Genomic DNA, 72089 nt, shown 5'->3' on the forward strand with positions numbered 1-72089 from the left:
ACCGACCATAAGAGCCTCAAGTATTTCTTTACGCAGAAGGAGCTGAACATGCGTCAGAGACGTTGGTTGGAGCTTGTGAAAGACTACGATTGTGACATTAGCTACCACCCGGGTAAAGCTAATGTAGTTGCGGATGCTTTGAGCAGGAAAGTCGCAGTGATGGCTCATTTGACGATGCAGAAACCTCTTCAGATCGAGATGCAGAGGTTTGATCTTGAGACTTACCCTCGAGGTAGAGTTCCTCGTTTATCTACCTTGACTATCCAGTCCTCTCTTATTGACCGTATTCGCAGCGGTCAGGCAGCAGATGAGCAGTTGGCACAGTGGAAGAAGAGAGATGAAGCTAAGGGCAGTGTTTTGTATTCAGTCAGCGACGGTATTGTGAGATACCGAGATAGGATATGGGTTCCTAGCAGTGATTCCATCCGAGCAGACATCTTATCAGAGGCCCATACGTCCCCGTACTCTATTCACCCTGGGAGTACGAAGATGTACAAAGATCTGCAGCTATTGTATTGGTGGCCAGGAATGAAGAAGGACATCAGGCGTTTTGTATCCGAGTGCCTGACTTGCCAGTTAGTGAAGGCCGAGCATCAAAGACCAGCAGGTTTGCTCAAGCCTCTTCCTATTCCCGAGTGGAAGTGGGAGAACATTACCATGGACTTTGTGACCGGATTGCCGAGGTCAGCCAGAGGATCGAATGCTATCTGGGTGATTGTAGATCGTCTTACCAAATCAGCGCACTTCTTGCCTATTAAGACGACTTTCACCATGGTTCAGTATGCAGAGCTGTATATCCGAGAGATAGTCCGACTCCACGGTATTCCAGTTTCTATCGTATCCGACAGAGATCCCAGATTCACTTCCTCGTTTTGGAAGAGTTTGCATTCGACTTTGGGTACGAAGTTGCTGTTTAGCACAGCTTTCCATCCGCAGACAGATGGACAGTCGGAGCGAGTTATTCAGATCTTAGAGGATCTTCTCCGTGCTTGCGTCATTGATTTCTCTGGGAGTTGGGAGTCGAACTTACCATTGGTAGAGTTCACCTATAACAACAGTTTCCAGTCGTCCATAGGTATGGCTCCGTATGAAGCGCTGTATGGTCGCAAGTGTAGATCTCCTGTTCATTGGGATGAAGTAGGAGAGAGAGCAGAGTTGGGTCCAGAGATTGTTCAGCAGGCAGCAGATGTAGTAGTCAAGATCCGTGATAGGATGAGGACTGCTCAGAGCCGACAGAAGAGTTATGCCGATCAGCGGAGGAGAGAGTTAGAGTTTGCAGTGGGCGATCATGTCTTCGTGAAAGTGGCACCTATGAAGGGTGTCATGAGATTTGGCAAGAAAGGGAAGCTCAGTCCGAGATTCATTGGACCGTTTGAGATCCTCGACAGAGTTGGGACGCTAGCGTATCGTGTGGCTCTTCCGCCAAATCTGGCCGGAGTACACAATGTCTTTCACGTCTCCATGCTGAGGAAGTATATGGCAAATCCTTTGCATGTGCTGAACTTCGAGCCGTTGCAGCTTACTCCGAACTTATCTTATGAGGAGAGACCCGTGCAGATCCTAGACAGACAGGAGAAGAAACTTCGGAATTAGTTGGTTAAGCGAGTCAAAGTCAAATGGCTCAACCATTCAGAGGAGGAAGCTACGTGGGAGTCTGAGCCGGAGATGAGAAGTCGATACCCTGAGTTATTCGGTGAGTTCTAATTTCGAGGACGAAATTTATTTAAGGGGGGAAGGATTGTAGAACCCGTAAATCAGTAGACGTATAAGCCATGCATAATTCTAGATTTTTAAATTTAATTGACTTCATTGCATAATTATTTTAAATGCATTTATTTGAAGTTAATTATTTATTATTTCAGTTCAGCAGTTTGATTTTTAGCATTTCAGTATTTTCAGTGAGGCCGGACCGGAGTTGGAGTTTTGAGATAGAATTTAAGATTTGAGAAATATTTCCAGAAGTTAATTTAGCTAGTAACTAAGTTCATTTAAGTTAGAAAGGAAGGTTTGAAGATTTAATTTAATTATTTGAGGTGATTAAGAAATGAACTCATTTAAGTTATTAAATTAAGGGGTTAGCTCACTAAATTATTTAAAGGATTAGTAAGGCTTTCAAGGAGTATTAGTTGACTAGATAATCAACATTTCCCTTTATTTTATCATGCATTTTTCGGCCACCCTTAGTGCTAGAAGATTCATTTTCCAACTCACCAACTTTGACCAATTCTTTGCATGTAATTAGTAGGATAATTCTAGGATTTTTGGGAGCACAATTTAATTAAATAAATGGACATATCCTAGACTAGAATCAAGCCAATATTCGGCCACCTTATCCCCAAGAAGACTTGATATCAAACAACAATTCAAATTCAAAAGGAGGGTGGACTTAGTCTTGATTCATTCCTTATATCTTGCACCCTTTCTCCTCACCTTCCTAACCATTTTTCCCCCTCTCTTTTCTTTCGAAATCTGAGTGAAATTTTAAGCTGAGAACCGTGGGAATCCAGTAGGAAAATAAGGGAGAGAAATCGAGTTCAAGAAAGGTAGACAAGAAGCGCTCCACCTCCTCCGTGCCGAGTCGTCGTTGTTTCGTTCGTTTTCTTTCAAAACGAAACCAGGCATGTCTAGATTTCTTTCAAACCTCAATCAAGTCATATTATCATTTATTTTTCAGTACATGATCATGTTTTAGCAAGCAAAAACCGAGATACATGTCAAAATATTTTGGGAACACACATGCAGAATTTCGGCTCTTCATGGCAAGCTTCACGTTTTCTTTTGGTTTGTGAGTTTCAGGTATTGGATCGACTCCAAGCTCCCAAGGCGACTTGTATACATGTAGTAGGATGCATTAGGACCATGTTGGTCCATTCAAACCAGCCCCATACTTGCTGGAAAACCGAAATGACAGCAAGTTCCCCATAAGTGCAGAAATGTTGTTCGAAAATTTCAGTTTTGTGTCAAGGGTTGTGGATCTGATCTTGACTGCCCCAAGGGCCTTTAGCCATGGTTGGATCACTTCCCTAGCATGTCTAAGACGTGACTAAGTCACCCTTTTGGTGGCTTGGTCCATGGTTCATCGGTTTTTAATCAAAACGTCACAACAGCCCCTTTCCCCTCTCGGCCCTTCGGTTTTGATAGCACATGTACTTCGAGTTGGTTGGCTTGGTGTGGATCTTGGTTGGCCTATGGCCCTTAGCCACGGTTCATATCATGCTCCTAGATGTCTAGATCGTGCCATGGTCAATCAAATGGCCACTGGAACGACGCAAGACATCGATCATAGCATAAACACTACACACGCATGTACGTTGCTCTCGGTTGGACCCTTCGGTTAAGATTTGGTGTGATGCGGATTGTGGCTGGCATAGGGCCCTTAGCCATGGTTCAAATCATTCCTTGGGATGTTGGTAAGAGTCTCTGGTCGGTGGTTCACGCCCCAATGGCCGATAGCCTCGAAAACGACACAAGGAAAAACAAGTGCGCAGCTGCTGTATTTTTTTTGACAGCAAGTATGCTGCTGTTCAGAAGCGTCGTTCGAGTTCTTGGTTGGCTTTTAGCCCATGGCCTTGGACTGGACAGTGCCTCATTGAGTTAGGAAGGTCATGTTTTCGACCGTTCGTCATTTGGATCATTTTTGAGGTCGTACGAGAATTTACGGTGCAATGTGCCAAATTGACTCTTGAAAGAGCGTTTCGTGTTTTGGCCTCCATTCCACCTAGATTTCGACCCTATCATTTTAGGAACATTATTTTATGATTTTTCAGCGTATTTTAATCATGACTATACGTCGGTTCAGTGTCGGTTCAGGTTGGCTCGGAGTCATGATTAAATGCGAAGTCATTAGGCGTCATAGTCGCATCTTGTGAACGTAAATTGCATAGTTGGTCAAGTTTAAGCTATTGCATATTTTTCATGGCACAGTTAGGTTGCAGCGAGCCTGGGAACGATCCAACCCAATCCAGTTGGTAAAATTACAGGAATTTTCATTACGCCAGTTAATTATTTTACGTGCATTAAATAGAAAATGATTATTTTTGAGATTTATGCGATATGGCTTGTGGTTCATTCACTATGTGGGAGTGTTATTTTATACGGTCGCCAGTGACCGATCAGTTCAGTATGGTACCACCCGGTCGCCAGTGACCGGCCAGCTCAGATCAGTTTCAGCCTCCCCGGTAGCCAGTTACCGATCAGTTCAGCTTAGTGCAGTGGCCACAGGCGTAAAACATAATCTCAACAGAAAATTTTATCAGTTATTTCAGTACAGGCTCCAAGGAGCAAATATTTTTACAGTGATTTCCAGTTCAGTTCTGCACGTATTATAATTGCTCAGTACAGATTATTTTCAGTATGCCTCAGGACAGGATATTTTATCACATGCATATTTTAAATTCAGATTTTTACTCGTTACCTGCGATTTATGCATGCTGAGTCTTTAGGCTCACTAGACTTGATTGTTGTAGGTACTGATGAGGCCAGGGCCGAGGGCGGGGACCAGTGAGCCAGCTTGGGTCGGCAGTAGTGGCACCCGAGGACCTCAGAGCAGCAGTTGTTATTTTCTTCGCAAACAATTTTTATCAGTTGTTGGATATTTTTAAATCGTTGTTGTTGGCAAAACTTTGATTTTCTTCCGCTGCAATATTTTGAAATATTGAACTTGATTCACCAGTGATTTTTATGAATGAGGCCATTTAAGTTCTTTTAAAAAGAAAATTTTTAATTTTCCGCAAATTTCCAAGCAAGTAGTTCGAGGGCCATCACAATATTTTTTTTCTTATTTGACTCTCATAGGATGTCTGATGCAAGAGAATTTGATTTTTTTCTTAACCTTGTTCCTGTTGGATGTGATTTTCCACCAACTTAGAAATCATTTCGAGGTCCTCCCATGTTTGTATCATAAGATCGAGTCTTTCCCTCGGTGGTTCTTATATTCTACTAACTAAAGGGTGTTTAACCCATTTGTATTCATTTTCAAATATATGACCATGATATTTGTAAAAGATTCTGCAAGATCTTGTAGATTATCTAAATCAATCATTCTATAGTTGTCATCAGATTATTTTATTTTTTGAAATAGTTTTAATAAGATTGATCATTTTCTCTTCGTCGGTTAAAGGTTTTTGTACCACTTTGACCTTTCTTATTTGGTGTAATAAGGGTTCAGTCTCAAAAGATAGTGGCAATCTTCCTTACGAGATACTCTCACTGGAATTGGGTTGTTCTTCTAGAGTTTGGGTTCTTGTTTGAATATCATTTAACGTTCTAAGAATTTCTTATTGTTTTTCAAATATTTCTTCAAACTTTCGTGGTATATAATAGAGTTGATTGCCATAATTTTGTGCCGTCTTTTAGATCTCCACAAGATCTCTGGAAGTTTAGAGAAATCTGACACTGTTTCTAATAACCTATTACTCCGAATCATAAGTTTACTTTAGAATTCTGATATGTTTCTCTTTGCTCCTGATGTCTAACATTGGTAAGATCTTAATAAGTCTTGAAAATATTTAATCTCGAACATAAGTTTGGATACATAATTTTTGAGACAATATTATCCTCAAACATTTAAATAAACAACAACAATAATTTTGTATGTTTGAAATAATTGTACTTAAACTCTGATACCATTTTCATGGTGCAATATAATAATTTCTTAATAAAATAGAATAAATCGTAGTTTTGGCATTTTTGAAAATATATATGCTTTAGGACCAATTTGGGCAAATTCCTTGAAACGTAAAGGTATAATTAGGGATACTTGAGATTGAATTGGGATTTGTTAAACATTATTGTCCGTTAATGCTTAATTTTATGTGTAATAAGAGTAGGTTTATTGTAAGACCGTCTCACAAATTTTTATATGCGAAACTGGTCAACCCTACCAATATTCACATTAAAAAGTAATAGTATTAGAATAAAAAGTAATATTTTTTCATAGATGACCCAAATAAGATATATATCTCACAAAATACGACCCATGAGACCGTCTCACACAAGTTTTTTCCGTGTAATAATACACGATTATGATAAGAATGACCAAATTATTATCATAACATAAATTTTTACTTGATTTAAAGTACTCAAATTTTGTCTATTAAAACTCAATTATCGTTAAATAATATTTATTTATTATTTATCGATTATTGATTGTTATATGAAGGTGCTAAAGTTACCAACCAATACTCAAACATCATTCTCATATTAATCTAGTCAAAAACACATAATTGAATCCAAAATCAAATAATTTTGGATCCAATCATTGATGCATAAAATCATTAATGTTGAATATCAATTGTTCTAATTTGGATTTTTGTTTTCATATGACATTTGATCATGTTCTACAGTAATTAATTATTAAGATACACAAATTAAATATCAAAGAAACTAAATTTAATAATTTAATTGATATGAAGATTAGATGAATTTAGTATGAAAATGTAGTATATTTTTTTGAGTTAATCATAAAATGGATAATTGATACAAGTAAATTTAAATTCAAAAAATACAATATCCAGATCGTACGATTATATATACTACTTTAGAGAATTGTTACTCGAAGGTATTTCTCATCCACGTCAATTATCCAGAAACATTATCAAATTCACGGAATAGAGAATGTTAATAGGGTGAAACAATATTTACTTGGCAAAAAATGGATAGGAAAAAAATTAAATGTTGAATTGTACTTAATGTTGGGTTGAAAAAACACTAGCAATTTTGATTTTGAAGATAAAAAAAATTTATATTATGTTTCTAATATATTTACTCAAGTGTGAAGTTGCTATATGTCAATTTGGAAGATTTGAGAAACTTAAATTCAATTGAACTTAAGCTGAAAATCTGACGAGATGTAGTATTTTGATCATATCTCACAAACCGTTTATCCAAATGACAATTCGCCAAAATGGTTAGAAAACCAATTCAATTATCTAAAAGTCATATTTTCAGACCAATCGGCTTAGTTTGGAGGTTATTCATGCTAACTGGATGTTGCAAGATTAAGCTAGAGGTCATGTATATAACAAACGACTAGACTTAAGCAATTATGGTATTTTAACATATTTCTCAGCTCGATTATCAGAATGTAACAATTCAGTATGCTTTAGAAAGCTAATAAAGTTATCTGCAAATCATCTTCCAAAGGTAAGGTCTGAATAGGAGCTTACATATATTATAAATCACGATAAAATTGCTAGCTATGTATTGGTTTTTCACTAAACGAAGAACAAGTTTTATATTATGTATGTCAGATATTTCAAACATATCTCTCTCGTATGAACTTGAAATCAAGTGATAATTGATTCTTTGTAAAGCTAATAGAAAGAGCTATAATTTTCATGTTCGTCACTTTGCCCCAAATCGATGAATCATGAGACATAATCAAGAGAGGAGACCAGCCAGATTTGGACCAAAGTTCGGCCTTCCAACTCCAGCTGCTGACCCAACTCCAGCCGTTGATCAAACCTAGCCGCAACATTCAAAATCCAGCCGCTCCAAAATTTGATCGGACTGCTCCTGAAGTCCAGCCGCCAAACTCCTACCAGACTACTCAGAAGTCCAGCCGCCCATCCGATATTAAAAAGTAATCATGAAGTCAAATATGATTGTTTTAATGTAAGAAACATTACAAAACTTTTGCAAAGGGTTAAATTCTTGTATCTAAGGTCTATATCATTTTTGGAGGTTATAAATATAACAATTTTAAGATCAAACAACAATATTTTATGGATATTCAAAACATGTGCAACTTAATTGAAGAAAAACAAGTTAGAATAAGAGCAAGTCCAAGAAGGAAAGTCTAAATATATTGATTAGCTTAATGAGAGTTATCTCATGTGTGTGAGAATATATTTGAGATATTAATACACTATAAATGGTTAAATATTCATACGTACAATTACTCACACAAAAGATAGATGAGCTTCAATATATAGTTGAGTGATAGTTTTTATGCAAAGACATTAAAGATTGTATTTATAGTCTTGACATAAGAGACATTAGATATTATGTAGATTGTAAGATTGCTACCTACAATTGAGAGTGTCTTAGGAGTTTCAATTAGGCAAGGGATAAGTCTTAAGGCAAAATAGATTTGTACAAGAAGTTGTATAAATCAAACTCTTCTAATTGATCCTTCTTAAGTAGAATAAAAAGTGACGTTAAAGTTGTTATTATGTAAACATTCATAAAAAAATTATGTCTCTTTACTTTGTTGCATTTACTCATTGTTGTTGTTTCGACAGCATTGTTGAAGGATTTTTTTTGTATTATTTCAAATAACAAAATATTGTATACAAAATATCAACTAAAAATATTTTACACTTTCAACTTTAATAAATTTTAAATATTTTACAAAATATTAATCGATTTTAAGAATGATTATTTTGAGTTTATTCCGTTTGATTTGAAAATTAAATTCAATTTAATTTCTCGGTGATCGATAATTTTTTAAAATATTTCAAAAACTGTTGTGAAAAAGTAAAAATTTATGGTAAAAAGTAAAAATCTCAAACTCTCAAAATTTACCAAACTACACACTTTATAATATTTTTCTCTCTACTCAATTGTGATTTTCTTCACAAATGAGAGATCTATTTATAAGAAATCTTTACAAATAATCCAAAAATAAAATACATCATTACCTACATCATCACACACTAATTTTCAATATTTACAACTTTTATTTTCAACACTCAAATATTCAACATTCAAATATTCAATACACACATTTTAAATATATTTTTCAACACTCCCCCTTGTGATGATGATCATAATGATTGTCTTTATTACGTGTTTTTATAATGCCTCGTTAAAAACCTTATTGGGAAAAACCCATTGGGATAAAAACCATAGCAAGGAAAAAAGAGTGCAGTCACGTAAACTCCCCCTCATGTTGACACGAACAATTCTTCATAAATTTCGTAGATTGCGCATCCCAATATTATATATATGCTTTCTGAATATTGACATAGGAAGCGCCTTTGTGAAGAGATCTGATGAATTTTCACTTGATTGAATGTGACGAACATCATACATTTATTCTTCTCAAGCTCCTTGGTGAATGCGAAGAACTTAGGAGGAATATGTTTAGTTCTGTCGCTTTTTATGTATCCTTCTTTCATTTGAGCAACACATGCAGCATTATCTTCATATAGTATCACAGGCTTCTCGTCGAATGATAATCCGCATGAGATTTGGATATGTTGGATCATTGATTTTAACCACACACATTCACGACTTGCTTCATGTAGTGCAATAATCTCGGCATGATTTGATGAAGTTGTTACGAGCGTTTGTTTCTGTGAACGCCAAGAAATTGCAGTGCCTCCACGAGTAAAAACATATCCGATTTGGGAACGTGCCTTGTGTGGATCAGATAAGTATCCAGCATCGGCATAACCAATTATACTTGGATTAGCATTCTTTTGAATACAAAAGTCCCAAGTCTGTCGTTCCTCGTAGATAACGGAATATATGTTTAATTCCGTTCCAGTGTCTCCTTGTTGGATATGTGCTAAATCTTGCCAACAAATTTACGGCAAAAGATATATCAGGCCTTGTACAATTTTTAAGATACATAAGGGCACTGATAGCACTTAGATATGGTACTTCTGGACCAAGAATATCTTCATCTTCTTCACATGGTCGGAATGGATCCTTTTCTATGTTAAATGATCTAACAACCATTGGAGTACTTAAAGGATTTGATTTATCCATATTAAAACGTTTAAGGATTTTTTCTGTATAATTTGTCTGGTGAACAAACATTCCACATTTTTTTTGTTCAATTTGTAAACACAGACAATACTTGGTTTTTCCAAGATCCTTCATTTCAAATTCTTCCTTTAAGTATGACACAACTTCTTGAATTTCCTTATTCGTTCCAATGATATTTAAATCATCAACATATACATCAATAATTACGCATCCGGATGTTGTTTTCTTAATGAAAACACAAGGGCATATTGAATTATTTACATATCCCTTTTTCATCAAGTGATCACTTAGTCGATTATACCACATTCGACCAGATTGCTTTAACCCATATAATGATCTTTGTAATTTCACAGAATAACATTCTCTGGGTTTTGAACTTTGTGCTTCAGGCATCTTAAATCCTTCAGGGATTTTCATATATATATTACTATAAGGTGATCCATATAAGTAAGCTGTAACAACATCCATAAGACGCATTTCTAAATTTTCAGATACCGTCAAGCTAATCAAATACCGAAACGTAATTGCATCCATCACGGGAGAATACGTTTCTTCATAATCAATTCCAAGCCTTTGAGAAAAACCTTGTGCAACAAGTCGAGCTTTATATCTCACTATTTCATTTTTCTCATTTCGCTTTCGAATAAAAACCCATTTGTATCCAACAGGTTTTACACCTTCAGGTGTAAGGACTATAGGTCCAAAAACATTACGTTTATTTAGCGAATCCAATTCAACCTGGATGGCTTCTTTCCATTTTATCCAATCCTGCCGATTTTTACATTCACCAAAAGATTTTAGTTCATGATCTTCATTATCATTTATGATGTCGATTGCCACATTATAAGAAAATATATCATCAATTTTTTCTATATCTTTTCGGTTCCATATTTTTCCAGTATTAATGTAATTGATAGAGATTTCATGATTCTCGTCAGTTTGTGGTTCTGACAGAATATTTTCATCATCATGTGTTTCTTCAGGAACATCATTCTCTATTTTGTGATCATCATGTGTTTCTTCAGGAACATCATTCTTTATTTTGTGATCATCGTGTTTCTCTATAAATTTTCTTTTTCGAGGATTTTTATCCTTGAAACCGACTGACCTTCCACGCTTCAGGCGTTTAATGACATCATGAGTATCTTCAATTTGTTTCTTTGGAATTTCAATTCGAGCAGGGGCATTTCCAGCATGTATATATGATTTAGTTACCCCTTTTGTGTCAGCAAATGCATCTGGTATTTGATTGGCTATTCTTTGCAAGTGTACAATTTGTTGTGCATCTTTTTCACATTGTTTTGTTCTTGGATCCAGATGTAACAATGATGATACATGCCATGTAATTTCCTTTTCGGTATGTTTCTGTTCTCCCACTAACATTGGGAAGATTTCCTCATTAAAATGACAATCAGCAAAACGTGCTGTGAACACGTCGCCTGTCTGAGGTTCAAGATATCGAATGATTGATGGACTATCATAACCGATATAAATTCCAACCTTTCTTTGAGCTCTCATTTTCTTTCGTTGCGGTGGTGCAATAGGCACATACACCATACATCCAAAAATTCTCAGATGAGAAATGTCTGGTTCTTTACCAAATGCAAGCTGCAATGGGGAGTATTTATGATATGTAATTGGTCTGATGCGAATTAATGAAGCAGCGTGTAAAATTGCATGTCCCCATATAGAAATATGGAGCTTTGTTTTCATAATCACTGGTCTAGCAATCATTTGCAGACGTTTAATCAATGATTCAGCCAATCCATTCTGTGTATGTACATGAGCAACATGATGCTCAACAATGATTCCCATAGACATACAATAATCATTGAAAATTTGGGAAGTAAATTCACCAGCATTATCAAGTCTATTTTTCTTGATTGTATAATCGAGAAATTGATTCCTCAATTTTATTATTTGAGCAAGTAATCTTGCAAATGCAACATTTCGAGTTGACAATAAACATACATGTGACCATCTGCTGGAGGCATCAATCAATACCATAAAGTATCTGAATGGTCCACATGGTGGATGGATTGGTCCACAAATATCACCCTGAATACGTTCAAGAAACATTGGTGATTCAGTTTGGATTTTGGCTGGTGATGGTCTTATAATAAGTTTTCCAAGAGAACATGCTTTACATTGAAACTTATTATTCTAAAATATCTTCTGGTCTTTCAGCGGATGACCATGTGTATTTTCTATAATTCTTCTCATCATTGTTGAACCAGGATGTCCCAATCGATCATGCTAATTGGTTAATATTGAAGAATTATCAACTACCATGTTTGATTCAATCGGACTTATATGTGTATAATGCAATTCAGTAGGGAGCATTGATAGTTTTTCAATCACATATTTCTTTCCTGATTTATATGTGATAAGACACATATATTTCTTATTTCCTTCCTTCATTGTTTGAGTATCATACCAATGGGAATATATATCATTAAAACTCAACAAATTTCTTTTCGATTGTGGTGAATATAAAGCATCATTGATCAAAAATTTTGTACCATTAGGTAACAAAAATTGTGCTTTACCACATCCTTTAATCAAGTCTACAGGACCTGATATTGTATTCACCGTTGTTTTTGTTGGTTTTAGTTCCAAGAAATATCTTTTATCTCGGAGGATAGTGTGCGTTGTACCACTCTCGGGTATGCAAACTTCAGCTTTGCTCATAGCATTTTCCATTTTTTGAACTTCAAAAAAATATGCAATGAAATAAAATTACTGGCAATATATATTTAAATATAACACATATCATAATAAAACATTATATGGATACATGAAAAATAAATTATTGTACATTTATATTCTACCACTATATTGTTCATTTTCAGAGAAATCATTGAGAAAATCTGCAGCATCAATATTGTTCATTTTTATCCCACCAACATATTGATCATTTCCAGAGAAATCATTCATAAAATCACCAGCATCAAAATGAGTTGAATCACTCAAATGGTCACTGCGTTCAGTGAAGTTAGTCTCATTTTCTTTCCCCTTTAATGATTCTTTATAAAGCTTACAAAGGTGTTCAGGGGCTCGACAAATTTTGGACCAATGTCCTGGAGTACCACATCTGAAACAAGAACTTTCATATCTTTTTGAGTGATTCTCATTTACACTTGTATTCTCATGATGCCTTTTCTGTGGATGGTTTGGGACGCTCTTTTGAGATGAATTATAAAAATAACTATCTCTATTGTTTTCAAAACCACGGCCTCGACCACGACCACGTCCACGACCTCGACCTCGACCTCGACCAAAACCTTGTCTTTGAATTTGATTTTGGTTTCCAGGTTTAAATTCATTTTTGCTTACAGCATTTACTTCTGGAAATGTTGTTGATCCAGTGGGTCGGGACTGATGATTTCTCATTAATAGCTCGTTATTTTTTTCCGCCACAAGAAGACAGGCGATGAGTTCAGAATATCTCGCAAATCCACGTACTCTATATTGTTGCTGTAGAGTAATATTTGATGCATGCAACGTGAAAAATGTTTTTTCAAGCAGTTCCGATTCTGTGACCTCATGTCCACAAAATTTTAGCTGCGAGATTATTCGATACATCGCTGAATTATAATCGCTGACTTTCTTAAAATCTTGGAATCTTAACATATTCCATTCATCACGAGCGGTCGGAAGTATAACTTCCCTTATATGTTCAAATCTTTCTTTCAATCCTTTCCACAAAGCTATGTGATCTTTTTCAATTAAATATTCACATTTCAATCCCTCGTCGAGATGTCGACGCAAAAATATAATGGCTTTTGCCTTTTCTTGTGATATCGATATGCCATTTTCTTTTATTGTCTCACTTAGACCCAATGACTCAAGATGCATTTCTACATCGAGAGTCCATGGCATATAATTTTTTCCCGTGATGTCGAGCGCAACAAATTCGAGCTTTGTCAAATTTGACATGGTGGTACTAAAAAAAATTACGATGCATTTTATTAGTTAATGAATATTGCAATACAAAATAATGGATAAACAACAAGTACAAGCATTTGTAAAAATAAAGAAAACACACGAGGAGGATATTCTCCGATAAATAAAAGACTTGTGAGTATGATAACCAAAATAATTAAAAATAACCTTGAGAAAGCCATCTTCTTTTTTCTTCGAAAATTTAGTGAAGAATAATTTTTAGAGAAGAAGAGAAAGTTGGAGTGATTGAATGTGTTTATGAGATCATATTTATAGGGCAAAAACTAGCCATTTTGTTATCGTTTATGACCGTTGGTGTATAAAAAAATAAAGGTATGTATTTGTATAATTTTATGGTAATAATATGGTGTATATAATATTAGACATATTTAAATAATTATGTATATCATATCATATTATTATAATGATGTGTCATAAGATATTTTATTTAAAAATCTTATAGGCTTTTATACTTGTCGTATCCCTTACCGGGAGTGTGGGATGTCGTCTTAACATCCTCCCAGGATTTATAACAATTTTTTGAAAAATTTATTTTTATTATTAAATAATAACATTATATTATATATTAAATATATACACAATAAATAAATAACAGTAAAATAAATATTATTACTTTTGTTACCTTTTTCTTCTGTTTGGAGCTTGGAAAAGGATGAGGGACTTTTAGAGCTTCGTGCTGATAACGTGTTGTGAAAAAGTAAAAATTTATGGTAAAAAGTAAAAATCTCAAACTCTCAAAATTTACCAAACTACACACTTTATAATATTTTTCTCTCTACTCAATTGTGATTTTCTTCACAAATGAGATATCTATTTATAGGAAATCTTTACAAATAATCCAAAAATAAAATACATCATTACCTACATCATCACACACTAATTTTCAATATTTACGACTCTTATTTTCAACATTCAAATATTCAACATTCAAATATTCAATACACACATTTTAAATATATTTTTCAACAAAAACAAAGTATTGTAACTCAATTTTTATCATCCCTCCTATCACCAAATTTTCGTTTAGTGATTAAAAAAGTTCGATTTGAGGAAGATAAACATGTTACATGTAAGAAAAGTATATTATTAATAATAAGATTAATAAAAAATAAATTAATAGTCAGAATAAAAATAACATTAATACAATTATTCTAATTTTTATGAACTTATTCCTTACTATCAAAATTAATCATATTAAAACTTAAGTAATAAGGAAAATAATATTCCGAATAAAATTATTTATAAAAAAATAAATTTATAGAATAATAAATGAAAATCATTAATAATACCTGATATGGATAATAATATTAATAATGAATATGAAAAAAAATATAAATGAAAATAAATAAAGTTTGGGAATTATTTTGGAGTTTCCGAATAATTAAATATAAATTGATTTGAAATAATTAATTATTAATCTAACGAAAATTTGGTATTTATCGAATAGACAGCAACGCAGATTGAACATCATCAATCGCATGTCATCGTCATCCGAAACCTGCAGTTCCCGACACTTCTCATGGCTGGTGAAATCTTGCTTCCCCGATCCCCATCGGCACCCCTCCACCCTTTCCACCGCCGCCGGCACCACCACCATCTACTCCCTCCCGGATGACCTGCTCCTCGAATGTCTATCTAGAGTGCCGCACTCTTCCCTCCCTTCTATCCCTTTCGTTTGCCGCCGATGGGGATATCTTCTTAACTCTCCCACTTTTCATGTTCTCCGTATCCGCCACCACCTCGTCTTCAGCACACTGTTTTGCGTTTCGATCTCCAGTTCTGCCCTTTTCACGGCGACGCTTCGCTTGGATGCTGGGGATTGTCCTTTGTGGAAAGTGTCGTCTTTTGTTCTTTCGAGCGATGGAAATGGATTTGATTTGGGGAGTGGGTCTAATTTTTCTCTGTTCTCGCATTTCAGATTGGTGTCTATTGGCCGGAAGATTTATGTCATCGGTCGGACGGCGATGCTCCGGTGCGATACTTGGACTGGGACATTGGTCACGAAGTCGGGGATGGGTTTGCAGAGGAAGAAATTTGCCGCCGCAGCGGTGGAAGGGAAGATATACGTATCCGGTGGTTCTGCGAGATTGTCGACGGTTGAGGAGTATGACCCGGATGAGAATGCGTGGCGTGTGGTGTCTGACGCGCCGAGGAAAAGGTATGGATGCATCGGAGCTTCGGTGGATGGGGTGTTTTATGTCATTGGAGGGCTGAAGATCGGTGGCGCGTCCGTTAACGACGGTGGTTCACTTGGGGCGGAATTGACGCATGTCTACGCCAGCTCGATGGATTTATACGACGTATCTGCACGTGGATGGCTGAGAAGCCGAGCAGTCCCAGGCGGTGGCTGCGTGGTGGCGGCGTGCTCTGCGAACGAACACATTTACATCCTCTCGAGCCACGCGGTAGAGCTCTCGTTCTGGAAATTCAACGGGTCTAGGAAAAGTAAAAGCTTCGGAGAATGGTGTAGGTTGAAATGTCCTCCGGTGCCACCGCAGGTTCGTGTGGACAGCACGGTGAGGTTCAGCTGCGTCGGGGTGGCGGAGAAGGTGGTCTTGATACAGGTGGTGGGCTGCATCGATGACTTGCTGCGACGGAGCGGGAGGCTCGAGAGGGGGTTCAGGGAGAGATTGGTACTGTTGTATGATACCGCCGCCGGGGAATGGAGTAGGGTGGCCGATCTGCCGGAGGTGATCCGACGCGCCGCCTGTGTCTGCGTTGAATGCTGAGTTAGTACTCTTTCTACTACGTTCACGGGTGCGTGAAGCTGAAGCATTTGACTGTTTACAGTTTCGAGGCAAAAAAAAAAGAAAAAGAAAAAAAGAAAAATTGAATGATTGGTGTAATTAAGGATTTGCCTTAATCCAAGTTTAATTGTTAAATAATTTTTAGGGTCAAAGAATTGGAATTTGTATTGTATTTTTTAGTATTTTTCAAATCTTCCGAGTCATACATTAATATTTCTTCACATTTCTATCAAATTTATGATAGAATAAAATTTTAATTTTCTCATAGTAAAATTAGATTTTAAGGATGCTGGTCTGAGCTGATCTATGATGCGCCGAATGAATCTTAAATTTGTTCTATCGGCTCAATATTTTTAGGAATAGTTTGATGCACGTGATATGATAAATATGTGACAGTATAATATAAAAATAAGTTAATGATAAATAAAATGTAAGATATTATATTTAATGTTTGTTATGATTTTAACAAGAGTGATTAAATTTATATATTAGATTGTAATGACAAAATTAACTTTATCATATAAATTTTATAATTTCAAAGTTTTTGCTTGAGTTCATATTTCTTATCTGTTCATGCGTCGTCAGTGTTGCATGACTTATTTTTTTTTTAACCTAATTTTATATATTATATAATATGATAATTGAGGCATTAATTTTGTGAGTCAAATCAAATCTAAATTTTTAAGGTTAATCAAGTGATACTAATAATTTTATTCAGATTTATACAAATCATTGATATAATTATCTCAAGTTCATTTATATAATTATCATATTATATAATATAGAAGAATAAATAAAAATATTTATTTGATTTTAGTTTCTACGTACAAGTGAAATGAGAGAACAATAGGGTTTATGATTTTTATATATTGAGGGCAATTAAGTCATTTGTGGTGTTTTTATCATTAGATTTAAATTATCACATCTCATAAAAGGAATATTTTATCCTTATATAAAATTATTTATCACGTGCCCCTGATAACATGATATTATCATGGGATTTCTAAAAAGGTACCAAACGTGGGATAATGAGGATTATTTATCAATCCCTCTCTTATCCTATGTACCAAACTATACCTTATAGTAAACATGAACATAATTGATTCGTCTAACAAATAAAGATCTGTGAGACCATCTCAAAGAGAACTACTAATAAAAATTACTATTCCTTTTTAAATTGGATTTTAAATTCAAATTAAAAGATCAAAAAAACATTCAAAAAAGTAATAGAAGCCTTAACCATCGCCTAGGTTCACTGACTAACCCTTTTTCTAGGCGGCCTGTCGCTTGTCTTTCCCCACCAAAAAGAGTTTATCATGCGCTCTAATTCTCCGCACAATAACAAAGGTAAAGCAAACACACTCAGGAAGAGGTTGAACAACCAACTTTAATAATATTACACAAGAATTTATATTTCCATCCATTCAACTTGTTCCGAGCTTTTTCTTTGAAAAAAGCAAAAACATATTGTTTATTACGGCCGATTATTTTATTTCTTATTATAATATTTTGGTGTTCTATGCTTACAAGCAACACATATGTCATCAACTAGTTTTTCTGAAACTGTTGATGATATTGTAAGAGTTAAGCGATCAGATATTTTTTGGGATTTTACAATGTGGTTTTCTAGTGTTTGACAATCAATTGATTATCGCTTTTGTTGAATGATGACAAAGCAATACACACTTTTTATTTTAGATGTGGTGAACCGATTGTGACGTTACAAGATGTTTCGATAATTTGGGGTCTAACAATTGATGACAACCCGGTGACTAGAATAGAAGTTTCACATACAGTTGACCAATGAAAACATATATGTCTTGACTTGTTGGATTTGCGTCATCATCATCGTATTTTAAAGGTGTTCATTTGTCTAAGGCTGCACTACACGATTACTGAATTTCTACCCTTATTGATGATAATAATTCGGAAGTAGATGTCGTGAAATATACTCATTGTGTAGCGTTGATGATTATTGGAGGAATATCGTTCCCGCATTATCAAGGAGGTTCGGCTAGACTCGTGTTTTTGCAACTATTGCATGATATTGACCATATGAAATCATATAGTTGAAAAATTCAGTTTTAGCATTCCTATACCGCGAGCTATGCAATGCAACACGTGTAGAAAAATCTATAATATCTGGACCTTTATATATTTAGCAGTTATAAAAATTGTATTTTCATTATTAAATACAACATATGTATTCTTAATTGTTTTTGTTATTATTAGCATATATGGGCATGGAGCTGGATTGAATAGATTAACCCCGACCGAGATGGCTTAATAGCTCTTGCGCCTCCAAGTCAATCCGATGATATTTTTGCAGTTGCTACGTATGGTACAAGGTAATATTTTAATTTTTTGTCCAAATATAATGTATAGTTATTTTAAAAAATTCAATATATAATCACATTTGTTAAATTATAGGTGAAAAATTGTGTTTAAATACACACATTCACTAACTCATGCTGTAAAAATTATAAGGGATTATTTTAATCGTATGAACAATAATGGTGTATTTTTTAATCATTTAAATTATGTAAAATTATATGAATTTTAAAATCTAAATTTTTTTGTGCACTTTAACTAGACCATTTACAAGAAAAATTACATTGATGTAAATACAATTATTGATTCACACGACAACAAAATACGACGATGTCTTTGTCCTCTCATTTGCTTTGAAATCTTGGAGATACATCATCCCAATTGGGTGACGAGACAGTTCAAAATACGACAATCTATTCCAGTGTTGCTCTCGACAACGATGAATTTCATAATATCACGAAAAATTGGTCATCGCAATACAAAATAGAAAGAATATCTTCAAAATGCAATTCTTATATGAAATAGAAAGTTGAGATATTTTTTCAAAGGAGAACGACACGGGAGATTTAGGCAAATTAATGACGACTATTTTCAATGGTATGAGCACATAATTGTCCGCTTTTTATCTCCTACAGTGCACGGGGTTGGTTTTCGATCGTATTCATATCATAATGTTGTCGAACAACATAATGTCCAACAAAATTTCAATACATATTCTCCTTATTTGCATCAGTTATCATTAGGATGTGGGAGTAACTTGGTTAGGCCATCAAGTGGATTTACCACTGTTGGTCTATCAGCTGAGTTTAATATTGTATGACTTTTTGTTGGATATGAGACTACAGGGTCATTTGGACCATTAGATGTTTTCGGTAATATAGTGAGATCTGTTCCCTCGATTATTTTCGATAACATATGCTCATCTAGTCCCTCAGGTACTTTCGATAACATAGTCTCAACTGGTCCATCTGGTTTTTTTGGTAATACATGGCCATCTGATCCCTTTCGATAATTTACGGCCATCTGGACCAACAAGTTTTTTCGGTAATACAGAGTCATCTGATCCATCAGGTGCTGGCCAACATTTGTTTGTTGACTTTGATTATCAAACTCTAATTTGGTCAAATATCTAAAGTTTTACAAATCTTACTAATGTTGGTCTACAACAACTTGTTCATGATATGTGATCCGGGGGAAATGTTATTTCACCTGTTATTTTTACAGGTTATTCAAATAGGCAAAATGTTATTAATCAAGATATTAGATTGCATAGAGGGACGAGATAACATAATCTACCCGAGTGTGGAACTGGAAGCTATATGTATCATTGTAATTTTGATGTTAATTATTTTGGTTGAAATTTATAATTGAGATTTTTCTAATTGAAACATGAAGATATTTGTATCATTGTATCGATTAAATAATTATATATTGCTCTAAAATTTGATAATTAAGATTTATATATTTTTGAAATACATAAATATTGATTTAATTTTTAAAAAGTCAAATAAAATACTTTTTATTATTAACAAGGGCATGACAATTATATTTGGGGATATCATAATCTCATTCAAGTGTTGCAGGAGCAAGGAAATAGCTTTTAAGCCGAAGCAGGTGCGCACGAGCAGCGACTAGCTAAGACAGACGCCTCAACGGGGCTTTCTACCCGCCCCAACGCGCCTGGCTGAGACAGGCGTGCCCCAGCGGGCAGTTCTGCCCACCCCAGCGCGCCTTTTAGCGAGAGCAGCGCCCCAGCTAGCCTTTCCACCTACCCCAGCGCCCAAAAATAGCCAAAATTTAATATTCATTAAAATTAAATTTTAATCATCATTAATACGAAAGGCATATTCATTTATAAGAATTTAAAATTTTAAAACATTTTTACATATGCATAGTTCATTGTTGTTTTTCTCTAACTAAATATCCATCTAATTTCGTAATCGAGTTGTTCTGTCCCTACCAACTCTTCTTATTTCACGTCTAACCGGGTTGTGGTGCAATTCAAACAAGGGTGGATCCCAGTATCTTTCATCTACAAGAAGTTGAAATCTTCCCTCATACGTTGCTAGGTACTCAGACATATTGTACCACGGCTGCACAGGTGTTGTGGGATCTAACGATTACCATTTAGCGGTGCAAATAACATGAGAACATGAGATGCCAAAAATCATCTATTTACCACATGAACAATCGTTGTTTGATAATTTCACTACTTGCATGTGTTGGCCACGACTTGGCCTTCCTCTAGTCACGACCGAAGCAGTTTGCTCTCGTACATCATATTTGGCAACACGGTGTTCACTGATTTTCTCGTCCATTCCACATATTTCCGAGATGCATAATTTGACCATAGCTGATTTTTCTGAATAATTCGACTACCTCTTGTCACACAATGAAGTACTGTATGCACGTCAAAAGGGTCAAGTGTACTATTGAAGATATAGGAAGTCCACAAACTCCTTTTAACACATTGTTTAAACACTCTGACATATTATTTGACATCACCCCACAACGTCAACCGCCGTCATGGGCCATACTCCAGATCTCTGGAGAAATTCCGGCCAAATACATATGCGCCAAAATGTTCTTGTTCTTGATTGCCTCAATTGTTGCTTCAAACTTATAATTTGATGTTGTGTGTGTGCCTCCTAGCATGTTTATTTGAATTTAGAATTAAAATTTGAGCAAACATGTCTCAAACAAAAACAATGCACACCATGATGAGATCAAAAATATGGTAGATAATTAGCTGCTCGCACAATTCTCTTATGTATGTCAGAAATTAAGCACACACCATTTGCATCACAGACAATATATCGACCAAGATTCTCCATGAAACATTTCCAGGAATCAGACGTTTCTTCATTTACAATAGTGAATACTAGCGGTAGAACCTGATTGTTCGCATCCAGAGTGACAAAAATTTTATACTTGTATTTTGTGTATAAATGTGTATTATCAATACTAATAATTTTTCGACAGGGCCGAAACCCATCTATGTACGACTTCAATGTCTTCATCGCTTCGGTGTTTCCACTCCACAATTGTTCCCTGATTATATTTGGACATGACACACATATATTTTGGAAGTAGTTGCACCTAGTTCTCCCATGTACCATAAGCAATTTCCACTGCACGTTTCAAACTTTGTCATGCTTTCGTATATGAGATTAGATTTTCATATTTATCTTTTAACATTTTCAATGATATACTTGATCTCGTACGAAATATCACATCGTACAACTCCCAATAGCGTTTGTGCCACCATATCATTGTTCAAGTTGTGATGATCTATATCGACATTGGTAGACATACACGTGTGAGACCCGCCATATTTTTTTATTTTCCAATAACTTGTTTTTTACATGAAAGAAGCTCGAAGACCCCATCGATATATGACTATAGAAGAATCATTTTTTCACATTAATTTTCACAAAATGAGTGTGCTATCCATGACACGATACTCACGCCTTGCAATTCTAACAGAATAATCATTCACAGATGCAATAAGATATTTCTTATCTTTAAAAAGCAATGCATAATTCTCCTCTCTGCGGATTATAGTAGTTTGTTCGCATTTCAGAAGGTACACCGACAGAACTGGGAGGCTTTTCCCCGAAAAGTTTATTAACAAATGATGGCATTTCAGAAATGCTAGAAAGAAATGGTACGACTTGCCTCTACAACTTTTCATGATGTGGTTGACGAGATGATGTTCCCCTCATCAAGATTAGCATGCATATTCACATATTCGTACACATTCACTTCTTCTTCATCTTCAGAATCACTATGTGACATCTCCGGTTCAGTATCACTCCTACAAACATAATAATTAGTGGCCATATCCGGACAAAGAGCTCCTGTATCTAAGCCACCATTGTTTGCTACAAAATTATGTCTTTCTGGATTTGGTTCAGAAGGGCCGGTCATATATTGATCACACGATCCAGCTCCATACTCACTATATATATTGCTCAATCATTCAGTCACGTGCGCAACATATTCTTCTGGCTCATGTAAAGCCCCAGATGTAGAAGTATCGGGTTGGTTATTGAACCTTGAATTCAACATGTGTGGAACATATGATTCATGTTCATTAAAACCAACATTATGATCATTTGGATTTTTTTCTACGTATGAATGCAACATATGCATATTGGGACATTGCATTGTAAACTCTAAAGCGTCATCATCAACAAGATTCACTTGCATTTCATGCCAAGATGATCTCTCCATAAATGAATATTTTTTTGACAACTTCATTGTAACTTCATTGGATTGATTGCTAACATTTTATACACAACTTGATCAAACTCCAACAAAGTAATGGATAGTAATACTCGTGTCGGTCTAATATAAAGAATACTATATTCCATCAATCCATTCTCGACAATAACATGACCATTAAAATATAAAAGCACATCGATAGTAGTCATTCAGAAGAAGAAATTTTTGATATAGGAGGAATTTCGGATATAGGAAAATTTTTAATAAACTAACAGCAAAATTTTGGAGTGAAGAAGTGTGAAAAAGAAAAAAATAGTAGGCAAATAATTTTAAAAATTGTGAAAGTTTTGAGAATGAGTAGCAAAATAAAACGGAGCAGTAGACGTTGCCCATGCTGCCAAGGTGGAAGCACCCGCTGCTATGTCCCGAAAACGCTGCAAAATAATGCATGTCCGCTCTTAACTTTGTCGTTTTGAGCGGTCTCAACTCAAATTATTTTTAAAATACATATTTTTAAAAAATTAATAATAAAAAAAACCCACGTATCCAATTTACCATTAAAATCGTAGTTACTGATGTATAAAATCATTTCGTATTTGATCTGATTTGATTTGATTAAATGTCGATTTGTTTCTTAATATGCTGTATAAGAATGTTTAGAAAATTAATTCGAAAGTCTTTAATGTTAGATGTGCAATTTACTAACGGATTATTTTTACAGATTTTCTTTATCTAAATTTAGTAAATGTTATTATTTCGTGTCAGCATATATATTAAATTATCTTATTTATATTTATATTTATATTTATATTTTTCGATAATTGATTATTAAAAAAAATCAATTATTAATTTTCTATGTTCCAAAAATAAAGATTTTAATAAAAAGTAAAATTGAAAAATGTATAAACCGGATGAAATGAAAGGGCAAAAAAACCCTAATCCGGTCTGTTGAGTTTCCTTTATCAGCCTCGCATTGCCTATCACTCTCCTCTTTCTTTCAATATCCTTCGCTACGCACATTTCGCTATATATATATATATATCTATATTTCTCTCGTTGATTTTTCCCAAAACAAATCCTCCATTCTTCTACAACGATCGAGCACGCGTCGCTCGATTTTTCCATCGATCGATTCGTTTCAGGTGACGCCCCCACACTTAGCTATCTAATTTTGTGATCGATGGGGAATGGCTAGGGTTGGGAGGGACGTGTATTCATTTCGTGTTTTTTCCTCTTGCGATCGGTTATTGATTGCTGTCTGGTATTTTTTTTGATTAAGTAATTGTATATTGGATTGACTGATCTGCGTTGGCATTGCCTATTGATTTACGTGGATTGGCGTGCTTTTGTTCTGTTGTAATTAAATTAATGTGATGAATTTGTTGACGCATTGAATTTGATGTGTTTATCAGTGGATGATAGTTTTCTTTGTGGTGTTTGGTGAAATTTGATGTGTTTCTGGCTTTTTAAGGAATTTCGATTTGAATTTTGATTTTTGTATTGGGTTCTATTTTCATTTTTGGTTTGGGATCATTTATTAGATGTGAATTAATTCAGTGGTTTAATGCTCTTTCACAGCATGACTTGGGAGCATGGAGATTGTGGGAGTAGATTTATATTATTATTATTATTATTATGTGATAAAAATTTTAGCCAAGATGAATGTGGTGGGGTGAAGAGAAAATTATGAATGTGGTTTTTAAGTATGATATGTAGTGAGTTGTAAACACAGCATAAAGTCCATGTTGAGTTATTTAACAAAAGGATGATTTGTTAGATCATGTTGACAAAGATAGCACGAGTAATCTCTTTTGGAATTACTATGATCCAGTATCAGTAAAATACTGATTCCTTCTGTGCAACGGGTTAATGATCTCAAAAACCTTGATACAACAAATTAGGACGTATTATTAAATCCATTTTCTATTATCGAGTTTAGATGTATTTGCATCCATGTGATGTGGATATTATACAAACATTCTAGGATTCAAGTTTTAATTTTTTTCCTTCACGCAATGATAAGATACGGAGATAGATCACGATGATAGGTTTCTAATGAGTATTTTAATGTGAGAAAACATTTGAAGTAAAACATTTTGGACTTGCATGTTATGCATGAAGCTATCAAAGTCATGGCTAGGGTATTGTTCAGGACAATTTGGAGAAAGCCTACAAAATATTGTCGAGATGTTTTTTCAAGTTTGCATTGAAATCAAGAAATATGTGGATGGTCAAATTTCTATTTATTTTATAATATAGAAATTTTTTTTGTAGAAAATGCCCAGGTATCACACAAATTGATGAAATGTGTATAAAGTATACTGGATTAATTAGGTATGTCCAAAGTTAAATGCATAGTTATTTGGGGCGCAAGGCGCACTAAAGCGCTAGGGTAATTTGGGGCCTGAGGCCCGAGGCGCGAGGCGAAGCGCACGCCTTATCGAAGTAAAGCGCATTTGACACAAATTTTAAAATTCAACATATATAAATTATTTTATACTATATAAATTAAATATTTTTCACAAAAATAACAAATAATATAAATAAAAATCAATTAACAGATAATGTAGCATAAATCATAACAAAAAACAAACTCCAATCAGCTAAAATTCATTATTAAGCTGTAAGTGCATCATAGTATATTTAGACGTAGAGACTAGAGAAAGGCCGTTGCAGTGCTGCACGAAAGACGTAAGACGCAGATGACAGAACCAGAAAAAGTTTTAGAATTGACACGTAGAGACTAGAGAAAGGCCGCCGCAGTGCTGCACGCAAAGTCGCATACACAGAGAGAAATTGAGAGGTCGCTAGGGAGAAAAACAGACATATGCAGGGCTTTTTAAAACATAAAATAGGGATTTTGTTTGTTTTTGGTCTTTAAAACTTATTGGGATTTAATTATATGTATAAAATCGTACCATAAATGGCTTTATTGGTACAGGCGCACAAGCGCGCGCCTTTCAGCAGAGGCGCGCCTGGGTCTAGGCGCGCGCGCTTGATTAATGTGTTGCGCGGCGCAGCCAGGCGCTCGCCTTTTATAACTATGGTTAAATGATTAACTTAAATTGTGAATCTGGCCTTTGCTTTCTTTTTCTCTTAGTTTCTTAAAATTCGTTAGAACACGAGGCCAAGTGGAAGCATTTGGATGCATAATGAACCATAAAACTTTTTTAGATAACAGAGTTTTGTTAGGCTAAATTAGGTTATTATGATTGCAATTTGCAAATTAAGCTTACTAACTTGGTTAATGCTGTATGGTGAAAGTTGAATTCTTTTTCTAAAGTAATAATAATTTTGTTGTTAGTAAAGATAAGTTTCAAAGCCCTCCTAGGCACAGCAAGGTGTATGGAACCTCTTTAACGGCAAGGCACAAGCATCGGATAAGGCATGCACATGGCTTCACCCTTCTCATTTTCTATCTTCTTACCAGAACTCTAAATATAGGTCTTGGCTCTCATTGTAATTATATCTTTTTTGTTTCACGTTTTTGCTGAAGTTATTCATAAGATATCAAATGTATGGAACGTGCTAAAAATTATTTATTTCCTTTGAATTTTGGATGGATAATCTGTATTTTGCATGCTGAAAATTGATTTTAATTTTACGACACTTTTTGAAATATGCGTGATTTTTACAAAATATGTAATTTGAGTGCTGAGATTGTAATCTTGTCTGTTGATGGCTCACGGCTGATGCAACACTTGTCTCTAGTGTGGCAGAATTAGAACTCGAAGTTGAGATCATGTCTCCAGCATCAAAATCCAAGTCTAAAGACAAAAAGGCTGGAAAGGAACCTCCAAAGGGTTCTTCTAAGCCTTCGAGCCATGTTAACACCAGTGGCGGGATATCTGCAACTAGATACAATCCTCTTTTGGGAGCATTCCAAACATTTGAGACAACACCAGGGACTTCTGCCAGTCCGTTTCATGTGAATGGTCGTTTCCGAAACATAGATGAAATGGATGATCATATTGGGAATTCATTTGGGACCGGCACCGAGTATGATTCTGTTTCCAATAATGGCAGCTGGTCCGGTGAGTCAGAAGACCATAAAGAAAAAGCACCTCAACCTGTACCTCGTCAGGAGTCGGTACCTGGAGGTGAAAATGACAAAAGAGAAAAAATACGGCAGAAGAATGAAAAAAAACATCAGCGTCAGAAGGAGAGACGAGCTCAAGAACTGCATGAGCGTTGCAGTGGCTATCTTATGTCAAGAAAACTAGAAGCACTTGCTCATCAGCTTGTTGCCATGGGTTTCTCTCAAGAACGAGCAACAATGGCTCTTATACTTAATGAAGGTAGAGTAGAGGAATCTGTAGCTTGGCTTTTTGAAGGAGGTGATGAAGACAAGCACAGGGAACATAATTTGGACGGTGGGGGTAATTTGAAAATTGACATATCAGAAGAGCTTGCTCGTATTTCGGACATGGAAATAAGGTACAAGGCGTCCAAGCAGGAGATTGAAAGAGCTGTAGTTTCCTCTGAGGGTGACCTTGATATGGCCGAAGAAACATTAAAAACGCAGAAGCAAGAGCCTCCAGCTACTCCTCCCAAGCCTGAAACAATGGGTGATCCCCCTACTGCAGCCAACGGTAAGATACCAATGACTCTTATACAGAATGCAGTCAGAGCGCAAGTGAGACCAACTTCATCTGGCATACAACAAAGGGATGAAAAGGATTTCAACTATACCAAAGTTGCAGTAGGAGCAGGCTCGTCAGTCGATCCTGGAAAAAGCACTCAGCCATTGAAAAAAATACCACCAAACTTGGAGTGGGCTAAACCACAGCAGATTGTTGTCCCATCAGATAAAATTTGGGCTACTGCAGGATCTAATCCTTCTGTCTCCTATTCATTAGCATCATCATTACAGTCTTCTCCTCCTCCAGCCAAGACAGAAACCCGTTATATGGCTGTTGGAAATGAGTTAAAGAGTTTGCAGCTTGGATCAGTGAGAGAGCCAGTCATTGTGATGCAACGACCCCAGTCAGTTAATCTGAAGCAGCCTCCTATCTCCAATGTTAGCTCATCTCCTCCGAGTACAGCTATGGGTCGGTATCCTAAGAGTGTCGAAACAGGGAAGGCTATTGGGTTAGTGCCACCTGTTGCTGTCACCAGAAGTCTGAGCTCCAACGATGGTAGTTCAAATATGTACAACTCACTCCATTACCAATCTCAGCAGCAATTTATGCCGGGCCGCAGTAGCTCCATGGATTCTCAAGGGATTACAAGGGGCAATGGCTCGTGGAGTAGAGGAGGGGCATCACCAACAATTGTTCCTGCCTCTTCCCTCGGACTCTTTTCTGGGCTTGGCATCAATGGCTCGTCTGGATCTTCATCCTCAGTGGACTGGACAACCGGAAACTCCATACCACAGTTTGATTACTCTAACATAGACTGGAGTTTGGATCGGGGGTTATTATCGTCTTCAAGGCCTAACGGATTACGGACTGCTCCAAACTATGCCATTCAAAACAATGCTCCTCGTAAATACGATTCATTTCCTTATAGTGTGGGTCTCAATTCTGCTACTAGACCAGTCCTACCCAATGAGAATGGTGCATCACATCCGGGGTTGCAGGAGAGGGTATCTTCCTCTGAACCAAACAATGGCGGCTCTCGGGAGTGGGCATCTCCTTTTGAAGAGAAAGATATTTTTAGTTTACCCCGGACAGTTTGTTTCTTCCCCTTCTCATTGAGTTGAATGTCGAGGAGTTTGATGAATAAAGAAGAAAGAAAGAAAGACTAAAAACGTGCTCAATGTGGTGTTTATGTGCATTTCATCTCGTTGATGTTGCTTAATAGTCAATCCTAGTGGAAAAAGCGTTTTAAGTTCACTTATTTTGCTTCTCTATTTTTCCCCCCAAAACTGCAACTTGCAAGTGCATATCTCGTTATGATCATCTACATTATTTTTACATGATAAGAAAATCAAATTTTTAATATAAATATTAATGATAACATAAAATTTTCATTCTAACAGCTCACGTGGTCAAATATTGCATATTAGCAATCATTTTTTCGTTTCGACCGGGAACGAAACTAGCTTTCGGCAATTGCTGGTGATTAAGAATAGTTGTGGTCTTCGCCACAGGTTGAAAGTCTCCATTTATTCTTTTCTATAATATATAAGTATGTTACATCTTTAAGTTATAACTTGATCAAGAATAGTCATTTTCTGCTGTTATCATTCAATCATAACAAGTGTGTATATTATGTAAAAGGACCAAATGGATTACAACAGGCAGCCTTCATAAACTGAAGCTTTATATCCCTCTGATACAGAAAATGAAATGCTAGAAATCTAAAACAAGGTATATAACAATAATGTCACAATTTTTCTCGATTTTTATTCAATGGACCGAGGAGACAGCGTTGGTGGGGGACAAACATTGGTATAAAACGCTTCCGTGTACCACTGATTCGTCGATCGGGTGATGAAGCTGGCTTCTGCATTCATGGCATAGTTGTCAAAGTAAAGAAAACATAAAATACTCATAAGAACATCAATGCCACAAGAGTTCATATATTTTCGAGTCAAAGTCATGATTCACACTACGAAACGAAAGATCCATGTAGAGGATTCCAGGTAGTTTATGTTGTTTAGAAGTCTTTAGTTGTTCAAGTTTCCATGTGAAAAGTTAACTTTGAATTTGCCAACTTGACATGATTCGAGTGGTGTTTAGTATTTGATAAATGGACTACCAATTTACCTGATAAGAAGACATTCTTATACTCCTCGTCATCAAACACAAACTGAGGAGGGTCCGGAGAACCAACCCCCACAATAGTACTTCCACTGCATCACAATATGAAAATTTTAGTTGCCTACTTGTTTTCTCAAAATCTTGTAATGTCAGTACAAAATCCAATAATTTCGCCGTTCCAAATGTGGCAAAACAAATCAGATAACGCAAGTATCAAGCGATAGCTTATTTACTAGTACTGTGAAAACTTTGCATCTAAAGCGAGGGATCTTGAATTTTCAGATGCCAATAGGTAACTGAAATATACCTCCCAGACATAAAAACAGCATCATACTGTCCTCGACCAGCTGTGATTATGCGCTGTTTTAATCTTTTTAGTGATGGAAGTACTTCAAAAGCCGGAGGTTCTGCAGCGATGGCACCACCAGATGTCAAACCCCAAAAAAACATGAAGTATAATACCCAATTTTAGTATAATACCCAATGTTAGGATGAAACTCGTCCAGAACGTTTTAAATGATGCTGGGCATTACAGACACTTTTAAAACTATTATTAATTATTAGTAGAAAAAAGGAGTCGAGACCAGTGGCAAAATCAAAAATTTATTCAGAGGATGTTTCATTTATCTGGATTTGCAAAACACATTTTTTTAATGAAACTAATCACTTGATATTTTAAAATAATGCATTTGAGGGGACGACCGCATCTACTCGCTTTCCAAGAGGTTGTAAACATTGGAGCTTAACTAAACATGGGATGGCAAAACTTACTGAAAAAATAAGATGGCGATGTAAAAAGTTCTTGAATTCATACCAAGATCATTAACACAAACGTCCTGAGAAATCCCATTCCTCGAAATCTTCTCTAGCAAGGTCAGAGGATCGATCTTGCTGGTTTGATCAAGCCGTAGGTGCTGTGAAACAGACATGGTCGTAAGATTCGGACCATAATAATGTTTCAGTTTAATCTTAACTATCACGTCAACTTTAATACCTTATAAACTTCAGCAGTTGAGCATGCTTCTGGCGGTTTAATGAGAACCATTGGAATGTCTAAAGGAATAGGTGGAGGAATATCTTCAACCACCTGGATGAGAGGGAAAATAGAAATTACTGATAGCTATTACCCAGCATAAAAATAATAATGAAAAAAAATATCTTGAAATGCAAACAAGGACATATTTATTAGCGAGATTGATATAAATTGACAATAATAATAGCCTACAGGAAAATGTACGGAAGTATATAGAAAAAGGCAAAAGATAAGAACCCATGGTGCTCATGTTCGTGCTCGAGACATACCTCACCTCTACCAGTACAATATGCAGCTCCATGCGAGAAAAAGAAAGGAATATCTGAGCCAATCTCACCAGACCACTCTTGTAGCTCCTTTTCAGTGGCAACCAGACCGCTAAACTGATTCGCTGCCCACAAAGCAGTAGCAGCATTGCTGCTGCCACCTCCAAGCCCTGCCCCGGTGGGCACCTTCTTATCAAGATGAATCTAGCAATAAGAATAAAAAACAAGCTTAAGCCAAGTCTATTTCATGACAACAATAATGCCTAACTAGATTTCATCTATAAAAAGTTGAAACTTACCCAAAAGTAATTGTCGCTCCCCGTCTTTTTCCTAAACAGATTAAGTGCCTTTATTATCTGCAAAATGGAGCAAAAGCGTAAATTTCCACGACTGAAATCATCCTAAAAAAAGGATATAAAGAAAGAAAAAGGCCCTATTTTACCAAATTTCTATCATCAAGTGGAACTCCAGGAACATTGGTCGTCAACCGATCCTTCGACTTTGAAGGGGACAAAGAAAACTTTAGTTTATCTCCTAGGCTGATTACCTGAACAACAGAAGGACTATCCCATGTCAGCATTATGAAAACGGGCAAGCTTGCCATTAAACAAGAATTCCAAGCATGAATATGACAAGGACTAAAAAACAGGTACATACATGAAAAAGGGATGCCAAATCATGATAGCCGTCGGCCCTCTTACCGGTCATTCTCAAGAAAACATTAATCTGCAATCCGAATACAAAATATTTAACAAAGTTGAGTAAATACCATGAAGAAGACAATCAATCCTTCGAGCTTTAAGAGGACCACATAATTAAATAAATTCACTTACTTTACATGGAGAAAAAAGAGTGAGCCTTGTCATCCCAGCCTCCTTATCCACTTCATCTGCTAACTTACTCAACTTATCCTCAAGATCATATGACAACTAATAATCAAAATGAAAATTCCAGACACAATCAATCTTTTAAAAATCTCGCCAATAATTTTTGTAAACATAATTTGCCCCCAAAATGCTCAAAGATCATAAAATCTAACAGTTGCTCCTTCACCATAAACAGGGGAAAGAAAACAATACCTCTACTTGTCTTCTGTCATTTCTTGAATCAGAAACCATGGCTTTGATTAACGGGAACCTCGAAACCTGATACTGCCTATAGAAATACGGTGTCCCATTTGGCCTGCACGAAGAAGGCGTGGAAAAAAGTCCTTTCTTGCAAGAATTGAACTGGGTTTTTCCATAGCAGGGAGCAGCATAGAGCTGGTGACTGCAGAGGGAGTGGAAGGAAGCCATCGAATCGAACGGTGGTGGCCTAGTCTGCTCTGCTGCTGTATTACTTTGAATTCATGAGCCGAATTACCTTAAATTAATGAAATGAAAATTGGATCAAATTTGACCGCAAAAATGTGTTGAAAGTCCCGTTTTAAGAAAGAAATAACCCATTTTCCTGTGAACGCAGACATCACGGGGGGGACGAATGACAATGTGCTTCATTTTTTAGAGATTATTTGAATGCGTTTTAGCTTTATTTTAGAGAGGAAAGATTGATTAATTTGTCATATAGTTTTGCGGGTAATTTAATAAAAATTGTATAATGTTAAGAGGAAAATAGATTATTTTAAAATATGAAGCTCTTGCTTATATAATTGGCAAAAAATTTTGTGAGACGGTCTCACGGATCGTATTTTGTGAGACATATCTTTTATTTGGGTCATCCATTGAGAAATATTACTTTTTATGCTAAAAGTATTAATTTTTATTGTGAATATCGGTAAGGTTGATCTGTCTCACAGATAAAAATTCGTGAGACTTGTTGTGTAAGTCTTGAAAGGAAAAACATGGGAGAATCGGTTCTTTCATGGATCTTGATGTTCTTTCTTGTCCTCAAGTGAAATGACAAATAAGAAAAATCATCTCACTTTTGATATATTTAATTATTATAATTATAAAAAATTGCAATTTTGTCGTGTAAGTTTGTTTATTTATGATTTGGATATTCTATGTTATCACATTTTATTTTTAATTGTGTATATTTCGATTTTTAAAATTTTTTTGTCATTTTTTCACTGAAATATATACGTGACACTACTCATATCGATGCATATTGCTTCAAGTCGGAGAAATGATTAAATTTGCACATAAAATAGGCTTGAAAATTTTGACGATACAAATTATCAAAAACATAAAAACAAAATAATATACAAAAAAAATTGTATTTTTGTTTCCATATAATTTAGGTGTTATTGGACTAGTTAAAACATTGGACTCAATCTACTTGTGTTGCATTTGGTAGGCTTTGATATCATTAATAATTAAATTCAATAAAATGTTGTGGGTGCAATTTGTATATTGATTATTTATTCTATTTCAATCATATCATTAATTATTTATCATACGTAAATAAAATTATTGAATTAAAATTAAAATATCATCATTAATATCTTGTTGTTATCTATATTCATTAATTATTAAAAAAGATAAATTTATAATTTATAATCTTATCTCAAATTTAATCACTCAAACCAAATATATTGTTATTTATTCAATATTATTCCGCATCCCGCTAAAAATATTTTACTAGTCATAATATTATTTATCAAAACAAGTTAATCGACCCAATAAAGCGAACCATTAGATTCATCGAGTATATTCATATGTTGCAATACTTTGATATCGTTGGGATTCGATCAAGAAACTGATATAAAATAAATGTGAATGTTCATAAAACAAACTTTCAAATATGATAAGAACATAATCAACAACATTAGACATAATATGTCGAGTATCAAAATAAAGCAAAGTAAATTGATAATAAGTTAAACAAATTTCACCTTAATTGACGAACACGACATTCTAAATAGAGTTTGTATGTCAAAACCTGATAAACCAAAATACAGACAAACAAAATACCAATAAGCAAATTTTTCTCAATGTAAAATAAAATAGCAATCCAGCTAGCAACATAAATATAAACTAACAAAATAAATTTGTAACAAAATAATCAAACAAACAAACTGAAGTCGGTAACGAGTACAATTTTCTTAAAATAGATTTGTCCCCTCTACAAAATGCTTGAGGATCAACGCTTATGGACATCTGCTTCCCAGGATACAACGGTTGAATTGATAGAAAATTAAGCACAAACTCGTTACTTCGACAAACTCAAATCATAGATTCACTTTATTACCAAAACTTAAATGAGGATCAAATGAAATGCTAGCATTATAAAATATAAGAGAATGATAGAATGTGTTTGTAAAAAATATATATGGATCGAAGAGATGGACAAAATATTTATAAACTCCAAAATGCACACCAAAAGACATTTAATATTAATACTCAATTATTCTTACAATTAACTTAAGAATACGAAGAGCCAAAAATCTCCAATTAACTAAGAATGTGGATATCCAAAAGACATTCATACTTTCGTAAACCATAATTTTCATTCAAACTTTAAATGTAATTCAAATTTTCAACAATCCCCCACGTGAATGAAATATCTTGATAATAAAGTTATACAATTGAATCATGTATAGGATAGGTAGGTATTACCCTTTGAACCTTATCTTGTGAAATATATTGCTTTACTAGCTGACCAGTAAACATGATGCTCTTGAAATGTTCTGCCGTTTATGTAAATTAATATATACTCATATAGAAATCTCACTGATATAATTTTGTTTTCATGATTGTATTCGTTTTAACCATGAACATGCCTGGTTCTGTGAGAGGGTCTAGAATTGAGTCGTGCAATTCTTTCTAAATTGTCTTACTTCTCTCTCACATAGGTGATTCTTTATTGAGAACAATCGTCATTGTTCCACCCATTTCTTACTTGTAAGAATCATTAAAAATTTGTATATTTATCCTCCAATTCATTGTTTCACAATAAGAATATACAAGAGATAACCCTTACAGTGATCCACCAAGTCAGTGTAATTAAGTTGTCCCGTTGAACCTATCATAGGTTAGGTTTTTCTTCGCACCAACTTATTCGGTAGGCTTAAGTCTTATTCCCCTCGATGATTTTGCAATTGTCGCTCTATTTAACCCTTCGGTTAGAAGTTCCTATAGTTTATTCGTTGACTTTGCATAGTCAACGGAGATAACATGAGTACGAGGAGGTGTGTATATATCTGATGATGTTGTCTTATATCTCTTAGATATTAATCTTACATTTTCCCTATCGACGATTCTATAGGAGAAACAGTATTACCCATTTAGATATGACGTTACTCTTTTACGACCCACCTAGTAAACCAAATCAAGCGACGGAACGTCAGTAACTTGAAGCATGTGAACTTCCTAGATTTCACTCGTCTCTTCTCACTCATGCACGTTTAACCCAACATCTTTCCCTAAGAAATATAAAAATATGATTCTTGGTAAATATGAACTTATGATTTCGCTCTGCTACAATTATTAGGATCAAACGCTTACAATTATGTCAAAAATTATATTTATTAGTCAAGGCGAGCAGAGAGTACACCTACTTAGATGCTAATGGATAGGGTTGTTAGGCTCATAATTCTGAAGACGTGGGTGTCTATAAGTTGGTGTTGTCTCATATCTCTTAGTGATCTATCTTACCATTTCCCTGCCTCTTGTCATGTCTTCAGCAAAGACAATATTACTCATTAAAATCTAGTGTCACTCTTACACGACTAACTTAGCCAACCAGATCAAGTAACACAATGTCAGCAGTTTGGTGCATGAGAACTTTTCAGAAGGTCATTTATCTCAGTTATTACTCTCACTCATGCATACTTAACAAACCACACGGTCAAGATTTATAAAAATAAATATTTAAAGTAAAAAATTTAAGGCACGGGTGATCTCATGTCTATATTAGTAGTAGTATATATGATAACTGAGCTACTTTTTCAATTTTTAAGAATTTTTAAAAAATGTATTTTATTTTTCTTTCAACTATCAAATAAAAATCCATCGTCATTGAACTAAGCTCTACTTAAATGTAAAAAAAAAAAAGAAAAAAAAAATCTACACATCATAATAAAAAATTTAAATATTCAGCCACGACAATAAATTCACAATATTTTTATAATCACATAATATATAATAAAAATATTTCATTTTTTAAAAAATAAATTAATATATCATGTTTGTCAACGTTATTTCCACACATATTTGTTAAGGCAAATTGCATCACAATAAAATGCTATTGTTAAGGCAAATTAAAAACAGAGAAAACTGGTTTAGAGATTGTAAAATGCTATTTTTACATCACAATAATATATTTACTATTTATAATAAACGAGAATAGAATGTGTGATGTTTAACTCTAATAAAAATTATATAATCGAACGTTTATATTTTACCAAAATTTATAATTGATAAATCATACAACTCAAATATAATATTTTGATTATTTTACTCGACAATTATTAAGTCACACCTAAATGAAATTCTCAAAAAAGGAAAAAAGAAAAATAAAATAAAATGAAAATAAAAAGTGTTTTCAAGTTGTACGTAAATTCGTAAGCAGACAAGTCGTACATCATCATCCTCAATCCTTGAAAGAAGCCACACCAAGAAATTGGAAAAATGAAAAATAAAAAGCCATAAAATAAATTAAAAACAATTCCAACAGCTGCAGATTTTGATGATGGCCTTTTCTTTTTCTTCATATTCCACGACCCTTCATGGAAATCCCACCTTTTTTAGCGAAATCAAGAACCCGAAGGTGGGATGTTCGAGAAGAAAGACTGAGTTACTGTTATGCAGACAGCTTTTTAGACTTGGTGGTTCTTCATTGAGGACATCATTCAAATGCTTCTCTCGGGGACAAGAAAAGCAGCAGATGGTTCAAGAATCGGAAGCAGAAGATGAACAAGTTTCTGAATTTGAGGGACTGTTTTCTAATCTTAATCAAGCCACATTGAGGAGGGAGCCTGGTATTATTTATATACTTGTAAAGTGCCACTTCATGTTTTAACTTGGATGCTTTGGATTATTGAGATGGTGTTGTAAATGTTATCCCATATATTCAAAGTTCCATAAAGAACACAAATGATACAAATTTGCATCAGTTGTTGTCTAATTGGCAGCCAACAATTAAAGGATATTGTTGTAATTGGAGATTTGTGAAAATATAATCATGGTCTTGCAGATTTGCACGTTCAACTATATCTTGGAATTTCCAATTATTTTCCATATCTGAAATGGAAATTTCATGTATCTTGCAATCTCTATTGAAATTTTCGCGAATTAACAATAATGACGCATTATAAATTGATATTTAACGCCTTAATTGTAATACTTGAAATAACGAAACTTGCATGCAAGAGTAATGTAAGATGAAAGTTAGCATAGTGAGTCAGTATTGAGAAGATAATATTTCGCTCTTGGTTTCAAGTCTTGAAAGTTAATTTAAATAGAGATCGTAAAATCTTGTTGGATTGCACATTGCTTACATTTGATGGAGACGAACTTTTGTTTATCTCTATTATCATTAAAATTTACAATAACTTATCTTGACAATTTGAGTACACTAGTGGATACTTTGGGGATGAGGAGGTGACTTGCGCCGCAATTTGAGACGATATTTATACTCTTGTGGATTTATCTGATTCAATTGTCCACACACCATTTCTAGTATGTAAAACCCCCACTTTTCTTGTTTTTTTTCTTCATACTGTCTTCATTACATGTGCCGCAAGAGGCGAATGCTGATTCAGTCCTAAGTTAGTTTGTTAAATGACAAGATTTTCAACCATATCTCTACAACTCATTTCTTTAATGTTATTTGTTTGTTGGATTTATCTGGCACCACTTACACAGTCAATTGATTAGCTTTATATCATATTTTTCAGGAAGCTTAAGTAGTGCTATTTTCCTTGTTGCTGGAACCACTGTACGTATATACGCCCCCCCTACTTTCTTGTGTATCAGCATTTGTCTGTTGCAAAAGTTTCTCGATGTTCTTTGGTGTGATATGGCCCATTGAAGATACTAAACTCCGCATATCTTAATTTTGATATGCAATATGCTCAAACTTGTATGCCACTACGTGACAAAAGGTTTCTTTTTCCATGCTTGTTAGCTGTTTTAACGACTACTCTTTTACGTATGTTTCACCAAATCATGCAATACCTCACTAGTATTTTCCAGAGTGGTTTCAGTGTTTCCCCTCTCATGAACTTCTTTCAAATATTATCTTGTTCGGTTATTTATTTCCATACTCGCTGGATGGAAAATTTCCTTTTCTGGAGCATCAAAACTACCTAACTAAAGCTTAAGGTTGAGATACTTCCTGACTTAAAAGGCCCCATTTCATGAAATATTTAATCAGTGAGAGTGTCCATCAAAACAGGTGGGTGCAGGAATACTAGCCATTCCTGCAGTGACACGAGATTCTGGGTTTCTGGCGTCAGCAGTAACTTGTATCCTTTGCTGGATATTTATGGTAATTACTTTCTTGTGCTGATTTTATTATTTGCTTACCCTCTTTAGAGACAAATGACTTTACCATAACAAGGATTTTTGGGATCACATTTTTCAGTCAGAAATGATCGAAATCACATTTCTTCAGTCGCAAAATCATGGAGACTAGTATATTTTATTAGCTGTGCATAACCATGATCGCCATTCAACTGTAGGTTGTGACTGGACTGCTCATTGCCGAAGTAAATGTAAACACAATGCGTGAACTTGGGTCTGGTGGTGTGTCATTGGTAATAAACTTCAGTTTCTTGCATGTAAATGCTTTCTGATATGATGAGTATCTGGAATAACATTTTCATCTTGATGAAAATTGTAGACAACAGTCTTAACTTGAAATTATTGATGTCGACCACAGTTTCGTCTTGTTGACAAGCTCACCGGCGTTGCGAAATGAAAATTTTAAAAGATCTTTTTATATAATATTGATGTATGAAATAATGTTTTTCAGGTATCAATGACCATGAGAACCCTTGGAAACACCGGAGTCCAGGTTGCCTGGTAGGATAGATTCAATCATACGATGATATCTTTTCTTAACATTGGTTGCAATTCCAAATGTTTTTTGGGCTTAAGTAGTTTCAATAAATACAATTGACTTGAAACTCAGAACTTTGGTTGGCCATCATGTCCATTTTTTTTACTTTTCCATCCATTTTTTTACAGATATTGAGTGAGAAATCTGATAATATATTGTTTTATTGTTGCAGCTGGTCATATATTTCCATTCACTATGCCCTTCTTGTTGCCTATATTGCCCGTTCTTCAGATATTTTGACAAACTTCCTCGGCATTCCATTGTATGGACTAGATTCTTCCTATATATTTTGAAAGCATTTTCTACACTTCTTCAATCAAATTGTGAATGTCCACGTCATTGAAATCATGGATTGTGTTAAGTTTATGAAACTTTTACATAACGACTATATTTTTCCAAGTTTTGACGACGTACAATGTGCTGGTATTTCTTAACCAATCTTGACTTGTTATACATCTTTGATGTCTATTTGCTGGTTGAAATGTTGACATTTTTCTGCATGCATGCTATATTGGTCTTAGTTTTTAAAGGTCAACAAATAAGTTCAAGAAGCTTTTGTCAACCTACGGCAATCCAATGGGAGTGGCTTTAAGTGAGTTTTTCTGACATCAGTCGAAAAGGGCAAACCCCGAAATTTGTGGGTCAGGGGTGAAATGAGCTCAAGGAAGGCGATATGATGTATTTGGGTGGGGGGCTGATATGTAGCATTTTCGAGATTGCTAATCTCCTAAGAATTGGAAAATACAAGAACAAAGAAATATGGCAAAGAATGAAGAATTGAATCATAGAGGAGAGTTGTTCTTTTTCTATTTATACATTCTACCTATGATATCTCCGAAACTACTTGCAACTACTTCCCAATCCGGCCTGTAATTCCAACCGTTTGTTTTTGGAGTAGTTTTTATTTCTCCTGCCAGGGGCGAAGCATGGATTATTGGAAAAAATTCACATGATACTTTTTCAGGTGGGGGATGTTATCTCCTACTCAGTCTACTGTTGTATCGTTAACCTTATAATTGTCGATATTATGCAAATCATAGCGGATTTTAACCAATTGGGGTGTGATTTTTTGTTTGTTTTTCTTTTTCAAATTTATCACTAGAAATTTCATGTCAAGTGTTGACAGCCAGCATTTTGATTGCAGATGGGAAAGTGCAACTTTGTTTTCACTGCTTTTTGGAGGCCTGTGCTACTTTGGAAAGTTGGATTTATCTCTCCCTCCGTCCTCCTCTCTCTCTCTCTCTATCCTGTTTTCCATTTTAGTTTTAATTTACATGGTTCATTTTTCTATCACACCTTGTTACCATAAATCAATGATTATGCATTTGGGGTACGTATGTATAAAGTTGGAGGATTTTCTTGCTGTTTTTTTCTTTCCTTGCCATTTATTGCATGTGCACTAAAACACAAGGTACCTTTTCAATTATATCTTCTTTCTGTAAAGAGCTTAATCAATGGTGTGATATTATGTGTTAGCTGGAAATTTTTCAAATGGCATCGAAAATCTTGGTTTGATGAAAATTTGTTTTGCATATGTAAATTTCTGCGTTCTTCGTAAGTTTCCAGGCTACTTCTTTTGTTAAATAATTATTTATTCTTAGACATTTACTTCATATTCTTTCTGTTTCTCAAGGACTTTGAAGTAAAGAAATATTTTCTTCTTTGCAGCCAGAGGATTATTGGGTCCGTAAATGGTGTTCTAGTCTTGGGCATCATTGCATCTTTTGCTGCTCTTGTGGTAATTTTCATCAATAGCCTTTTTTTATTCCCTATTATAAATTCATTTGATACAAGTACATAATTTATTCTGCTGCAAGTGCAAATTTCTTCTACTTCAGAAGGACATCTAATGGGTACAAACGTCCTTACGAAAGAACTCGAGAATATGATCTTGAAACTATGGATTTGCATGAATAAATATGCTGACAGCCACCACTGTAAAGTTACTAGAAACACGGGCACTAATTCAGCTCAATGTTTGTTCAGACATCAGAATACAAAAAAGAACATTTAAATGATGTAGTTCAGTTTGCGTTTGGATCGAAAGATTTAGATTTGAGGCATTTACATTATGTAGTTCGTGTTGCGTTTAGATGGAAGGATTTAGATTATATTTTGAGAGGAATTTGAAGGGTGGATTTGAAATGATTTCACATTGGGATGCATTTGAAATTCACTTCAATGCCTCGAAAAATAACTAGATGAGATTTTAAATCCATTATCTAGTGGTTTTTGTCTAATAAACCAATAGATTTGAAAAGCTTCAAATTCATCCACACAACCTCAAAGTAATCAGAGTAAGGATTCAAGTTTCCTTCGAAATTTCAGCTAACCATAAGAAACTAGTCATATTATAGCCGTGGAAAACTAGCAAGGATGCCGCATATGTATTGATGTTTTCCGCCTAGAAACTTATCTGAGCTACTCTCGAGAAACTCGATCAAAGCTCGACCCAAGCGCGGTTTTGACTGAGTTCGAAGAGAGCTAAAGTAGCTTGCATAATAATCACTACAGGAAAATTCAATCTGTGAAAGTCTTGAGCTCCAAATCATGGTATTCGAGTATCGTTCCAAATCACGAAACTTGCGAATGTGACTTGATCGTATCCTACTTCATCAAGATATTAGTTTGCACAAGGTGAACACACTCTTTGGCACACCTTGATCAAAAATTTATTTTCCTCCAATTTTCGAATTTTCTATATCCATCAATTTTCCACTTTCCAACACAAAAAACTTGTACTAGGCTTACAGATATTCGAACTTCTTAGGCAGCCAAAACTGTTAGTTTCTGGTAGCTAGATGGTTTTTGTTATTACAGCTGAAGATTGTGTCCTTAGGCAGTCGCCAGTGGAGACTTGCATTGGGATGCCCTTTTGAAATCCAACTTTGAAGCTGTCCCTCGCAGTATACCTATCATCGCACTTTCTTTTGTGTACCAGGTAGCAAACCGTGCTTTCGCTAAACTCGTCGAGGATATTCTCTACATTCGATCTGCAATTCTAATATAACTTCACCTGTTGCAGAATGTAGTTCCAGTTCTTTGTACAAATCTAGAAGGAAACCTGTCAAAAGTTCGGTAATAATACCGCGACCATGGAAAATCTCGACGACATTTTCTCTTCTCTCCTTTTCTTTTTGCCGAAAGGCTGCTCCACTAATTCTGTTGATATACAGGACTGCCATTGTTTCGGGCACAGGTATTCCACTAGCTCTGTTTCTGGTCTGGAATGCTGTCATTCTTGGAACCATCGCAAACCCCGAAATAGGCTCAGATACATTGGTTGACCCGTTGCAAAAACTGCGGTCTACAAATGGAGTTGTTGGGGTATGCAACTCATTTTATATAGGGCCTGTCAAATGTTCTTCGCCATCATTTCTTCTATAGCTGCTGCTGCACCATGAATTGCCTTTTTTTTAACCTTTTTGTGTGCACTTTTTCAGCCAATAGTCGATGTGTTCTCTTTTCTTGCAATTGCAACTTCTTACATTGGATTTGTTCTTGGCCTGGCAGACTTTCTTGCTGACTGTTAGTTATTATGTTCCCTATTTTAACCTCTTATTTTTCCAATTATCTAAATTTGAATTCAAGGGGATTCGAATTGAACTGCATAGGGTTCTCTTGTCTTTGTTTACAGTGCTTAAACGCCCGCCTGGGCGCAACGAGCCCCTACAGTATATGCTCATCCTGATCCCACCATTGATAATGGCACTATTGGACCCTGAAATATTCTTCAAAGCATTGGATTTTGCCGGAACATATGGAGGTATTGCTTCTAACTATACTCAATTTGGCAGATTATTAAAGTTCGGAGAACATTTTAGTCAGTGCATTGACGGATCCCTGTAGTACGACGATCGTTTTGTTTTGTCTAGTTCTGGTGCTTTTCGGGATTCTTCCAGCTGCAATGTCATGGGTGGATAGGGGGTTGTCGCTGGCGAAATCTTCAAGAATTCCAGTGCTGGTTCCTGGAGGAAAATTTACCCTTTCATTTGTAATTGGGGCTGCTGGCCTAGTCATTCTTACAGAACTTTTAGATAACTTGGGATTTTCGTGGCAGTAGAACGTCGAATTCGAATCCCATTGAATGAATTTAATTGAATTTCGCAAATGGAAGTGTATTTACATTAAATTGAGATGCATTCAAAAGGGTTGCTAATTAATATTGAAATGAATACAATGAGGTCACAGGCTCAAACTTAGAAATATAAAAATGTATTGTGTGGTGATCGAACCAATAAAAATGAACCAGTAATTAACGCTCATAATTTTAGAAAAATGAACGCGAAACCTGAAATTTCCAGTGTAAAGGACAATTTGGACGAATAATATTACATGGAACAGCACCATTACATGCAGTAAATTACCACTTCGATCATTATACAATAAAACAAAAGACATTTGTTTACCCCAAATCAAAGTCACGCAAACAGAAATATTCAGGCCAAGACATTCTGTGATCATATTTTTCACAGATACCGCAAGTTCACAGCAAGACGGCATGTCAGAAAATAGCTTTCAGTTCACCATGACCAAGATTAAGAGCCAGAAACAGAAACCAAACCTTTCAAAGCACACAATACATCGCAATGAGTAAAGAAAGAAATGTCTGTAAACTTACCTTAATAGTCAAAAGGCCATCGCATCCAGTTATGCTCCTCGGCGCTATTACCCCTTCCTCTAGTTTCGGGGTAATGATGAACATTTTGATTATTTTGATTTTGATCATTTGATGAATTAGAAGACCACAAAAACGAAAAAGGATTCCATCGCCCTTGATTCTGAGAGTTGTTGTCCCTTCTACTGCTGCTAGGATCGTTGCTGCCTGGGTTCCTAGTTCTCCGATTATTAGAACCAGCATTCGCAGTACCTTGTGATGGCAGCTCAACACGGCAGACAGGGCATGAATTATGTTCAATCAGCCATGGAACAATGCAATCCGAATGGTAGATATGATCGCATGGCATCTGCCTTGCTTCTGTGCCTAACTCAAATTTATCTTTACACACGGGGCAGTGCACATCTGTATTAAGATGCCTACGAGTAATCTTGATGGTGGGCATAGCATCAATCGCGGAACGAGGCGCAGGAGGAGGACCCCGCCTATCATTCAGACTTAGCTGTTCTATCAGTTCCTGCAAACCATGTCCCATGAAGAAATCGCCAAAATCAGCTCGTCTTTGCCCCATTCCAGGTCCATTGTTGAAAAAGAAACTAAATGGATCGTGATTAGTAGCACCAAATGGAGTTTGGCCCCGTACTATTAACACCGAACCATGTGGCCCGTGACCAATACCAATTCCTCGTCCAGGTACCACGGCTGGTCGTGTTCTGACATCGTGATTGGAGTCTCTTCCTGACATTCTCTGCCTCATAATCGCTTCAAATGCTTCCATGATATCAAGTCTAGGATCACGGAAAGGCCCCATGAATCCAAAACCAGAATCATTGCTTGAATGAGAACCGACAACCTCTTGTAGCTCTTGTATGAACCCTCCGTTGCAGTATGGGCAAACCAAATTGCGACCATGTGGTCGAATTGGCTGCGTGCATTGATAGCACCAGTGAGTGTTTCCACCACTTGACATGTTTTCTAACAAATAAGTAGCTAACAAACAGACCTAGATGTTAATTACAAGCACCTGAAGCATCCTGCATCGAAACCCATAAGTACACATAACAAAGGATAGACAAAAATCCAAAATGGATTCACAAGCCAGAGAACAAGAGAAAAGAAGCATAAATTTAAGAAAAATTCTTGCAACTCAAAGTAGAAAAATTCTTGCAACTCAAAGTAGCTAACAACCTCGAAATATGAATCTGAGTTACATGATTTTCATAGATTTCTTTATAAAAACAAAATCTTTCTGCACCTTCGCAATCAGGGAAAAAGTAAAATAATCAATATAAACATAAATTGTTAGCACAAATTCACGAAAACCATTCTACAACACATGAATACACCAATTCTATTGAAATTTTAATTTGTAAAACATGATTAAGGTAGAAAATATCACCCATAATCAATCAATCCAGAGTTGGGGGAACTCGAGCAAAAAACTCATCTATGCACTTAAAAACAGAAGAATTCCCAAGTTACTCTGAAATCAACACATCTTATAAGCAAAATAACAGGAAATCATTCATAAGATAAAACAACTTCGAGCGTGAATTACCAGATAGCGTCGTTCAGGTGAAGGTCGACTGGACAGAAATGAGAGATGAATGGGGTTCTAGAAATCACGGTAGAATTTTTTTATGCCTACGCGTCGGTGTGCGCCACGCGCTAGGGTCTATTTACACTTCTATCCCTTGTAGCCTGTAGGGATTTCCCATTCAATGCTGATGTTGGTGAAAAATTAATTCCAAATATTGCATTTAATTTTTTTTTACTTTATATTAAAAAAATTATTTTTTGTAAATAAATATATGAAATAGTGTGAAAATTTCATTTCGATAATTAATGGAAGTAGGAGAAAAGAAATAATTCGATAGTGTTAAGTGTATCACTTGAGATTTTTCGTGTAAATCTATAGGATTAAATAAATAATTTACTATTTTCGTCATTTTTATTTGAAAAATAATTAGACATTTTGTCCACACAAATTTAGATATCAAATTTTATTAATTTTAAATTTTCTCGTGCACATAATAGCATAATAATCAATATATTAATGAAATATAAGCTTTTGAATGAATTTATTATAGGGATTTTTCGCATTAATCTCTATATTTATTATATTTGACATTTACCTCATTTATCAAGTACAAAAATATATTTTAGAATGGAGATAAGAGCCAATTGATTAAATATAAATGATGTAAATGCAAAAAAAGCTCATTTATAATACATATCTGAAACTCGTGATGCAGAAATATATAAAGAGATCTTCTAATGAACAAAATCTCTCTGTATATACTAGTTTTCTAGTGCTTTGATTTCGATTCTATCTAAATGTTCTGATACAATTTGATATGATCGGTTGAAATATTTAAAAAGGGTTGAATAAATACTTTTTAAAATTTTTTATAAAAATAATTCATTTTGGTTAAAAACTGAACTTGGTGTTCTCGATTGTCAATGTCAATTTGCTAATGAAATATGTGCGGAAAGAATCCAAACTGACATATTAGACGGTTTAAATAATGGTTTGGCTATGTAAGTTTAATAGTAAAGTGAAAGTAAAATGTACGCAAGATTGTTTCTGGATAGTTCGGATAATTCAAGCTCTCACGTCACCCTTTCTTTCTTTTGGGAAAACTCGCACTAGAAGGCTTTGATCTTTATAAACAATTTGCAAAAACATATTTCAGTTGGACTTAACACTACAAAAACCGAAACTTCTATTCTACTTAATTGAACGAAGAAACAATATATAACTTGTTCTAGAATACAATTAATTTTCCTAGCACTGAATGATCTTTAATGATCATATGCAACTTTTCAAAGTGTGGTTGAGTGTATGATCATTTTTGTAAGCTTGAAAGCCTGAATCAGATGTTTGTCTATACGACCTTTTTTTCCTACAGGTTCGTAACTTCTGTTCAACTGATATGTGTCTCTATTTATAGACTTCAAACTACAACGATCACAAACGTCAAAAAAGAATCGTTCATGATAAGGATAGTTGTTGCTACGTCTTTTGTCCAGGTCTCATCATTTGACATCCGTAAAAATACAGTGCGGTTGAATTTGGCTATATCAACAAGGTACAAAAAACTTATTCAATAATCAATTTAGTCATTTAATGTAAACTAATGTCTTCGAGAATAAACGATGATCTCTAAATTGATATCTTGATAAAAGGTGCTTTGACTATGAACATAATCAGTTTTTTTCGATTCGGATGACTAAATCTCACATTTCTTCAATTTAATTAAGTCAATTTTATCTTAAATCATTTGTTTAGCACCAAAACGTATACATTCCAACATATTTGTTTTAGTAATTGAGGATTTTGTATTATTTCTTGGTAAAATTTAAATTAATAGTTGATTATTTATTTAGTAAGTTAATATTAATATCTTCGTTGGAGAGTGGATTAACATATTATCAGACTCTTTAATGGTTCTGTTTTTCCTATTCTTATTTTGGAACAACTTGTGTTTGAGTATTTGAAAAATAAAATAGCGAGAGACATTTGTGAATTTGAAAGTAAGCTCTTCATAATTGCTTTTAACGACAAATCATCTAAAGAGGGGGCTTAAAACAAGAAATTGATCCAATGTAATAACTGAAACAAAACGAGGTCCACAGTGATCCAAAACCATACATAGGAAGAGGGAGAGCAAACCACGGGTCACGGTATATGCTGAGATTGATAATACTAGTACTACCGGGTTAAACAGTTGACAAAAGCCACACTGATTCTAAACAAAAGCTAGATAGATAGACGAGGATAGATAGACGAGGATTCTAGGTCTCAAACAAAAAACATAGAGTTTCGGACTTTCTCCTCCAACTTGGGCATCTGGGGAACAGCCGGACCTCCACCGGGCGCTGTCCCATTGTGGCTAGAAGATGTCTCAGACGCGTCTTCGAACTTCATCCATTGGCCTAACTGTGAAGCGGCCAAGTGAGCGTAGCAAATGGGAGCAACTGAAGATACAACCAGGCCCGTTTAGACAAAAAACAACAAAAATATATTCAAGAAACAAGAAGTTTGTACGAGTGGTAATTACCAATGGATATAGCAGTAGTGCTCCGTTGGTACCTGAATTGAAGCGCACGACAAATTTTTAATGAAAATTTCGATACTTTTAAGGCTCTTTTTTCTTGGATGGTGTGTGTGTGTGTGTGTGTGTGTGTGTGGGGGGGGGGGGGGGGGGTTAAGATGTTGGGAGTTGATGCCGTTAAGACTTACACATAAGAAAGGGAATGAACCAGCTCCTGGAGATCATCAGGTGAGAAACCAACCTCATCCAACAACACATGATAGTGAGTTGGGCGTGTAGTCCCCTAAAAATAATCACAAAACATATTATATCAACAGTAATGGTTAAAGTCTATCGAGGTTTGATAATCGATAAAACAAGCATCTCAAGGTGGTAAAGAAAATAAAATGGCGTACAATCATTCCAGCCTGTGCACACAAGTAGAAGTCATAGTTCCTAGGATGACAAACTTTATTATCTATTACAGTACCTGCAAAACTTGAACAAAAGTATTAGTCCCCATTAAAACGGCTCTAGTTCCATACACTCGTAAATTGTTACTAAATTACCAGGCTGCACGTTATCTGGCGAATTTGGCTGAAAAAATTTGGTGTGGTGGTTCTTCTGAGCTACAATTACCACAAACTTTGGTGACCACTTCTCGTCAAGGAACTTGCACGCCTACAAATTTAGGGGAGACGCATTAGACCGACTAGAGCATCTATGTATTGAGATAAAATTTTAAAAAATAATGGTATTTAGACTCAGAAGCCGTATGATGTTGCTGTAGAGACCTCAATAATTTGGTTGAGTTCAATATTCAGGACTTGATTGAACTGAGATTCACTGACACCATCTCTGAAAATTCAGCATAAAATGAACACTCAAGAATTAGAAAAGGTTACAAGCAACAGCATGCAAAAAAATATGGAATTATTCCAACAGATTTGTAACACAATTAGCAGATCAATCATGAAATGCAAGGTGAAAATCGACAGGAAGAACGATGGAAAAAAATTATAGAGATAAGAAAATTCACTGGCAAAATTGAGACTGTACTACGTGTTGTCTTTTACACAATTGTGAAAGGCCTTTTAGCAGAAGCCAGAAGACTATCATCACCTGAAAATAATAATCTGATCAGGCTTTCTCTTCCCCGAACTTGTATAGAAATCCAACAGAACTTCCCTGCATTTGGTGGAGAAAATCAAGATCATGTTGCAACTTTACTTGAAATTACTGAACTTCATCCAAACAAGAATTATATTATACAACAGAATAAGCCTGTATGCGTTTTCAACTGTCAAAAGGAAAAAATGGTTCAATATATAACAAAATAGAAGAACCACAGCTGATATATACAATCCATACCCAACAACAGCACATGTAGACATAGACTAAATGATGAGGATCTAAAACAAAAAGCTGTCACCTGATTATGCCATCATCTTCAGAGTCAGACACACGTTTAAAAAGAGAATCTATCATTTCGAGCCTTGGTGATTGTGTGCGAACACAAGCTCTATAGCGAGAAATCAGGGGCCACTGCCTCGAGCTAACCACCTGATATAATGTATGATGATAAAAGACGTGAATAGTAGTCCACATCAATAGCAGACAGCAAACAAATCTTCTTGTTTCAAATTTTTCAAGGGGAGAACATGGAGAAACTACAGTTAAAACATTAATTTCGCATTTAACAATGGGAGACTGGGAGATAATGTTGATATGACAAAGGTGGAAAAATCAAGAAGCAAAAGACTAATTTTAGAGTTGAAAGCAACTAACCGCTGCGATTGAAGGGACATCAGACTGGCCAGGTGAGCCATGAGATACGTCCATCCCAAGAATTAGTGTAGGAACCTTAGACACTAGTGGAATTGTAGAGGACTGCTCACCAGCTAGCATTGAATTTAATCCACCAAGCTGCAACAAAACAAGAGCATCGGGTAGAAATTATATGGAACTGTAAAATCATATTGTAAAATGCTACTGTTTGCTGAAGCGTCTAACCTTGGCATTTATTTTCAACATGACATTAGTTAGATACTGGTCGTTGACTCTTGTGGGAGAGAGGCATTGAGTAACAACACCAAATTCCGAAAGATTCTTTCGTTTCCAGGGACCTTGAAAGTTGAAACATGAGTTCCGTGCACAGGCCATAGTTCTAGATTTATCCCAGTTCTATAGAACATCTATGAGAATCAAACATACCGTAGACGTCACAGTTTTTCCGCTCCGGAAGTAGACAAAGAAGGAATTTAGGAGGGCCTGGAAGCTTCCCCTGAATTTCCTCAAACATTTTCTCCACCCTTACATGAGGTGGAGCTCTTCTAAACTGAGGATTTTCTTCAAAGACATCGAAGGGAGGTTCCACGCTCTGACATAGAAAACGGGTATAATAATATTTGACAGAACACAAATGAAAACAACAGCAAGCATAACAAGAGATAAACAAAACTTACTATTCCTTTCATTTCTCCAACTTTCATTAAATCTCTGACCAAGGCACGTACATCACACCGAGCAGAGAAGTTTACAACAGCCCATTGTTCTATCTTACTTGCTTCAACAAGTTTCTGTTCAACCCATACAAATGATTAAAAATCAAAGATCTAGAATGAGCAGAGGATCTTATCTTTGAAATAATCAATTAGTCATCAACCTTATTATTGAAATTCCATCTTCCATTACGAGCATATAAATCTTCTCCATTACCAACTTTCAACTGCAATTAGATAAACATCAAGATCAGTATAATTGAATGAAAACTCAGAATCATATGTAAACAAAATAAATAAATAACATAACTAGTATTCACACAATAACATACCTTAGGTGTTGGAAGAACACGGCCATCGACCTGTGTAAAGTTACTGTTGATGGAAACGCCACAAGAACGAAGCATGGGTTCAGCATCGTAATTATTGATTTTCAACGCCTGCAACCACAACCGAGTAACAGCTAAGTACAGGGATACATAAACATGCTAAAAAACTCTACAAAAGAGAAGTAGAGAAGCATACATTTCTCAGAACTGACATCCTCTCTTGAGGTTTCTGCCGTGATTTCTCCACCAAAGAAGCTCTTTGAAAGGTGGAAAGAGCCTTTGTATAACGTTGCAACGACACCAAGGAGCATAACTAATAAATCCAAAGAATAAATCAATAAATAATTGTAACGTAGTTTTCAAATAGTTTGATGCCCAATCCTCGGTTCACCTCAACAGGGAAGAAGGTTGGACGTTTTGGCTTTCCCACATTGATGCAAGGTAAATCGGCAGAGTATCGCAAGTCCATGTTCCTCTGGTTGACAAAGTAATCATAAACTGTCACTTCTATGGTTTCACATTCACCATCACCATGCTTGCCTTTCTGCTTTAATGTGAATCTACAAAAGGTTATCAAAAGTAGACCAAATAAGATGCTACCAAAAGTTGGAAACATAATTGTACATCAGTATCACGTGCTTGGGCGAGTTACAAAGAGTAGGTAAACAAAATATAAATAAAATGGAAGTATACGTTTGGTCTTTGCAAGGCTTCTCACTTAATCCAGTAATCTTGAACTCTTGGTTAGTAGGACTTGCCCGAATTCTCAAATTCTTAAGCACGCGTTTGGCCTGAAAACATGGATTATAGACCATATTGTACGCAAATCAAGGAGAGATTTCAGTAAAGATGATCTCTACTTACCTTTACCCAGTCAATTGAGTAGGGATCTTTTACATTTTGGTTTGCAATCAAAAAGTCCACAACGGGACCAGGTCGGACAATCATAGTTGTTGACACATCTGAAACAAAGAAAGTTGGTGTTCTGTAAGTAACATCAATTGCAGCAAAAAAAGGTCATATGGGTCTGACCATCAAAAAGAAGAATGGAAGAACAAAAGGTGGCATCAAAATTAATACCAATGTTCAATGATAATCCACTCTGAGTTGCCCGGAAGCTGGAGTGGAACCCTCGACAACCAAGAACGCCACCTCCCACATCAGTAAAATTATTCGTATCATTATGAAAGAATGACTGGCGGACCAGCAGGCAGCCTCTGATATTGAGCAAATTGTGAGATGCAAATTATGTCACCGATCTAAATAGACAATGCATGACTTACTGTTTTGCAGCATGTTGCCTTAAAATGATGTCCAGCACTCTTAAAGCTTCCTGTGAGTTTTCAGACTCCTGGCCACGTAAGGCACTTGCAATGGCCTGGATTGGAATTTTAGCAGCAAAACTTATTTCGACTTTCATTGTTTTAGAATGGTATGGCCGTCGCATCCTTTTCCTATCACTTTCATTAGGACTGTCATGCCTTCCTGGGCTAGCATTTCCATTGTTCCTATAGACAAACAACCCAATCACAAACCAAGACAGCCTTGAACCAGTAAGGCAGTAATTGATTTAAAATTCTACGCACCGATTTGATGTTGCGTCCTCGAGGACAACAGTAAACTCAAGTTTGTTGCGCGGCAGAGGGCCCACGGTGAATAACGTCTTCTCTCCATCGTAAGCAAATTGTTTGCCAGCCAACTCAGAATCATAGGTCTCCTGGACTCGATCAAGCACTTTCCTACCAATTCCCTTGCCTTCAACAGGACGACCATCTTCATAAAAAAGGGCAACCTACAAAATAGAATGTAAAAAAAGGACTGTAAAACTTAAAAGGACTCGGGACCCAGGTAAAAGACAAGTAACCAATTGGGTAAGCATACATACACTGTAATGGAAGAAGTACCCATCGGAACTGTTCACCTTCACTTGGAAGTGATTAGTGAGGACAGGGACCTTATTTCCCCTTGATCCCATACCTCGTCTAGCCATTGGAACAAGTAGAGCCTTTTTAACTTGTTGTTCTGATTCAGCTTTCAGTGGAATAACATTCGGTGGAACAGGTGGAGGCGGAGGCAGCTCCTCTGAAGCACCATTACCAGTTTTTTCAGATGGATCCATCAGTGATTTGGCAAGAACTGACTACCTAAGTCTCTCTGTAAATACACATAGGAAAAGGTAAACACCAACATATATCAGCCCACTAAAAGTAGTTAACTAACATCAATAATCAGAAAAAAAAAAGTATTCTCAAAGCAAGAAATATAGGAACACGACGTTTACAAAAGCCATTGAAAAGGCAATATGTTAAAATGTATGAAAAGCTTTCAGATGTTAATCTGAGGCATAAATGGAAAAAAAATTATAATCGAGAAAAAAGAAGGAAATATAGCCAAAAACCATATGATTATAGCAACTGCCAACAGATAGGACTTTGAAGGTAGTAATTGAACCAAATCTACAAAAGCAGAAACATCTGCAACTATTAAACCAATTTAGGAAATACAGTTAATAGAACACAAATTTCATTTAACCCAGGTGAAAGAAACAACGGAAAATAAATGACACATCATCCAACAGCCGAACCCTCACCCAGCCATAAAATGGAAATGCATGTAGATAATATATATATCCTTTCATGAAAAATAATATAGCGTCATTTTTTAGTACTGAAAAGGAGGAACCGCACAGCTCGGGACTGGGATTAAAACGGTTTAATGCACTGTTAAAAAATATAGCACCAGAGACAAGAATAAAGCTGCCAATGTACAATCAAAACAGATATATTTCAAAATACCCGAGAAAATTCCATACAACAGGCCCGCAAGGAGTCATGCATGTCGAGGGTACTCCATAAACGACACAAACAGCCAACCCTTAATAAAAACAGACACGTCAAGGGTAAACTGTAACACAATGTAGCCTTTTACCTTAAAATTTCGCCGTAGAAGCAACCGCTACAGACCTTGAAACACTGTAAAACCCATCAAAAAAAGAGAGCAAGGGGTTAAAATAAATTTATTTTAACAGGAAGAACTAGATTTACCATTCTCGCAACAAAAAACAAAGAAAGAACGAAAGGAAGAAACAGAAACACCGGTCGTTTTCAGCAAATTCACGGAAAGACCCGAACAAGAAAATACCCGTAAAAAAACAAAAACAGTTTGCATAACAAAAACTTCTCATACACAACTCACACACCGTCGACAAAAATCAAGAGCAGATTTTAAAAAAAAAAAAAACTACGAGCGACTTATTAAAACATACCCCACAAAAAATTGTGAGACTTGAAAAAAAAACCCAGAAAACAGTAACAAGGTTTCAAGGAAAAGGATTCTCACACAACCCCCACCGACACACTAGAAGAAATCAAGAACACAGAATCCGAAAGCGATAAACGAATGGAATTACAGAGTTAGCGAAGCAAAACCCTAAATTCGGTACGATTTCAACGCCGTGAAATCAGAGAGAATCCCAAGAGTTGAGAGAGAGAGACGGCAGAGTTAGTAGAGTGACGCAGACTGAGAGGGGTTAAAAAAAGGTGTGACGCACGTAGCCTTCGTGGGTTATGGGCTTGTTGATTTTTTTAGACGGGCTTTGTTATAATTAATTTTCCATCTAAATTTAAATATATATATATATATATATATATAATCAAATATAGAGAGTTTTTCAAAAAAAAATATTTACTTCTTAAAATATATAAATTTTCCTTTTTATTTTGTTTAGTAAAATTTACCATAAAGTTATAATACCATATCATGTATTCTTTCTGAAATTGTTAAAATTTTCAAGATACTCCTCTATCATCATCTTTATTTTAAACTTTTTATTTATAAAATTATAAGACAAAATATATTTAATCTTAGGTCTCTTGTAAGACAGTCTCACGAATATTTAGTCGTGAAACATGTCAAATTTATATATATTTACAATAAAAAGTAGTAGTTTTTCGTGCGTGACCCAAATAGAATATCTGTCCCATAAAATTTACTCATGACGTTGTCTCACATAAATTTTGTGTTAACTAGGGACACCCATGCTCATTGTTTGTTGCAAGACTTTAAAAGTTATCAATGCTTACATTTATGGTCAGACGGAAAGTGGGAGGTTTTTCCATATTCATTTGTTGTGATGGGAGAAAAATAGGAACAAAAAAATCATAATTATTAACTCTGCTTTTTTGTGTTTCGCACTGATGAAGAATATCATTGGGCAAAATATATTTAAATTGGATAAGATTATGTCTCATTTAGGATAGATATATCATGTTTAGAGTAGCTATCTTGTGAGACGATCTCACGAATTTTTATTTGTGAGACGGGTTAACTCTACCGATATTCACAATAAAAAGTAATACTCTTAACATAAAAAGTAATATTTTTGCATAGATGACCTAAATAAGATATATGTCACACAAAATACGACCCGTGAGATCATCTCACACAATTTTTTACTACATGTTCAAGTCCACAACCCAGAAATAATTTCTATTTTATCTTTGTTTAACTTTGTTTTGGTGGTACATAAAAAAGCATTGGAAGCGATTAATATATTTAATAAATATGTAATAATAAAAGAATGTAGAATACGAATCAAATATAGACACTTGATTATGAGTGTGTTTGATGCAGCTTAAAAAATAATTAAATAAGTACAATATTTTTAAATGCTTTTATTCAAAAATTAGTAGTTGTTTTTACGTTTTAATAAATGTCGAAAAAAGCTTTTATTTTAATTTTTAAATATAAGTGGAATCACAAACCCAAAAGCCATACATTCTAGCTTATAAAAAAAAAAACCTTGAACGCCATAATTTTTTTGGAGCTGTGCATGTTGAATAGGAAAATATTTCCTTTTAAAATAGGTTTTGGGTATTGGTAAACATAAGTCCATGTCTTAACATTGTATTAGAGCATAAACTCGTAGTTATGTGTTGGAATGCCACATTAATCACCCACTAAAAGTCTTACAAATTTAACACTCCGAATGCTCATTCTTAATCGTGAGAGAATGTGTTAGATATCTGATGTCGGTTGAATTAAATTATTAAAAATTGTATATATTGATTTAGACAATCATAATCCCTTAAACTAGTTTTTGAGATGGAGTTAGACTCAAATTCATGATTTTAACATTGTTTTTCAAAAAAAAAATTGTTGCTTTTATTCTATTGATTTTTTCAACTAAACAGACTCTACCTAGTTGAGACAAACAAAAAAAAGCAAAAACTTATGTGAGACAGTCTCACATGTCGTATTTTGTGAAACATATCTCTTATTTGGGTCATCCATGAAAAAATATTACTTTTTATGCTAAGAGTATTATTTTTTATTATGAATATCGGTAGGATTTATCTGCTGCACATATAAAGATTCGTAAAACCGTCTAAAAAAACCATATATATTTAGGGAAAAGTAATAAACTTCTTCGAGTTTTGTAAGTTAAAAAATTCAAAAAAGAGAGAAAAAAATAATGAGGGGATATAATTGAATAATAATTAATTAGTGGATAATGTCTCGTTTCCTGGAAACAGTGGACTCGAGCCCCAGGCCACTCACGCGAATTTCTTTTATGCCTCGGTTGTAACGTTATTCGAGTTGCCCTCATATTTATTTATATTGCATTTCTCACCCACCCCTCCGTTTCCGAAAACGACACTTCGAGCCTAACGTTTCCTTAATTCCTGTTTTAACCCGCTATCTTGCTCGGAAAATGACAATCATATCCCTGGAGGAGGTGTCTAGCTAGCCAGCATGGTTGGTAACTTCAAATATTGTATGAATAAAATAAAAAACAATAGCAAGTAAATTTAAAGGTATTTCGGTTCGGTCGACCCTACCCCTGCGGGCACTGCCTGCAGGGGTCGATCTAACGGCTCGGATTTTTTCGAGCCAATTTTTTTTTTTACAGGGAGGTGGGCCCGGATAACTCATGTGGAGTGATCCGGGCCGTTTATTGTCCGTGCAGGCAGTGCCTGCACGGGTAGGTTGAAACAAACCAGGTATTTCGGTTAATTTACGTGAAGAAAAAGGCAACCAAAACTTAATAAAACAGAGTTTTTCCGAGTTTATAATTGTTGTTTGGGATGGTGTCCTTCTCGAATTCTGGAACTTTTTAACAGCAACGATTCTTTCAGTCGAGGCAAGGATAAATCCTTTATCCGCAAGACGAAATTGCCCGTATCAAAGTGCTATACGTTGCAAGCAATCGTCTCCAAGATACAACGACTTCAATCAAGAGAATGCAGCACTACAAATTCTTGAACGCAGCGAACAACAATATGTTTGAATTTTCAAGTCTGAAAAATGAGAGAAAAATGCAGCAATATGGCATGAAATTTTCGAACCCTAACAATGATGTAGGAGAGGATTATTTATAAAAGATGACCGGATGCGTAGAAGAGACGCGTCTTTCCATACCGGATGCGGAGAAAAGTTACAACTGTAGGCAATGGACACATGGTTGGAGGGATTATTTATAGATGATCATCGGTTGCGTTGAGGAGACACGTCTCTCCAGACCGGTGCTTCGAAGAGACACAATTCTAGTCAAGGGATACATTGGTTGGGCCAAAAACAGCCAAGAACCGATTCCATCATAGCCAAGGGACGCGCATTTTTCCAGAACCAGTGCTGCGCGCGTAGCCGCGCGATAACACGCGCGGCCGCGCGCAGTGTTCTGTCTGCGTGCAGCAAGGCGCGTGCTCCCGCGCGAGAAGCTGCGCGGCCGCGCGCCTTGTTCTGTCCGAATGCTTGAATTCCAGCGACAGGCGCGCACCTGCGTGCCCAGCTCTGTCGGAGTGCGTGCACCATGCACATTGTTGTGCATTCTTGTTGAGTAAAATTTAAATTCCAAATAAATTTAGTCTAAAAAGATTAACATTGGTCAAAGACCGCACCGCACCGCACCTCACCTCACCTCACCGCACCGAGCCGAGCCGGCCGGGCGTGCGCGCGTATGTTTAATACATCGAGACATAGCCTACTAGCGTCTTTCCCCGTCTAAAAACTTCTAGTACCCCTTGGGGCTCAAACCCCTAGCTTAAACTAGAAGTTTATAAGGGAGACTTCATATTGTTATTTCCTCAATGTGGGACAACAATTACCACTCCCTTTTCTATTCACAACTCTTCTTATTCATTTATCCAACAATCCCCCACATAAATGAACATAATGCATGTATGCGATTTACTTGAAAGCTCTTGTGAATTATTATTGCATTAGGATAGGTAGCTTTTGACTTTGAACCTTCCCTAGTAAGATACTATAGGATTTACTAGTTGAGTAGTGACATGATGTCTTGAATTAGTCAACCTTTTATGTAAACCAAGTCAATAGTATTTACACAATAATAATTCTAACATATTCTTGTTCTCATGTTGGGATCTCCACTTCACAATGTTGGTTTACCGCTATAAATATTTTATTTTGTGGGTTTTAAGCCCATTCCTCTCAACAGTTTGTACATTTGATCTCTATTTATACTTTTAGTAAACGGATCTGCTAGGTTTTCCTTTGATTTCACATATTCAACAGAAATAACCCCATTTGAGATCAATTGTCTTATGGTATTATGTCTCCGACGAATATGTCGAGACTTACCATTGTACATACTGCTTTGTGCTCTTTCTATTGCTGATTGACTATCGCAATGAATGTTAATGGAAGGCACTAGCTTATTCCAACAAGGAATATCTTCAAGGAAATTTCTCAGCCACTCGGCTTCTTCCTCAGCTTTATCTAATGCTATGAACTCGGATTCCATAGTGGATCGAGCTATACATGTTTGCTTGGATGATTTCCATGACACGGCTCCTCCACTTATTGTGAATACATATCCACTAGTGGACTTTGAGTCTTTTGCGTCAGATATCCAATTAGCATCACAGTATCCTTCTAAAACTGCAGGATATTTTGAATATATCAAACCATAGTTCAGTGTATATTTTAAATATCCAAGCACTCTTGTCAAGGCTTTCCAATGTTCCTTAGTAGGATTACTTGTGAACCTACTTAACTTATTTACTGAATATGCAAGATCTGGACGAGTACAGTTAGTCAAGTACATTAGACTACCTATTATCCTTGCATATTCCAGTTGTGAGATGGGTTCTCCTCTATTCCTTGCTAAATGAACGCCTAAATCTATAGGTGTTCTAGCAGGACGATAGTTTAAGGTACTAAATCTTTCAAGCACCTTTTCAACGTAGTGAGTTTGTGATAATATAATTCATTCAGGTATTCTAGAGATTTTAATCCCTAATATAATATCACATAACCCCAAGTCTTTCATATCAAAAGACCTTTTCAACATATTTTTCGTATTTATAATCAACTCATGACTACTTCCCATAATTAACATGTCGTCTACATAAAGGCATACAATGACATAAGCATTTGCATTACCTTTAATATAAACGCATTTATCACATTCGTTGATTTTGAAACCATTTGACTTCATTGTAGTGTCAAATTTTTCATGCCATTGCTTAGGTGCTTGTTTGAGTCCGTATAGTGACTTGACAAGTTTACACACCTTCTTTTCTTTTCCGGGTACAACAAACCCCTCGGGTTGTTCCATGTATATTTCTTCTTCCAGTTCTCCATTCAAGAAGGCTGTCTTTATATCCATTTGGTGAATCTCAAGGTTATGCAAAGCAGCAATAGCTATGAGAACACGAATGGATGTAATCCTAGTGACTGGAGAGTATGCGTCAAAGAAGTCATATCATTCCTTTTGTTTAAACCCTTTAGCTACCAATCGTGCTTTGTATTTATCTATAGATCCATCTTCTTTTATTTTCTTTTAAGGATCCACTTGCATCATAAAGGCTTACACCCCGGAGGGAGATCAGTCAACTCCCATGTATGATTATGCATGATGGAATCTATTTCATCATTTATTGCTTCTTTCCAAAAAGGTGTTTCTGGATTGGATAGAGCTTCTTGAATAGTTCTTGGTTCATCATCTAATATGTAAGTCAGAAATTCAGGACCAAAGGACTTTTCAACTCTAGCTCTCTTACCACGTCTTGGTTCTTCATTGATTTCTTTAGAATCAATAGTAAATTCATAAGACCGTTTATTAGAGCCTTCTTTTCTTTCCTTACAAGGAAAGTTGGATTCAAAGAATATTGCATTCCTTGATTCCACAATTGTTCCTTCACTTATATCAGGAATTGTTGACTTGTGCACCAAAAATCTATATGCACTACTATTATATGCATATCCAATAAAAATGCAGTCAACAGTTTTGGGTCCAATTTTAACTTGTTTTGGCTTTGGTATCTCTACTTTAGCCAAACACCCCCACACTTTTACGTATTTGTAAGATGGTTTTTGACCCTTCCATAACTCATATGGAGTTTCATCTTTCCCTTTGTGTGGTATTTTATTAAGAATGTGGTTTGCAGATAATATTGCCTCCCCCCCACAGGTTTTGAGGTAAGCCAGAATTTATTAACAACGCGTTCATCATCTCCTTAAGAGTACGATTTTTATGTTCTGCAACTTCGTTTGATTGAGGTGAGTATGGTGCCGTAGTTTGATGAATTATGCCAGAGTTAGTGCAAAATTCTTCAAATGGTGCGACATACTCTCCACCTCTATCACTTCGAATCATTTTGATTGTTGTACTCAATTGATTCTCAACCTCATTATTATAATTTTTGAAAGCTTCTATAGCTTCGTCTTTACTTTTCAGTAGATATACGTAACAGTATCTTGTGCAGTCATCAATGAATGTTATGAAGTACTTTTTCCCACCTCGAGTTTGCACAAATTTTAAGTCACATACGTCGGTGTGAATTAATTCAAGTGGATTAGTACTTCTTGTCACAGAATGGAATGGAGCTTTGGCTGGCTGTCTTTGCTTCAACACAAATCTCACATTTATCTTGTGGATTTCTTTTAAATGCAGGTATTACATTTAAATTTGCAAGTCTTTGTAATGTGTTGAAGTTAACATGTCATAATCTTTCATGCCATAAATTAGAACTTTCAAACAAGTAAACATAATCATTCACTTTATTCTTCGCCTCATGGCGGTAAACATTCATTACATTCACTTTAAAGAGACCATTATCTTTGTACCCTTTGCCTACAAACATATCATTCTTAGTTAGGACAAACTTGTCCGATTCAAACACAAGTTTAAAGATAGCCTTACTCAACAATGATCTAGAAACTAAATTCTTTCGAATGTCTGGCACATGCAGCACATTCAACAATGTTATCTCTTTTCCAGAAGTCATCTTCAACACCACTTTGCCAATTCCTACAACCTCAGATGTCGTAGAGTTTCCCATAAACAATTTCCTATCACTGACAGTAGTGTAGGATGAGAACATCTCCTTTCCAGCACAAATGTGGCTAGTGGATCCGGTATCTACCCACCATTCCCTTGGATTATCCACCAAATTGGTTTCAAATACAACGGCGAATAGATCAAGTTGTGATAGGTCTATTGGTACATTCCTATCTTCGATGACATTGGCTTGCTTAGTTTCTGATGTTTGTTGTCTTTCCTTGGAAGACGACAGTCCTTAGCCATATGATTTGGTTTGCCACAGTTGTAGCAAGTTCCTTTGAACTTCTTGGCCTGTCCTCTTTTCTTCTCATTTGTAGGGCGCTTTCTCTTGTGACTAGTGCTAGATTCTGTCAGATTTGTCTTGGCCTCGGCCTCCATTGCCCTTCTGTGTGTTTTGGCTTCAGAAGTTCTGCTATCTTCTTCAATTCGAAGCCTCACAATCAGATCTTCAAGTTTCAACTCCTTGCACTTGTGCTTAAGGTAGTTCTTGAAGTCTTTCCACATGGCTGTCAATTTTTCAATAATAGCCGCCACTTGAAACGCTTCATTGATATTCATTCCCTCTGCCAATAAGTCATGAATTATATTTTGAATTTTTTGTACCTGACTTATTACATATTTGGCGTCCACCATTTTGAAGTCAAGGAATTTGCCAACTACGAACTTTTTGACTCCTGCATTTTCTGTCTTATACTTTTTCTTCAATGAGTCCCACAATTCTTTGGCTGTCTTGACAGAGCAGTAGACTCTGTAAAGCATGTCGTCAAGTCCATTTAAGATATAGTTGCGGCAGAGGAAGTCACTGTGGTTCCATGCATCAACAGCATTCATTCGTTGCGAGTCGGTATCGCCTTCAGATATGACAGGAGGGGACTCTTTCAGGAACCGAGACAGGCTCAATGTGGTGAGATAGAAGAGCATCTTCTGCTGCCACCGTTTGAAGTCGACACCAGAAAACTTTGCAGGCTTTTCGCCGTGAGCGGGAGCAGCAGGGACGGTAGGCATTGGCGCAGGAGCAGTAGGAGGAGTCGACATTTTTCAGAAACGAGAAAAGAACAAAAATTTCGTCTTGCGATTGTTGTTTGGGATGGTGTCCTTCTCGAATTCTGGAACTTCTTAAAAGCAACGATTCTTTCAGTCGAGGCAAGGATAAATCCTTTATCCGCAAGACGAAATTGCCCGTATCAAAGTGCTATACGTTGCAAGCAATCGTCTCCAAGATACAACGACTTCAATCAAGAGAATTCAGCACTACAAATTCTTGAACGCAGCGAACAACAATATGTTTGAACTTTCAAGTCTGGAAAATGAGAGAAAAATGCAGCAATATGGCATGAAATTTTCGAACCCTAACAATGATGTAGAAGAGGATTATTTATAAAAGATGACCGGATGCGTAGAAGAGAGGCGGCTTTCCTTACCGGATGCGGAAAAGGGTTACAACTGTAGGCAATGGACACATGGTTGGAGGTATTATTTATAGATGATCATCAGTTGCGTTGAGGAGACACGTCTCTCCAGACCGGATGCTTCGAAGAGACACAATTCTAGTCAAGGGACGGCCAAGAACTGATGCCATCATATCCAAGTGACGCGCATTTTTCCAGAACCAGTGTTGCGCGCGCAGCCGCGCGCAGTGTTCTGTCTGCGCGCAGCAAGGCGCGCGCGAGAAGCCGCGCGTCTTGTTCTGTCCGAATGCTTGAATTCCTGTCTCTGTCCGAGTGCTGCACCATGCACACTGTTGTGCATTCTTGTTGAGTAAAATTTAAATTTGTTCTAAAAAGATTAACACTGGTCAAAGACCTCACCTCACCGAGCCGGCCGGGCGCGCGTGTGTTTAATACACCGAGACATAGCCTACTAGCGTCTTCCCCCGTCTAAAAACTTCTGGTACCCCTTGGGGCCCAAACCCCTAGTTTAAACTAGAAGTTTATAAGGAAAACTTCATATTGTTATTTCCTCAATGTGGGACAACAACTACCACTCCCTTTTCTATTGACAACTCTTCTTATTCATTTATCCAACAATAAACACAAAAAAAAAGAAACAGTTTATAAGTTGTTTTACAGTTTATAAACGCTCATAATTTATTTGATAAAAAAAATTATAAATAGCTTATAAAAAAATTACTCAGATGTATCTTATTTTTATATTTCATTTCTATTAAATATCGTTATATATCTTCTTAAATTTTCATTTTATCATCACTTCTTAAATCTTTATTTTATCACTTGGTTTTTTTAATATCAAATTTAAAATACGGTTTTGTTATATCTTTGTGTTATGATATAAAAAATATAAAAAAAAGTAATGTTTTGATGAATAAATTATTAACTATAAATTTTTAATCGATATTTTATTTAGACACACATTAAAAACAATGTTAAATACTTTTCTCAGAACAACCTCAATTTTTCTAAATATAAATATAAAATATATTTAATTATTGTTATTAAACTTATAAAACTTTATATATATATAATAATAATAATAATAATAATAATAATAATATGAAACACATTAACATCTATAAGTTGTTTAAAATAAGTTCATCCAAATACTTTAAGGCAAAAACTCGTGTGAGACGGTCTAACAGATCGTATTTTGTTAGATGGATTTCTTATTTAGGTCATCAATGAAAAAATATTATTTTTTATACTAAGAGTATTATTTTTTATTGTGAATATCGGTAGAGTTGTCCCATCTCACAGATAAAGATTCGTGAGACCGTCTCACAAGATTTACTCATACTTTAACAATTTATTTTTGTAACGAGTTTATAAGATCTTTTAAATAAGTTAAGCAAAACACCCTCTAAATATATGTTTATAAACTCATTGTGTTTCCAGCCCTAGTAATTTAATTAATGGGGTTTTATGCCTTTTTTTCAGATTACAACGGTGCAAATTTCCTGCTAGGCATGTTACCAAATTTGAGTGACAATTATAAAATGATTAATAATAAAAATTACAAATATTATTTGTCATAAATTAAGGTTACGTTCACTTAGTGATATGTGATTTTATGTAGATAAAATATACAAAGATTATGAAATAATTTTATAGATATAGAATAATGATGGATAATAATAACATGTTTACTTTGATTGATAAATTGTATCATTGAAATTATGTTTAAGTGCAATTGAAATTATGTCAATAATAAAATTGATCAATTGAAGAATATAAATGATTAATAATTCATATGTAAGTTATTTTCATTTATCAAAATTATTCTGTATAAATATTATTTATTTTTAAAAATTGAGTAATTTTTTTTACATGAATATTAAATAATTTCTTCGATTTTTTGTTTGTTGTAATCATGTTTTATAATTTTTTAAATAGGTTTTTTCATATATTATTATTTGGATTAATGATAATTTTTATCAGTTGGACAAATTAATAGTTTAAAAATATTATTAATCACACATTTTAGTTGTAAAAAATCAAAAAAATTAATTTTAAATTGAATAAGTATGGACGAGTTTTTAAATTAGTACATACCATAAAAAAAAAAAAAACAAGTAAACACGATATTTATAGGATTAACGGTATAATCATATCTTTTATCGCAACAAGTAAACACAAATTAAATATATTGCTTAACGAGTATGTCTCTTGTAAGACGGTCTCACGAATCTTTATCTGTGAAATAAGTCAACTCTACAGATATTCACAATAAAAAGTAATACTCTTAGCATAAAAAGTAATATTTTTTCATGGATGACCCAAATAAGATATGTGTCTCACAAAATACGACCCATGAGACCGTCTCACACAAGTTTTTGCTTTGCTTAACGGTTAAACACTGGAATCAACGTTACCGAACTAAAATGGACCTGACATGTTTTTAAACAACTCAATCCAATCCAAAATTAATACCAGAGATGGTTCAATCCAAAATGGATTTAAATGGTTCATGATCGAATTAGATTAAACCTAACCAAATATAATTTTGGACTGATCTGCCTAGACCTATCCATGGACTAGGTTTGGTCCAGGTCTGGAAAATATTGACCCTTAACCGACTGACCGTGGACGGTTATGATCTGAGTCCGGTTCGACCCTTTTCTTTTATTTTTTTTAAAAAATAAACAATTACAGAACAAAAAAACTAAAAAAAATACTTGCACGACTGAACTTATAAAAATTATATCAAATATTTCATTATCTCAATAAAAAAAACTATCACATTTACTCAATAAAAAGTCTATTGCATTTTTTCAATAAAAATTTTATTACATTTCTACTTTCAACATCTTACATAAAAAAATAATTATATTTTATTATGTTTCATCACATTCACTCGCATTTCTTCTCGTCGTTGTTCCCGGTGTTCCCTCAGTTTCGCGTTGGTCTTCTTAATCACTTTTAATATGTTGTGTTCGGCTAACGAGGCTTTTGACTAATCATTGAGAAAACATTGGGCTTCTAAATTTATTGGCCTTAAGCTAAAACGTCTCTCATTCAATTTATTTTCGTCAATACTAAAAGCTTGCTCTATTTCAACCATTGAGACGGGGTAAACTATAATTTATTTTGCCATTATAAAAAAAATCGGACATATTTATGTTTTTTGCGACTACTATCGCAAAATATCGAAAGTTTCCTCATCTGTATCACTAACATCAAACATAGTGGTAAAATAATTATGAACTTGAGGATATTCGTGGATGTTTCGTCCGTTCTCTTAACAAAAGTTGTGCTTTAATAGATTTAGAACTAATATTACTAGTGTATTGTGTTTCATGTGTAACAATTTGTCTGCCATTTGTATATTCATTATAAATATTATATAAATGAGATTTAATATCAAACAAAATCAATGAGACATTAGGAACAATTTCCTTAACAAGATCTAAAGATTCATAATATAATGTTAGTATTTCTTATAAATCGTCTAATTTAAGTATAAGATCTAAAACAATAACTGTAACGTCTCGCTCATTTTAAAAGTGAGGAAATATTTTTTTTAAAGGCTAGCATTTATAAATCTACATTTAAAATAATCATATTTATTTGACCACAAAAATAGCGCGGTTTAAAATAACCAAACTCGTCCAAAACCACGTAAACGTAAACGTGTAAAAATCATAAAATCATCATCGTAAGAAAATATGCGGAAAACATGTGGTCCTCGGGTTGTGTCACCGCACCAGGTCTGCCTACTCAGAGTTCGGCACCTCCAGTCTCCTCAACATTTAGCTCACCTGCATCACACACGCCTAGTGAGTCTAAAGACTCAACACACCTGTACCAGGAATAACAAGTACATATACATAGCACACAGCAGTGAAAAATATCATACTCAACATATCTTTCATGAACTTAAAAGCATAACGTAAACGTGTTGTGTAAAATCATATCGTGTCAAAGCATGTCATCTCATGTCATCATATACGTAAACGTGTCGTATCCTTTCAAAACATGATAATAATCATAGCATGTATCATCGTATCAACATATACGTGTTAAAGCATGTCAACTCATGTCATCATATACGTAAACATTTCCTTTTTGATTGAATTCAGTTCATTAGTTGTGACTTTCGTATCAGCTCTATCGATGGATCCATCTACATGTAACCGTGGTACCCGACGGCGAGGGACATCAGCGACAGCATTACCCGTCCACTGAGCCCGGGCCTCAGCTCATCATATCTCATATCATCGTATACATATACATCGTCAGTCACAACCAAATCTCATCCTTCAAAATAGCATCATAATCATCACTTAATAAAAATATGTATATACGTAACTTTTCCTTTAAACCAATCATGCAATGTATTTATCGTAATTCCATAAAATTCATGAACGTGATGCATAAACATTTAAAAAAATGATAAAATGTGCTCAGGGCGCTGCTGAAAGGGGATCGGTTACGGTGACCGGAAGCGCAACGGAAGTTTAAAATTTTTATTTTTCATAAGAAATTTTCGGCCACCTTGATTTAATGTGTAGCAAATACAATAAACACAAAATGACATTCATAGTGTGTTAAGAAATGTACCTATCAATCACAAGGATTGATGTATGGCTCCAACTAAGGTGTAAACACCTTAGCTCTTCAATGGTAGAAACTATCTTCAAGCTTCCTTTGAGCAGCCCTTGCTCAACTATAAGCCCACCACCAACTAGGTAGATCCCTCTTAATTTGCACTAGAAAACTAAGAGGATTTTTCAATGAGAATTATTTTCTTTCCTCAACACTTGAAGAAAAAAATTGAGAGAAAAATAGAGAGAACTACTCAAAAATTCGGCCATTGCATTGTGAATGAGGGGGAAGGGAGACTTGTCTTGGACTTGCAAAAAACTAAAAGCAAAAACACCTTTTTTTGCATGCCATGCCTTGATAACCCAAAAAAGTAGTCTCCAACCCTTCACCTCCCATGCATACATATATTATATGGTTTTTAACAAATTAAAAACCCATGAACTTAATTTAATTATCTCAAACATTTTTTAGATTAATTAAACATTACTTGAATTCACTCAAGTCCACTAGCTAAATAATTTATTAAATTGAGCTCTACAAGACTCAATATGATTTAATTAATTCAACACTTGAATTAATTTAATTATTTGGACTCTACTAGGTCCACTAGTGTTTAATTAATTCAACACTTGAAATAATTTAATTTAGTCCATAATAATGTTTATGAAAATCACAATTTTCAAATACATTATTCACTTGGCCAACTTTTAATTTAGGAACACTTCCATAAATTAAAATTCACATTTCTCTCATAGAAGTCATACTTCTATTTTTCTTTACGCTTATAAACTCATTTATAAGCCGTTCAACACATTGAACTAATTTCTCCTTTATAGAAGTCATACTTCTAATTTTCCTTACGCTTATAAACTCCTTTACAAGCCGTTCAACACATTGAACTATTTCTCTTCTCAACGGGATCTAGAAAGCTAGTACTTGTGTGGCCCTCAATGGTTCATTGATACAACTAGCCGTGGGTTCACATCTCCATGTGATTCGGACTAAACATGTCCTTATATGAGCATACCCCAATTGCTCCATTCTTACTTATCAACACTTTGATAACAAGAACGTCAGAACTCAAGTCTGATAGTACCCAACCAATCATGTTAAACGCCTAGCAGCATCGCTTACATGATTCCCTAGGTATCAAATGATAGTGCCTGCAAGAACCATTCAATTATGGTTAGCGTACAGTACGGTCCCTTCAACTCATATATCCCGACCGATTCGACAACCATTGGCTTATCGAGAGTTGTCAATGAATCGATACTATGTGTCATGTCGTAGTTGCATCGATGGTGTAATCTATGAAACCCTTTTCATAATTACCACCATACTCTGATCAGAGATTTCAACCTACATACACATGAGAACACATAGGATATCCATACCCGAAGGTAAGCGGTGAATCCCCGACTACAATGCATCGACTCCTATATGTTTCGACAGAACACCCAACCTTGCCACCTGATGACCCCATGAGAGTCGGTAAACAAGTCAAAGTGTAATTCTAGCACATAGAGTCTCAATGTTGTCCCGGGTCATAAGGACTAATGGTGTACAACCATAAACTAGGACGTTTCCACTCGATAAGTGAGAACCACTTGGAAAGTCCTTTATGGAGGGTTGTTCAGTGCACTCTACCAGGAGCACCTATCTGCATGCTCGGACATCACAATGTCCCTTACCAATGAAACATGGTACTCACATCGCAGATACTAGTCTCGAACTCGAGCGGCCTATATCCTTCTTAGCGGCGGCTGAATCGACTAGGAACTGTTTAGAATGTACAGTATTCCAAATATGAGTTTCATGATACTCATCATATGAGCATCTCATATTCTTTCTACTATTTGTATATTCTAGGGCTTTATCTATGCAAATAGCATGGGTATACAGATAAAGATTTGCCAAAACAATAATTTCAAATATTATTAAAATAAAGATTGCTTATACATAGAGTTTCATTGTGAACACTCGGCCAACACTTGGCTCGACGGGCACCTACTCTAACAATCTCCCACTTGCACTAGAGCCAACTACCCATATGCTTCAAACCCATTGATTCGCGATGCATCTCGAATAATGGTCCAGGTAAAGGCTTAGCTAGTGGATCAGCAACATTATCTGCGGAGCCGACTTTGTCATTGAGATTCTTATACACACAGGGTTCCTCAGGATTCTTATCAAAACCAAACTCTTTGATTGTACTGTCGAATCTGAGGTTCCAACTCCTAGATGCCTGTTTTAGACCATAAATAGATCTTTGAAGTTTGCATACCATATGCTCACTTCCGATAGATGTAAACCCTTCGGGTTGAGACATGTAAATCTCTTCCTTAATATCCCTATTAAGAAAGGATGCCTTAACATCCATCTGCCATATCTCATAGTCATACCATGCAACTATGGCTAGCAATATCCTTATGTACTTGAACATTGCAACTGAAGAAAAGGTTTCCTCAAAGTCAACTCCTTGTCTTTGAGTATATCCTTTTGCCACCAATCGCGCCTTGAAGGTCAATACCTTCCCATCCGCCCCAAGTTTCCTCTTGTAAATTCATTTACACCATATGGGAACAATTCCCTCAGGTGGATCCACGAGATTCCACACTTGGTTCGAATGCATGGAATTCATCTCAGATTCCATAGCTTCAAGCCATTTGGATGAATCGGCATCAGATAACGCTTCCTTGAAGGTCCTTGGATCACATTCAAGGTTAGGCTCATCATGGCCCTCTTCAAGAAGCAGACCATACCTCATAGGTGGTCTCGAGACTTTCTCGGATCTTCTAGGAGCTTGTATCTCCTCTCTTGGCTCTTCGGGTGTGGGTTCTATAATTGTGGGTGTCTCTCGAACCTCTTCCAGTTCTATCATCTCCCTTTTTCTATCCAATAGAAATTTTTTTTCCAAAAAAGGTTGCATTCCTAGAAACAAACACCTTTGTTTCTTGGGGATGATAGAAATGATATCCAACTGAATTCCTTGGATATCCCACAAAGTAGCATAAAATAGATCGACTATCCAATTTATCTCCCACTGCCTGCTTCATATAAGCAGGGCACCCCCATATTCTAAGATAAGAATACTTGGGAGGCTTACTCGTCCATATCTCATATGGTGTCTGCCTTTGAATGGACATTTAGTGAAATATCTTTCAATTTTAAGTTATAGAGATCAGTTTTCAAGTTCACCAGTATCAATCAAACATTCATTCTTGTAAATATTGCAAACACCTTTGCTAAATAAACAAGAATATCCATTTTTATCAGCATAGAAATGGAAAAAATGTTTTTCACAAAATTAGGTACAAACAAAACATCTCATAAAATTAACTTAAAACTATTGTTCAACAATAACTAAACATCTTCAACAGCCTTGGCAGCAACTCTTGCTTCATTGCCCATCCTCAAGAAGGTCACACCTTCCCTAAGCTTCCTACTTCTTCCCATCACCTGTAACTCATTACAGAGATGTGAGCCACAACCGGTATCTAATATCCAAGAAGTAGAGTTAATTGAAATGTTTACTTCGATTTAGAACATATCGTTTCCAGAACTCTTCTGGGCCAGATATTCCTTGCAATTTCGCCTCCAATGTCCAGGCTTCTTGCAGTGATGACAAACATCACTAGTCTTGTCAGCCTTAACTGGTGTGGCTGCCACAACGGGATTCGGAGATTGCCTCAACAAGGGCATGTTCTTCTTGGGACGTTGGAAAGAACGCTTCTTTCCCTTCCCATGTGGATCAATCTTCGTACCAGATGAAGAACCCACATAAAGAACCAACTTCTCTTTCTTGATGGTGGATTCAAACGTAACAAGCATATTCACCAACTCCTCAAGGGTCGACTCTATCTTGTTCATGTTGAAGTTCACCACAAAAGGATCAAATGAGCTAGGCAATGATAACAGCAACACGTCGGTGGTCAACTCCGAAGGCAAGATCAGATCCATGCCAACGAGCTTGTCCACGAGCCCAATCAACTTCAGGCCATGCTCATGGACCGAGGCCCCATCTCGCATGTGCAAAGTTATCAGCTCCTTGACGGTAGCATGCCTAAGAGGCCGTGTTTGCTCACCAAAGAGCTCCTTGAGATGCAAATGAATGTCAGCAGCACTCTTTGCATCCTCAAAACGCCTCTGCAGCTCATCATTCATAGAAGTCAGCATATAACACCTGGCTATCAAGTCATGGTCACACCATTCCTTGTAAGCCTGCAATTCCTCAGGAGTGCAGTCAGTCGGAGCCTCAACAGGGGGCGACTCAGTCAGTGTATATGCTACCATTTCTGAATTCAAGATGATTTTTAGGTTTCTTAGCCAAGTGAGGTAATTAGGTCCAGTTAATATGTGTTTGTCGAGTATTACGGATATCGGATTGCGAATCGAAGACATTGTCAATATGTACTGAAAAGTAAAAACAGATAAATGTTGATTACTATTTTAAAATATTTAGTAAGATATGAAGTTTGGACTTTTACTTCATAAATATTTGCTCCCACTGTTTTGACATTTTTCACTACCCTCTAGTGAAAACGGGAAACTCCTTTCCTCAGTAGGTACGTAAGGTCCAATTAGCGAATTATGATCCCGAATAATATCAGCCAATCACAATTCCTAAAAGGTAGTTTTCAATTGCATCACAATGCAACCCTCTACGTAAACTTTTGTCTCACGTTTGATTAGGACCCAATAATATGACGTCGTTCATCTTCACGTGTCAAGCCTTACCCATCGATGTTGAACCTTGATGGACGGTCGCCATGAGTTCCCCCAATAATATGAGCCGAAATCATGGGAGTTCCACGTAGTTCACATCACCATGTCAATGGATGTCACAGCTTTCCAGCACCCAGGGCCCCCCCAATAATATGAGCCGAGCCCCGAGTACGGGTAGCGTTCATCATGCACCCATTGTCGATGGAAGACATGGAAATTATAAACAAATTTATAATTCCCCTTTTCGGGCTTGATATTAATTTTGAATCTTATTCAAAATGAGAGTTTTTAATTTTGAAAGGTCTCATCATTAATTTTATTTAAAAGCTCGCCATGTTTGATCGTATGTTTGCTGGATTCATGCAACTTTGTTATTATCATAATAATAACGCACATACTCATTATTTATAACATATCATGCATATATTATAAACAGTAAACAAAACAAGGATGATCAATCGCCCCAATACTAATGGCCCGTGTGAGCTAAACACGGACCTAGGTCCAATCCTAGGGTAATGCAAGGGATTGGACCTAGGGTAATGCAAGGGATGCAAATGCAACTATTACATT

General features: G+C 35.6%; 6 protein-coding genes and 1 pseudogene across 10 annotated transcripts; 3 read left to right on the forward strand and 4 right to left on the reverse strand.

Annotated features, from left to right (window-relative positions):
• Positions 1-15117: 15117 nt before the first annotated feature.
• LOC142539252 (F-box/kelch-repeat protein At5g26960) lies at positions 15118-16651 on the forward strand. The gene has a single exon (XM_075644560.1). It carries the CDS (start codon positions 15162-15164, stop codon positions 16410-16412), a length of 1251 nt encoding a protein of 416 aa, XP_075500675.1. The 5' UTR covers positions 15118-15161; the 3' UTR covers positions 16413-16651.
• Positions 16652-23970: 7319 nt separating this feature from the next.
• On the forward strand, positions 23971-28825 carry LOC142539253 (uncharacterized; annotated as a pseudogene).
• A 338-nt stretch (positions 28826-29163) lies between these two features.
• Positions 29164-32489, reverse strand: LOC142539254 (4-diphosphocytidyl-2-C-methyl-D-erythritol kinase, chloroplastic/chromoplastic). Its single transcript, XM_075644561.1, has 11 exons — positions 32074-32489; positions 31828-31923; positions 31652-31720; positions 31437-31541; positions 31294-31350; positions 30998-31198; positions 30690-30782; positions 30510-30609; positions 30003-30102; positions 29702-29787; positions 29164-29438 (listed from the first exon to the last, which is right to left on the reverse strand). The coding sequence occupies exons 1-11, from the start codon at positions 32287-32289 to the stop codon at positions 29338-29340; spliced, it is 1224 nt and encodes a 407-aa protein (XP_075500676.1). The 5' UTR covers positions 32290-32489; the 3' UTR covers positions 29164-29337.
• A 4006-nt stretch (positions 32490-36495) lies between these two features.
• LOC142539255 (uncharacterized) lies at positions 36496-43604 on the forward strand. Its single transcript, XM_075644562.1, has 14 exons — positions 36496-36914; positions 37833-37873; positions 38333-38425; positions 38619-38693; positions 38912-38961; positions 39171-39260; positions 40143-40199; positions 40667-40736; positions 41838-41939; positions 42024-42076; positions 42175-42325; positions 42442-42526; positions 42636-42764; positions 42874-43604. Exons 1-14 carry the CDS (start codon positions 36623-36625, stop codon positions 43059-43061), a joined length of 1476 nt encoding a protein of 491 aa, XP_075500677.1. The 5' UTR covers positions 36496-36622; the 3' UTR covers positions 43062-43604.
• Positions 43305-45310, reverse strand: LOC142539257 (putative E3 ubiquitin-protein ligase RHC1A). Of its 2 annotated transcripts, none has more exons than XM_075644563.1 (2): positions 45175-45310; positions 43305-44650 (listed from the first exon to the last, which is right to left on the reverse strand). In XM_075644563.1, exon 2 carries the CDS (start codon positions 44584-44586, stop codon positions 43621-43623), a length of 966 nt encoding a protein of 321 aa, XP_075500678.1. In that variant the 5' UTR covers positions 44587-44650; positions 45175-45310; the 3' UTR covers positions 43305-43620. The 2 variants fall into 2 exon arrangements, with proteins under 2 accessions (XP_075500678.1, XP_075500679.1); XM_075644564.1 differs by having other exon boundaries at positions 43305-44640; positions 45175-45262.
• A 1892-nt stretch (positions 45311-47202) lies between these two features.
• LOC142539258 (protein argonaute 4-like) lies at positions 47203-54049 on the reverse strand. Of its 4 annotated transcripts, none has more exons than XM_075644566.1 (24): positions 53912-54049; positions 53412-53455; positions 52369-52637; positions 52070-52275; positions 51767-51991; positions 51564-51700; positions 51348-51445; positions 51177-51274; positions 50875-51043; positions 50680-50796; positions 50487-50594; positions 50319-50381; positions 50119-50232; positions 49868-50033; positions 49667-49779; positions 49442-49579; positions 49086-49216; positions 48776-48841; positions 48448-48511; positions 48223-48334; positions 48070-48143; positions 47863-47957; positions 47681-47712; positions 47203-47597 (listed from the first exon to the last, which is right to left on the reverse strand). In XM_075644566.1, exons 3-24 carry the CDS (start codon positions 52600-52602, stop codon positions 47422-47424), a joined length of 2736 nt encoding a protein of 911 aa, XP_075500681.1. In that variant the 5' UTR covers positions 52603-52637; positions 53412-53455; positions 53912-54049; the 3' UTR covers positions 47203-47421. The 4 variants fall into 4 exon arrangements, with proteins under 4 accessions (XP_075500681.1, XP_075500684.1, XP_075500680.1 ...); XM_075644569.1 differs by having other exon boundaries at positions 52369-52623; positions 53397-53455; XM_075644565.1 differs by having other exon boundaries at positions 53893-54027.
• A 6896-nt stretch (positions 54050-60945) lies between these two features.
• Positions 60946-61827, reverse strand: LOC142538281 (uncharacterized). Its single transcript, XM_075643639.1, has one exon. It carries the CDS (start codon positions 61825-61827, stop codon positions 60946-60948), a length of 882 nt encoding a protein of 293 aa, XP_075499754.1.
• Positions 61828-72089: the final 10262 nt, after the last annotated feature.

Source organism: Primulina tabacum, chromosome 3 (assembly GCF_025594145.1).
Source record: "Primulina tabacum isolate GXHZ01 chromosome 3, ASM2559414v2, whole genome shotgun sequence".
Classification (NCBI taxonomy): Eukaryota; Viridiplantae; Streptophyta; class Magnoliopsida; order Lamiales; family Gesneriaceae; genus Primulina; species Primulina tabacum.

Excerpts from the sequence above, each read along its gene's own strand:
- LOC142539254 (XM_075644561.1), bottom strand. The coding sequence starts at position 32,289 with ATGGCTTCCTTCCACTCCCTCTGCAGTCACCAGCTCTATGCTGCTCCC. Across the intron at positions 31,721-31,827 it reads CTCTTTTTTCTCCATGTAAA|ATTAATGTTTTCTTGAGAAT; the intron begins GTAAGTGAATTT and ends TTCGGATTGCAG. Across the intron at positions 31,351-31,436 it reads CACTTGATGATAGAAATTTG|ATAATAAAGGCACTTAATCT; the intron begins GTAAAATAGGGC and ends TCCATTTTGCAG.
- LOC142539258 (XM_075644566.1), bottom strand. The coding sequence starts at position 52,602 with ATGGATCCATCTGAAAAAACTGGTAATGGTGCTTCAGAGGAGCTGCCT. Across the intron at positions 50,233-50,318 it reads GATGGAATTTCAATAATAAG|AAACTTGTTGAAGCAAGTAA; the intron begins GTTGATGACTAA and ends TGGGTTGAACAG. Across the intron at positions 49,580-49,666 it reads TGTTGAAAATAAATGCCAAG|CTTGGTGGATTAAATTCAAT; the intron begins GTTAGACGCTTC and ends GTTTTGTTGCAG.
- LOC142538281 (XM_075643639.1), bottom strand. The coding sequence starts at position 61,827 with ATGTCGACTCCTCCTACTGCTCCTGCGCCAATGCCTACCGTCCCTGCT.
- LOC142539257 (XM_075644563.1), bottom strand. The coding sequence starts at position 44,586 with ATGTCAAGTGGTGGAAACACTCACTGGTGCTATCAATGCACGCAGCCA.
- LOC142539255 (XM_075644562.1), top strand. The coding sequence starts at position 36,623 with ATGATGGCCTTTTCTTTTTCTTCATATTCCACGACCCTTCATGGAAAT. Across the intron at positions 38,694-38,911 it reads GGTCTGGTGGTGTGTCATTG|GTATCAATGACCATGAGAAC; the intron begins GTAATAAACTTC and ends AATGTTTTTCAG. Across the intron at positions 42,326-42,441 it reads CTACAAATGGAGTTGTTGGG|CCAATAGTCGATGTGTTCTC; the intron begins GTATGCAACTCA and ends GCACTTTTTCAG.
- LOC142539252 (XM_075644560.1), top strand. The coding sequence starts at position 15,162 with ATGTCATCGTCATCCGAAACCTGCAGTTCCCGACACTTCTCATGGCTG.